This window comes from Urtica dioica, chromosome 9, assembly GCF_054948205.1.
Source record: "Urtica dioica subsp. dioica isolate 48M chromosome 9, U.dioica_male_clone48M_v1_H2, whole genome shotgun sequence".
NCBI lineage: Eukaryota > Viridiplantae > Streptophyta > Magnoliopsida > Rosales > Urticaceae > Urtica > Urtica dioica.
The window spans coordinates 25,057,689-25,125,268 of NC_142764.1; the positions used below are offsets into that span (position 1 = coordinate 25,057,689).

At 39.5% G+C, this 67,580-nt stretch overlaps 14 protein-coding genes across 16 annotated transcripts in view; 4 read left to right on the plus strand and 10 right to left on the minus strand.

Annotated features, from left to right (window-relative positions):
- The first annotated feature begins 1,769 nt into the window (after window positions 1-1,769).
- Window positions 1,770-5,030, plus strand: TPS14 (terpene synthase 14). Its single transcript, XM_089625510.1, has 7 exons — window positions 1,770-1,865; window positions 1,961-2,243; window positions 2,325-2,709; window positions 2,818-3,036; window positions 3,128-3,266; window positions 3,345-3,593; window positions 4,500-5,030. Exons 1-7 carry the CDS (start codon window positions 1,824-1,826, stop codon window positions 4,773-4,775), a joined length of 1,593 nt encoding a protein of 530 aa, XP_089481636.1. The 5' UTR covers window positions 1,770-1,823; the 3' UTR covers window positions 4,776-5,030.
- A 4,052-nt stretch (window positions 5,031-9,082) lies between these two features.
- Window positions 9,083-11,562, minus strand: LOC149386138 (uncharacterized). The gene is made up of 3 exons (XM_089626473.1): window positions 11,152-11,562; window positions 9,915-10,253; window positions 9,083-9,822 (listed from the first exon to the last, which is right to left on the minus strand). The coding sequence occupies exons 1-3, from the start codon at window positions 11,560-11,562 to the stop codon at window positions 9,385-9,387; spliced, it is 1,188 nt and encodes a 395-aa protein (XP_089482599.1). The 3' UTR covers window positions 9,083-9,384.
- A 1,348-nt stretch (window positions 11,563-12,910) lies between these two features.
- LOC149386139 (uncharacterized) lies at window positions 12,911-14,413 on the minus strand. The gene has a single exon (XM_089626724.1). The coding sequence runs from the start codon at window positions 14,368-14,370 to the stop codon at window positions 13,201-13,203; it is 1,170 nt and encodes a 389-aa protein (XP_089482850.1). The 5' UTR covers window positions 14,371-14,413; the 3' UTR covers window positions 12,911-13,200.
- Window positions 14,414-17,076: 2,663 nt separating this feature from the next.
- LOC149386140 (small ribosomal subunit protein mS78 (rPPR3a)-like) lies at window positions 17,077-18,373 on the minus strand. The gene has a single exon (XM_089626694.1). It carries the CDS (start codon window positions 18,306-18,308, stop codon window positions 17,154-17,156), a length of 1,155 nt encoding a protein of 384 aa, XP_089482820.1. The 5' UTR covers window positions 18,309-18,373; the 3' UTR covers window positions 17,077-17,153.
- Window positions 18,374-23,384: 5,011 nt separating this feature from the next.
- Window positions 23,385-24,709, minus strand: LOC149386141 (small ribosomal subunit protein mL103 (rPPR7)-like). Its single transcript, XM_089627041.1, has one exon. The coding sequence runs from the start codon at window positions 24,681-24,683 to the stop codon at window positions 23,610-23,612; it is 1,074 nt and encodes a 357-aa protein (XP_089483167.1). The 5' UTR covers window positions 24,684-24,709; the 3' UTR covers window positions 23,385-23,609.
- A 1,642-nt stretch (window positions 24,710-26,351) lies between these two features.
- On the minus strand, window positions 26,352-27,837 carry LOC149386142 (pentatricopeptide repeat-containing protein At2g18520, mitochondrial-like). Its single transcript, XM_089626715.1, has one exon. It carries the CDS (start codon window positions 27,728-27,730, stop codon window positions 26,618-26,620), a length of 1,113 nt encoding a protein of 370 aa, XP_089482841.1. The 5' UTR covers window positions 27,731-27,837; the 3' UTR covers window positions 26,352-26,617.
- Window positions 27,838-28,388: 551 nt separating this feature from the next.
- Window positions 28,389-29,880, plus strand: LOC149386143 (uncharacterized). The gene has a single exon (XM_089626595.1). It carries the CDS (start codon window positions 28,514-28,516, stop codon window positions 29,642-29,644), a length of 1,131 nt encoding a protein of 376 aa, XP_089482721.1. The 5' UTR covers window positions 28,389-28,513; the 3' UTR covers window positions 29,645-29,880.
- A 2,096-nt stretch (window positions 29,881-31,976) lies between these two features.
- Window positions 31,977-32,826, minus strand: LOC149386144 (uncharacterized). The gene is made up of 4 exons (XM_089625063.1): window positions 32,637-32,826; window positions 32,491-32,537; window positions 32,335-32,409; window positions 31,977-32,237 (listed from the first exon to the last, which is right to left on the minus strand). Exons 1-4 carry the CDS (start codon window positions 32,788-32,790, stop codon window positions 32,079-32,081), a joined length of 435 nt encoding a protein of 144 aa, XP_089481189.1. The 5' UTR covers window positions 32,791-32,826; the 3' UTR covers window positions 31,977-32,078.
- A 2,959-nt stretch (window positions 32,827-35,785) lies between these two features.
- LOC149386145 (uncharacterized) lies at window positions 35,786-38,011 on the minus strand. The gene is made up of 6 exons (XM_089624861.1): window positions 37,869-38,011; window positions 37,605-37,754; window positions 36,975-37,114; window positions 36,421-36,507; window positions 36,121-36,279; window positions 35,786-36,050 (listed from the first exon to the last, which is right to left on the minus strand). The coding sequence occupies exons 2-6, from the start codon at window positions 37,738-37,740 to the stop codon at window positions 35,955-35,957; spliced, it is 618 nt and encodes a 205-aa protein (XP_089480987.1). The 5' UTR covers window positions 37,741-37,754; window positions 37,869-38,011; the 3' UTR covers window positions 35,786-35,954.
- Window positions 38,012-39,172: 1,161 nt separating this feature from the next.
- LOC149386146 (uncharacterized) lies at window positions 39,173-41,366 on the minus strand. Its single transcript, XM_089624860.1, has 8 exons — window positions 41,293-41,366; window positions 40,914-41,012; window positions 40,546-40,642; window positions 40,227-40,392; window positions 39,899-40,087; window positions 39,750-39,799; window positions 39,575-39,649; window positions 39,173-39,467 (listed from the first exon to the last, which is right to left on the minus strand). Exons 2-8 carry the CDS (start codon window positions 41,003-41,005, stop codon window positions 39,300-39,302), a joined length of 837 nt encoding a protein of 278 aa, XP_089480986.1. The 5' UTR covers window positions 41,006-41,012; window positions 41,293-41,366; the 3' UTR covers window positions 39,173-39,299.
- An 18,724-nt stretch (window positions 41,367-60,090) lies between these two features.
- Window positions 60,091-61,288, plus strand: LOC149386147 (transcription factor DYT1-like). The gene is made up of 5 exons (XM_089626474.1): window positions 60,091-60,320; window positions 60,408-60,581; window positions 60,692-60,868; window positions 60,976-61,047; window positions 61,262-61,288. Exons 1-5 carry the CDS (start codon window positions 60,120-60,122, stop codon window positions 61,286-61,288), a joined length of 651 nt encoding a protein of 216 aa, XP_089482600.1. The 5' UTR covers window positions 60,091-60,119.
- Window positions 61,289-61,413: 125 nt separating this feature from the next.
- Window positions 61,414-62,272, minus strand: LOC149386148 (uncharacterized). Its single transcript, XM_089625026.1, has 2 exons — window positions 61,716-62,272; window positions 61,414-61,627 (listed from the first exon to the last, which is right to left on the minus strand). The coding sequence occupies exons 1-2, from the start codon at window positions 62,155-62,157 to the stop codon at window positions 61,590-61,592; spliced, it is 480 nt and encodes a 159-aa protein (XP_089481152.1). The 5' UTR covers window positions 62,158-62,272; the 3' UTR covers window positions 61,414-61,589.
- Window positions 62,273-64,431: 2,159 nt separating this feature from the next.
- LOC149386149 (uncharacterized) lies at window positions 64,432-65,788 on the plus strand. Its single transcript, XM_089625341.1, has one exon. The coding sequence runs from the start codon at window positions 64,547-64,549 to the stop codon at window positions 65,555-65,557; it is 1,011 nt and encodes a 336-aa protein (XP_089481467.1). The 5' UTR covers window positions 64,432-64,546; the 3' UTR covers window positions 65,558-65,788.
- A 544-nt stretch (window positions 65,789-66,332) lies between these two features.
- The window catches only part of DRM3 (S-adenosyl-L-methionine-dependent methyltransferases superfamily protein), a 4,098-nt gene continuing 2,850 nt past the window's right edge, over window positions 66,333-67,580 (minus strand). For 2 of the 3 annotated variants that reach the window (XM_089625339.1, XM_089625338.1), the window contains one exon: window positions 66,333-67,580. This exon is cut by the window's right edge and continues 286 nt beyond it. In XM_089625339.1, coding sequence (XP_089481465.1) covers window positions 66,532-67,580 — 1,049 coding nt within the window. In that variant the 3' untranslated portion in view covers window positions 66,333-66,531. The other variant, XM_089625340.1, reaches the window with a different exon arrangement.

Sequence of the window (67,580 nt, forward strand, 5' to 3'; positions counted from 1 at the left end):
ATCACATTTGTGTATCTCGTCCAGGGACCAAGCCAGAATAGCTCAATAGGGGGGTTTATTTGGAAAACAAATATTTAGAGGGGCTAATTAAAAAAAAATTCATGGTAAAACTTTTTTTTTTTAAATGAGTCAAAAGTGTAAATTTTTAGGGCAAAAATGTAAAATTTATTAAAAATTGGCAAAAAATGTAAATAAAAAATATTTGAGGGGGCCTAATTAAAAAAATTCATGGTAAAAATGATTTTTTCTTAAAAAATTTGGTCAAAAGTGTGAATTTTTTAGGGTAAAAATGTAAAACTTTTTAGAAATGGGCAAAAAATGTAAATAAAAAATATTTAGAGGGGCTAATTAAAAAAAATTCATTGTAAAAATGAAATTTTTTTTAAAAAATGGGTCAAAAGTGTAAATTTGTTAAGGTAAAAAATGTAAAACTTTTTTAAAATGGGCAAAAAATGTAATTATAAAAAATTTGAAGGGGGGCTGGAGCCCACCCTGGACCTGAGTTAGCTCCGTCATTCGTCTCATCGTTACTTTCCCGTTAATTTTCTCTCATATTTTCCATGACTTCCAAATTCAATTAGAATTTTGACTTTTTCTATTATTTTCTCAAACATTTTCATTTTCTCTATAATTTTAATTTTTATCTCTTATTTTCTGGATTCCAAACGGAGCCTAAGTGTTATAAGCTCTAGTGTTCTTTCAGACAATCGTTGCACCGGATGACTATTTTTGTCCCATTGTAAAAAGAATAAGGCCCGACTCTGAACCGACACTTTGGCTCACTACAAGCTCACGCTACTGAGCTCGGCTATGGCTCGCTATTCTTCAGCAGCCACAACTTTTACCTACCATCACGTGCAGTAAAAAACGTATGTTCAATACAATCCTATGCTATTATATATTTTGAAAGAAGATAAAATAGTAGTCGTTGAAGAATAGCGGGCCACCACAATTTTATCGTCTTTCAAAATAGGATAAATTACATAAATACCCCCTGAACTTTTGACCATTTAACAACGTGGTCCTTATTTTTATTTTTCTTACAGCGTCACCCTTGAACTTTGACAATCTTACAAACTTAATCCTTCCGTCTATTTTTCTCAACAATCCATCCATTTTTGACCATGTGATTGACATGTGATTATTTAAACAGAGACAAAATTGTAAAATAACAAAAAAAAGATTGATTTTATAATTATTTAATATTATTAAAAATTATTATTTATTGTATAAAAAAATAAATAAAAATAAAATAATTATGTAAAATATGAATTTTTAATAAAAATGAATTATTATTTATTATTAATTTTCTATTATCGTGAAAAAAATATATAATGGAAATGTATAAAAAAAAAGTATTAAAAAAGACAACAAACAAAATGAAAAATGAAAATTTTTAATTTTAATTTATTAATGTTAAATATAAAATAATTAAATAAAGGATATATAGGTAATTTTAAATATTCAAGTTGTAATATGTCGATTACACAAGTTAAAATAGACGGAATATAGAAAAAATTTGACGGTAGGACTAAGTTTGTAAGAATATGAAAGTTTAAGGGCGACGCTGTAAGAAAAATAAAAGTAGGGACCACGTTGTTAAATGATCAAAAGTTCAGGGGGCATGAGTGTAATTTATCCTTCAAAATATAATAGCATATGATTGTACTGAGCATACTTATCTACTGCTCGTGAAGGAACTCAATTCTATCTTCTATATATAGCGTCTTTAATCACCTTTCAATGCATTAAAAACTCTCTCACTCTCTCTCTCTCTCTCTCTCTCATACACAAATATAGATTTCTCGCTCAGGTGTCAAAAAATGGCATATTCTACTAACTACTATGGATCACAGAGCATAACGGTTGAGTTTCAGACACACTATCATATATTTTCTGTGACGATTTTTTATATTTACTTTATAGTAACAATTTTCTTCTTGTTATATTTTTTGATCAGGATCAATTTTTTGTCGAATATGATGCCAAAGTTGAAGAGGTGAAGAACATGTTACGAACCAATATCTCAGCAGCAGATCACCCAAAGGACTCGATAGCGGGTTTAAGCTTGGTCGACGCAGTTCTACGGCTAGGCCTCGAGTACCACTTCCAAGAGGAAATCAATGCCATTCTTCTCAGGGAATACAACATTTTCTGCAGCAATAATCGACAATCCCATGACCTTTACAAGGTTTCTCTTCAATTTCGATTACTGAGACAAGGAGGTTATCATGTCTCTTCAGGTATAAAATACGAAGCCTTTCTCTCTTAATAAATTTAATAGATATTGAACCAATAAAAAATGCAACAAATATTTGGCACAGACGTGTTTAAGAAGTTCAAGGACGGAACGGGATTTTTCAGTCAACTATTAGTAGACGACAAAGATGGAGTTTTGGAGTTGTTTGAAGCCTCGCAACTGAGCTTGGAAGGTGAGCACATACTCGAAGAAGCCGAAGATTTCTGTCGCCGCCAGCTCAGCAAGTGGTCAAAGTGTAGGGAAGACAATCAAGCACGAAAGAATATCCTTTACTCGTTAAAACAGCCCTACCATAAGAGCGTGGTCAGACTCACTGCCGCGAATTTTCTAAAGAGCCACGATGGCAAAAAATATGAGGAATGTTCAATGGTTGTGTTGAAGGAATTGGCAAGAAAGGACTTCAAAATACTTCAATCCATCCATCAAAAGGAAATATCCATAATATCCAAGTACGTGTTGGCTATTAGACAATCATTTTTTTTTTCATGTGTGTAATAATTTTTTTCTATATAAAATAAACAAAAATTTTCTGACTTGATTTTTTTTGTATTTTTAAGTTGGTGGAAAGAACTAGGTTTGTCAAAGGAGCTGAAATTTGCGAGAGACCAGCCTCTTAAATGGTATATGTGGACAGTCGTGGCTCTATCGGACCCAAGCTTGTCGGAACAAAGGATCGAGCTCACGAAACCGATAGCTCTAGTCTACATCATCGACGATATCTTCGATATCCACGGAACCCTAGACGAACTTGCTCTTTTCACGGATGTTGTACAAAAGTAGGGAAATTATTAGGACCGCAATTTATAACTCTCTCCGCCAATTTGAAAAGCATAAATCATCAATTGACTCGCGTGGCACACATTTCAGGTGGGACATAAAAGCCGCTGAGCAATTACCGGACTACATGAGAATATGCTTCAAGGCACTCCATGGAATAACCAACGAAATCAGTCACAAAGTGTATAGTGAACACTCATGGGATCCCACGGCTTCACTAAGAAAAGCGGTAACGCTTGTATAAAATGTAATTTTATTTTATATTTTTGTTTTACTTTGAGAATGAATCAAATGTTTGTTGTGACAGTGGGGCAAATTGTGCGGTGCGTTCTTGGTAGAAGCGCAGTGGTTTGGGTCGGGAAACTTGCCCGGAGAAGAAGAGTACCTGAAGAACGCGATGGTGAGTTCAGGGGTTCATGTTGTTTTGGTTCACACGTTCTTTCTTTTAGGTCAAGGCATCACAGAAGACACCGTTAGCTTGATCGATCAGGTTCCGATCCTGATATCTTCCACAGCTACAATCCTTCGTCTCTGGGACGATTTGGGAAACGCAAAGGTAGTACTAATTCCATATTCGGCTAAGATTTTATTTTAAACTAGTGAAATTGCTTGATTTAAAATATATATCATTAATTATATAATAGCCCTTTAAAACTTAATTATTTAGACAAATAGCTAAGATTTTAAGTTTCTTATTATTTTTTTTCATGTATAAATATCCATGTATTACATTTTTTTATTAACAAATTATCAAAGTTTGACATTGTCTATTAAAATACTAAGATATAATTACGCATTATATAAATTTATATACATGATTTTTTTTATTGACACATGATATTATGAATTTTTTAAAACTTTGTCTATTTTCGCTAATTTTAGAGCTTAACTATATTTCTTAAATTTATTAGTTTCAATTAACTATTTTGCTAGAACGTTTATATATATATATATATATATATATATATATATATATATATATATTACTATCTCTTAATGATTATAAATAAATTTAAATTCTTATTTTTTTATACATATATGCATATATTTAACAGAAAATTAGGAAAATAGTTAACTTAAACGTTTGATATTGCTAAATAGCCAACGTTTGGTATCTTAAGTAAATAACCGTAAATAATGACGTGACCTAATATACAGAGGTGACTATTTATCTAAGATTTATGTCTGTAAATACATGAAAATTACTATTTATCTAAGATTTACCAAACGTTGGGTATTTAGCAATATCAAACGTTTAAATTGGTTATTTTCCTAATGAACCCTATATTTAAACATATATATATATATATATATATATATATATCATGTGCAGCATAGCATGGATACAATCCTCAAGATACAAAATTTGTTCATTTTCCATAGAGTTTAGGAATTCTTAGTTAAATTTACATATGTACTTAATACACAATAAATATGGATATTGAGATTATAACGATCGTAGGATGAGAATCAAAACGGGCACGACGGGTCCTACGTGGATTGCTACGTAAAAAGGCGGGAAGGTTGTACTGTTGAAGAGACAAGAGAGCACGTGAGAAACATGATAAATACAGAATGGAAAAGACTGAACGAGGAAACTCTGTGCTCAAGTGACTTCCCATTGTGTTTCAAGAGGGCATGTCTCAACGCTGCTCGGATGGTACCGCTAATGTACGACTACGACCACAACCAACGCCTTCCTGGTCTCGAACACTATATCAACTCGCTTCTCTCTTAAATAATCAGTCTTCTATTTGTAATCAGTGGTTTCCATAATATTTTCCAGAATAAGTAGGCGTACTATTAGTTTTCGATCCCTATAATAATTTCATAAAACCCCTTCAATCACACATTAATTTAGATAGTTGATGTGGTGTGTATCATACATTAATTTAGATAATTGATGTGGTGTCCATTTTCTACTTCTGTCAAAAGATTGTCTTATAACTTCAAAACTTGCTCTTCTATTCTGATATTATTAATTTTTTGTTCAGTTTTATGTCTACAGTTTTTATTTTAAAAAAATAGTAATTTTTTTTTTTTGGTGATAATTTTGTAAACGATAATTTTTCTTGATATTTACAAATTTGTATTGTAAATTTGCCATACGTTGCTAAGGCACTTTCCACTAGTACTTCAAGCTCACTTCACATCGAACTTATATTACTTTTATAAGTAATTAGATATAATATTTTAGCTTACTACTTGCATAGTATATTGTTAAATCATCTTTGACAATTTTAAGATTCAACAGATCTAAACAGTCTGCCGTCCCATTCGAATCATCAATCGCCATAAGTACTGAATCACATCTATAAATATTGACTTTATGATCAACATGAAAATTACGATAAACGTCGCTTAATAAAATTGACACATATTAATTAAAACTAAAATTACTTGCCCAAAATTATATGGCATGAGTAGTATTTGACGATAAATCAAACAATGTGCTCATTCTACTAGTTTATCATTGTCGGTTGGGGATGGAGAAATCTCGAACAGATTGATAAAACACAAATTTTCCTGGTACTATTTTGTTCCTGTAGTGTAATTCATGGACGAAAAATACAGCTTGTTAAAACATCGTTACAAACAAATTTAATAAAGATTGCATAGCACAAAATTATTTCATATAAGTGTAAATATACAGGTCATAATGGATTTTTTTTGTGTGATTACTTTATATCGCATAACTGGTCGACGTACTCTTTGATCAGTATGCTTTCGAATTCTCGGTTGACGACATCTAGTTTGGTAGAAAGTGCATACCACATCAGTGGTGCTAATCAAAAGTTACTAATTAAGCCGAGAAATCCATCGCAAGGTCGGGGTTGATAAATGAACTATAACTGATGATATGATAATTTTTTCTAGTTTTCAATTCAATTTTTAATGCAAACAAAAGAGGCGAGTGCATACTTTAGGTCGGTGTTTTCTCGATGTTTGAGAGTGGTGTGCAGTTTGTGTATTTGCTGAGAGAGAGAGAGAGAGAGAGAGAGAGAGAGAAGTAAACACATACACACCATACACACCCAACCCGCACTATGTTAACATAGTGTTAGGCGTCTTCCATAAAATTTGGACCCCTAAATTAAATTTCTAGTCAAACTATCAATTGAAAAAGAAAATAGACAAACACGGTTAATTTGTTTGACTATGATGGCTAACTTAATTAACTACGATGATTAATCTAATTTACTATAAAAACTTGTCCATTGCAAACATGAAATTTGGTTTATTTAATTTATACTATAATAGTTAATGTTAATTACTTTGGTTGGGGAATTAAGAGTTGAACTGCATTTCTAACATTTGTATAGTTAGACTATATTTTGAATCGAGAGTAACCATTCAGCTATTTTAAACCGTTTCTAACTTTAATTTTTCATTTTTTGTTGTTGTTGTTTTGCACCTATTTCTCAATTCAATTAATGTCACTCTTCTTCATTATTTACTTCTATATATATTCACAAATTATAACAACTAAATATAATTTATACTCCTTGAGTTTTAATCAAATAGTGATGCCTTCTTAGTTCAAACCAATATCTTTGTAAATATATCTCAACCATCCCCTCAGTTATATTTTTATTGTTAAATTTTCATTTATATTTTATTAATGTCAAAAAGCCATCCCTTAATAAATATTTTAATTGATTTTCATGTCTTAATTTATTAAAATTAGCATCGTAGAAATAGTTATTATCATAATTATTAAAAAAATTTAGAAAAAGTTATCCAAAATATTAATTAATCAATTAATAACAAAATAATTAAAGTTTTAATATTTTAACTTCCAATATCAACTAATTATATTAGGGAAAATAACACATTTATACCCTGTGTTTTAGTGAAATGTCGAGTTTAACCCTTGATTTTCAAAAATGTCGAGTTCATACCCTCTGTTTAACTAAAATGACGAAATTATACCATGAAATGAATAATAGCGTCACAAATCTCCCTTTCATTGATATTAACTCTTATATAAGAAAAACCAAATCAAATCTAAATCAGTGCCCTAACTTCCAAATTCTAAATTTTGAAATAAAAATAGCCTTAAATTGAAATTAAATAATAAAACTCATACATCCTAAGAAATGACTTCATTCCGTGTTCGAATTGTAACTCTAAATCCTGCATACTCTGTTCGAATATGCGATTTTGATGACTATCAACTATCGATGTTTACCCCTTTGCCTCTTTCTGTGTTCTTCACGATTAAGAGACTGTTGTTTATCTTTTAGTTTTTAAATAAATTACATATATGACGCGAATGAATAAAGATAATTGGTGTTTATATATAAATATTATAGTCAACGTCAATTAAAAGTCAATAAAAAGAATATTTGTGACACTGTTGTCTATTTCAGGGTATAATTTCGTCATTTTAGTTAAATAGAGGGTATAATTTCGTCATTTTAGTTAAACAGAGGGTATGAACTCGACATTTTTGAAAACCGAGGGTTAAACTCGACATTTCACTAAAACACAGGGTATAAATGTGTTATTTTCCCATTATATTATAGTATTATCTCTCTAAGTAATTCAAGCCGGCCCGGTATATATCATCCTTGTCATCGAGCTGCCAATAGTATACCCTACAATTTGTTTTTTGTCATAATTGTGTGGATCAGATAAAACACACTATAAGCAATTAATGAGGCTCTCCCAATCTTGAGTAAAATAATGCATATTTTCGTCGGCTGTGTGGCCACAACGAGCTTCTGTTTGACGAATAGACTTGACATTGTCAAGGTGCCAAGAAAAAAGAAAAAAAAACGTTGAAGAAAAAAAAAACGACTTTCATATTCTTTTTAACGATGAAAGGGACGACTTGACAAGTAAAATATACGTCTAATTCTGATCATAGTGTTTATCTCCAATTTTATTAATAGACAGTTTTATCTCTAATCAAAATTTTCTTTTGAAAAAATTATACAAAATAACTATTTGAAACTAATTGATTAATAAAATAATTAAAATTTCAAATTTTCAACAAAATAACCAAAGTTACGTTGTCAAAAAAGTTAGACACAAAAGATTATAATTTTTTACAACTATTATTAGTAATTATCACTTTCAAAAAATTAATTCTAGAGTAAAAAATTGTTTTGAAACTTAATGTTTGGACTTTTGTGCGTTTCTTGGTTCATTAGCGAGCATGCGCCTAAGTTCGACGAGGGTTGGATGTTTGATTTAAAAAAGTTATTTGTAGATAAGCAAGTTAACGTTTGAATTTATTGGGTGTATCAATTTGAATCAATTAGTGATTGAGCTATTAATAGAGTTTTATTACCCACACGGCCACTTGAAACGTTAGAATTTCATGTTAGCCAAAGTCTCAATATTTCTAAAAAAAAAATAGCCTTTAAGCTGATGTAACAAATAAAATCAAATATTAGTAATTGAAAATCAACTATAAGAAAAAAAACAATTGAAAAATTGTATTACTATTTATAAGATAGCCCCAATTTTAAATTTGTTAAGAATATCATTCTTCAAACGGGAAAACTTATTTTCCTTATAAATAAAATTGTTAACACGAAGTGGACGCACTTAAATCAACTGGTTAATTATCTCGGACATGAATGAAAATCTCGCATAGAATTCTCACTAGATGGCGTAGAGTACGGACCTAATTCCCCCAGGAGGGCACCAAAGCCATTCACGAGAGACATATACGCCTTTTAAGGATGCACCCAAAACATCCACAAGACACGACAAATTCCCCATGATTGAACTCAAAACGTCTACAAGACGCACCAATATTGTCCAAGAGAACCCAAGATTGTCAAGAGGTGCACCCAAGCAGTGCTAGAGACGAACTCAAGTGCACCACATGAGTAAAAGAAAGAAGCATTACATGTTTGAGCCACCTCACGCTCGTCTAACAAAAAAGTAAAACCAACGGTAGAAAGTGGCGAGGAAGACATAGCTCATCGGCTCATAAAAATGCTAAAAATGCGCCAAAGGAGACGAGAATAGCCTCGTCTTACGATGGCAATACGAGAGCTAAAAAACTAGATTTTCGCTATCAACAAATGGAACATACAAATAACCATAAGAGAGACGTACTCAAAATTGAGAAAGATAATCGAGAGCGGTTCGTTTCACATAAATATTGTACATACTAACTGCTCGAGAAAAAGATAGGCAAATAACGAGAGGCGTCAACAGACCACATCCACAATAGAGAAAAATGTACAACAGATGAAGATTTGAAAACATGGAAAAAAAAAAATGAAATACGCAGTGGAAGATAAAGCGATGGTCGAGAATCAAGGACCACACCTTCCATAACCATCCCACTATGCGCCCCTAATATCGGATGTCGTCCCAGCCAATTATTTTGCCTCACCAATGGGTGGGATGCGCTCCGGGGGAATAAAGCTGAAGGTGATCGGAAGTTCTGAGTTCTCGTCGAGGACGCCCTTCCGACAATCAAAGACCCCATCCCAATAAGCCTTTTCCATGGCCACCTCAAGATCGGCGATCCTCGCATGTGCAAGTTTCAAACCACTTTTATGTAGAACGAGATCCCTTAGAAGCTCTGATCTTAGTCGATCCGCTTCATCCTGACGCTCCTCACGGATCCTCGCCATATGAGACTCACACGCGTCCACCTTTCTCTCGGCGTCTTCTAGTCTTCTCGACAATCGCGAGACCTCCGCGAGAATCTTGATCTTCTCGAACTCGGAAACTTTTAACTTCTCCTCGATGTCTATCACTCTTTGAGTCATATTCGGATGAGTCAAAGATGAAGTCACCGACTCAGTTAAGAGCTACAAAAGAACAATCAGCAAAGGGTTAAGACCATGACAACCATAAAAAAAAAAGGGGAAACACAAATCGAAAAATAAAAACACGAACCAACCTGTGCCAGAAGACGAGCCTTGCTACCAATCAACTCAACGTTTTCAATCTGGTCCTCCACTACAAGATCTTTGAAAGAAAGGCTCTTCACGATACAAAGGACTTGGTACCCCAACTCTTTATCAGACAAGGCCTCACCCGATGAATGAGGTAGTGGCGCGCTCAACTCTCTTTCAGAAGGTCTGGAAGAGAGCTCCACCGGTGAACACCCATGACAAATGTCGGTCAGCGCCCTTTCGAACAAACGAGAGGAAGAAGAGACCGCGAGACCCGACGAGCAAGCCCCTGGCCCGTCAAAAAGTCTGGTACTTGTAGTTGTAATCTTCTGCGTAGCATGAGGCTGAGCATGTAAGAAAAAAGTAGAGAAGGGAAACTAATTAGTTGTATATATACACATATATATTATCAATGAATAAGAAGAATTTGTTGCAACTAGGCAATCTCTTAGCTTCTTTTATTCATATATACTACGGAATTAAACCGACAATACACTTAATTGATTTACTGCATATTACTTTGTTGTTTCGCTTTAATTTCCAACTCTAAAGGATAATTCATTTACTTTGGCATTGCTTGAACGATAAATTATACCAACTGTTTGAACAAAATTTCAATAAGAATCAAACAGACTTGTACTCATGGGAAATTTCACTACTTTTGTTGTGTATCTGCTACTCTACCCTTTGTAACCTTTATTAAATACAAGCACAAAGCAATACCAATTACATAAATATTAATTTCCTTATACATACACTAAAACCCTCGGAGGGTTGGCTTGTGTTGCAAAACTGATGTATGTTAGGTGATCTTCTGCGACACAAAACCTCATGCTTGTTAAGTTGACTCCTGCGAGATGACGAGAATCCAAGCCCACTTAATGTAAAAATGTCATCTATGTTAAAGCTGGTTTATGAGTGCAAACTCACAAACAATGGTCCTTGTTATGAAAGCTGGCAAATAAAAAAAATCTAAAACAATTTAATCGTAATTATTAACTGATCACCCAATGTCTCTGAGACAAGGGTGTTTTTTGTAATAAAAAAAGAATTAAAACAAATCTGAATTATATTTAGTTATGATATTAAAAGGGCGAAAAATTTCAATGAAAACTAAACATAACGACATGAACAAAAGGAGAGTCAGAGACGAATTTGAGCATGAATACTTAAAAAAACTCATTATTTTGTTACTGGAATGATAATATTTAAAAGCAAGAGTAATTCAGAGATATCACTCACCTTCATTATGACAGAGCTAGGATCGGTTTGATCGTCTCCGGGAAGATCCAGAGCCGTGGGAGCATGATCATTGGACAGTTCGGTCGCCGGATTCCGATCTCCAATCGCTGAGGAAGTCCCCAAGACCCCCCCGCAGCGCTCGGGTTTGATCAGATCGCCGGACGATCTTGGACTGGTTTGATCATCCCCGGGAAGATCTGGAGCAGTGAGATGATGATCATCGGACGGCTGAGTTGCCGGCTTCCCCAGACCCCAATTTCGGCCACCAACCCAAAAAGTCCCACACAATACCCCAGACTTCTTACTTGGCTCGGGTTTGATTTGATCACCGACAGCTCGGGTCGCCGGCTTCCACGCCCCCCTATTCCGAGCTCGAACCCCACCCCCCCGTTTAATACATAAAATATCCATCATTTTCTTTAAATTAAATATTCAAGTTTTATCATGAAGCCACCATTTTTACTCCATTATATTTACATGAGATTTACGGGTATTTACTTTATTCTAGCAAAGGTTATGGAAATGAGTTGTTTACAATTATTTACACAATCTTCTTTTTCTTCTGTACACAAAATGTTAATATGTCTAGGAAAGTCGATCAGAAGAAAACGTCGATCAAAATTACGGAACACCTAAGTACATATATAGAGATATTAATTAATAAAATTTTGTGCCCCTACGATTTGTAGTTTTGTATACTACGTGACGCTGTATTTAATGTAGGGTTATTAAGCTATATAACCACACAGATATAGTGGATTGAGATATAGCCAACCTTTGGTTAATTTCTTGTAAATAGCCAAGTAAACTTATTAACAGATTAATAAAAGACTTATTTAACACAATTAAACATATATTTTAGGTAGTTAATAGGCTGACACGTATGCAAGTTGGCTATTTACAAAGTATTTACCAAATGTTGGCTAATTTACAATTCTTATAGTTTAGGTGGCTTACGTAACCAATTTTTTGTTTAATGTATGTGACATTGTATTTACACTGTTTTTACTACAAATTTATATATAGTTAACTATAGTTTACGGTTATTTACTTCAAAAATAATATAACTTTTATGTTATGTGCAAAGTATTTACTGAAAGTTGTATATACTAATACTCATTTACAGTTATTTACTTTATAATTACAAAACTTTCGGATACGAAAATAAGGAAACAAATCAATCCCATGTAATTAATCAGTTGCTAAAAAAAGGAAACGAATTAAGCATACAGATTTTTGTTTAAATTTGAATAGGCACGAAATAAAAAATTCATAGTTTAAATAAATTCGGAAATTCAAACAGGAAGGATACAACTGGAAAGTGAATTTTTTTTTATAGGTCCACGTCATACTAGTGGCTATTTACCTAATATTTACAAAATGTTGGCTATTTAGCAATACTAAACGTTTAAGTTGGCTATTTTGCTAATTAATTGTAAGGTGCAGTGGTTATCTAGCCATATGAAAAGTTAGAATTTTGAAATAGGCAACGTTTAGTTAATTTTTTGTAAATAGCCAGAAAAATCTATTTACGCTATTTAAAAAAAAAAAAAACAAACGCAGAGTAAATTTCTAGTAAATATGGTTATTTACGAAATATTTTCAACAGTTTTTGGCTATTTACGAAAAATTTACAAAACGTTGACTAAAACACAAACACTTATGTTTATGTTTATGTGCCTTACGTCACTAAATTTTTGTTTTTTTAAAGTATTTACGTGTGTAAATGTTAAGATGTAAGTCGACTCTACTTTAACTTCTGAAGATCCAGTGTTTACTCTTAATAATTAGAAAACTGTAATCCACTGGTTGGGCAGAATTCGAACCTCAACCCATATTGGAGTAATCTTACCATGATGTTTCTCTTTCAGCTAAAACATGATCCTGACACTTCCAAGAACAGAATTGTGACAGTGTAAAGTCGAGTCTTTCCATGTTCATTTAAACCATATCCAATGCTAAAGTCGAACAAAACCATACAACTTATCACAAAAGATGCTAAAGGCACACAAAAACATCAGATTGTCAACTCATGAAAAAGTTTCTCAATCAAACAACCCCCGGTGATTTCAGTTTATAGTTCAAGTAGTCCGCAGAATTTACCGATTCAACGAGTTTTGAGGCCATTTCAGTCTTACCCTCCGTGGCTAACCCGTCAACCACTTGCCTCAACAGCGCCGCCTTGAGAAATAACCTCTGGTGAATAGCCTGCAAGCAAACCTCGAACGCCGTGTCGTGATCTCCCTCTTTGCAACAAGCCGGGATAAGCTCCGCGTAAATCCAAACATTTGGAGTAAATTCACCACTCATTTGTAGTTCGTTGTACCATTTCATCGACTCTTTGAGATCTCCTCTGTCGCAATAGCCTTTGATCAAAGCTTTGTAAGTAAACAGGTTGGGCTTGATTCCTCTACTCTCCATTTCGGAAATTACTTCGCTAGCCGATGAATCTCCGTCCTTGGAGAAGACCCCTCGCAGCTTCGCGTTGTAACTGAAAATGTCGGGGATGACATTCTTGGTCGCCATTGAAGCGAAAAGTCTCTCTCCTTCGGAGAACCGGCCGTCCTTATAAAGGGCGTTGATAAGGGTGTTGAAGGTGACCAAGTCGGGCTCTTTCCCGTTTTTCTCCATCTCGCTCAGCATCGAAACCGCACCTTCGAAATCGCCTTTCTTGCAAAGCGCGTGGACGACTGTGTTGTAAGATATCAAGTCCGGTTCTATCGAAACCTCGAGAGGCAGGTCCTTAAAATCCCTGACAACAGCGTCGAAATCGTTGGAGTCGAGGCCGGCCTTGAGTAGGGCGTTGAAGGACATGATTCCGCGGTGGCAGTTCAGTTGAGGCAATTCGTCGAACACCTTGCGTGCGTGGTCGAACATGCCGGCCTGGCCGTAGAGGAAGATGAGCCGGGTTGCGAAACCCTCCTTGCGAATGTCAACGTACTTCTTCTGGTGCTCGAGGACGTCCTCGATCATGGAGAACTTCCTGGCGGCTGCGAGGCGGGAAATAGTGTGAACGTAGTTTGCTCGGTCGTGTCGGAAGTTTTTCCTTTCGCATGATTTCTTGAACTCGTTGACCACTTCTCCTAGTCGGGTTTCGGCTTCCACGGAAGAAGACGGTCTTTCAGACTCGCCCTTGGGCTTGGCGGCGACGACGGCTTTGAGTTTTGTGGTCTGCCGTTTGATGAAGATATGACGCAACGAACGACTCGCTGATGCCATTTTCCTTTTACTTTTTTTTAGTCTAACGAAATAGAAGCCTTTTATTACTAACCTTTAATTTATTTGTACTCACTTCTTTCTTTTTCTTTTTTTTTTTTTTTTTTTTTTTTTTTGTCTCAAGCGTAATTTCATAGCTAAAAAAGTACTCTTGAATCAGTTTTGTAGTAATTTTGGTCCTTTTGTGATAGGTTTAGAGCAAGGATCGCCTTACCGTTACCGTTACCGTACCGGGGCCCCAATTTTAGGGGGATACCGCTTACCGGAGAGGAAACCGAGGGGGATTCAGGAAAAAAAAAGGAAACCGATACCGGTAGGAACCCGTTTACCGGTAGGAACCCGGCAAAAAATGTAGGAACCCGAGGGGGATTCAGACAAATATTTTACAATAATAAAAAATAGTTTTCATAGTTCATACTTCATACTTCAAACAAAGGTTCATACCAAACATAAACTGAGTTCTTAAACATAAAATACCATAAGTAGAGTATAAAATTATTACAACACGTACGATAAAACACACTAATTATAAGTGATAATCGTAGGACATATGTATACGTCACTCGTGAATGAAGAATCGGTCGACAGCTTTGGCCAACCTCTTGATCCCGGAGTGCGATCTTCTTGGATCAGAGGACCTCGAAGATCCACCGGGACCTTCGTCTATTTCTTCGTCAGAGTCCCCTAGACTTTTGTGAAGGTCTGCTCGCATCGCCTCACACAAACTTTCACGTTCCTTCTTCTTTTGAGAGCGTACGTAGAGTAACTTCTGCATTTCCTCTTGTACTTCATGAGGAACCTGGTCGCACATCTTCACACTTTTTGTCTTCTCTATGTTCGCCAAGTGATTTTTCACACGAGTGATTCCACCACCGCTAATGATGTACCCGCAAAATTTGCATTTGCTTGCATTCGGTCGTCCTTCGACGGGCTCGCAATACTTGTATGCCGGGTCGGACGCCATACTTCATAATAATAATCATTTCAATTCCACATATTCACAAATCACCATAACAATCATCAAATTAATTTCAATTCAATATAACCATTACAATAATTATCAAATTCATTTTAATCAACACTTCAAGTAATTCAACTTAATCATAACAATAATCAATTCGATTCAACATTTTAATCTCGGAATTAATTAAAATTCTATAATAATCATCAAATTAATTGTAATCAACACTATTATTTCAACTTCATCATGCCAATAATCACTAATTTCAACTTCATCATGACAATAATCAACAATTCATAACTAAAAATTGAAAAAAATTCCCAAAAGTTGAAGAACTCGGGTGGTACCTCTCGGTTCCCCGGGATTTGGACAAAATCGGCCTCTCCAGGACGGGATCCGGCGGGACGAAGGACGGACTCGAAGGGTTTCACGGGATTTGGCCGGGATTTGAGCAAAACACGAAGAGAGTCGACGGGATCCGGTCGGGACGGGACGCGCAAATTTGTTCCTCGGGAGATAAGGGTTTCGCGAATTAGGGGCAAATTATTTATAACCAAAACGAGACCCGGTCTGGGGGGATCCGCCCGGTTTACCCGGGATTCGACCGGGTTTGGTTCACGGGACCGGTTTATGTGCGTTCCGTCCCGGTCCCCTCCGGTTCAGGGGATCCCGACCGGATCCCGTACGGAACCCGCGGGATTGCGAACCTTGGTTTAGAGTTGTTTAAGAATTGAATTACGTTAAAAAAAAAAAAAAATTAACATGGTTGTAAAGAATACCAACTTTGCAACGAAATTAATGGATATGGGAACATTTTTACCCATTAAATTAGGCTGAAGCTTATTCCAAAGCAAAAACAAAATTCCACGATTAAAATATATCTCGTGCAGTTAGTTAGGGACTAATATTTGCACCCCACTTTGAGTATGTTATCTAGATATGCTCTCTCTCTTTTTCATTCTTATTTCTTATTTTAATCAAGTTATAGTGGCATTCATATGTGTATTTTTAACAATTCCTTTTTACGACAAATACACCATAGCTTATCTCAATATACGGAAAATAAATAAGAAAAAACGGTATGAATAGCTAAATTGTTACTCTCAACTAAAAATAGCATAGCGCATGTTTAAGTCTAAATAATTTATATATCTAGCTCCCAAGAAATAAATCAGAAGGGGCTCACTAATAATTACTTTGATACAGCAAATACAAATTTTGACCACAGACTAAATTAGATAATTGAATGAAGTGTTCTTAGGGTTCACACGTGTGTAGAATTTCATTGTTTGAATGATATTTTTGGTACTAATATCATTAAATCTCCTGCATCAATAGTTGGCTTCTTCTGTCTATTTGCTTGACTGATTTTTTTTTTTTTTTGGTATAAATATTATTGAAGTTTAGTTGCAGTATTTTATAGAACATCATGAATGCGTTGTTGTCTTTATATCGATGACTTGTCACATTCTTCTGTCTAAAGATTAGCTGTGTGTTTTTTTTTTATCTCTTTTATATATAAGATTAGCTGTGCCGTACAACCTAAATAAAAAAGTTCGTAGCTCAACTTCCCGTGCTAATATGATGAAGTATAAGAGATTAAGAGTATTAGACAAAGCCAGTAGAGGCTTGAAGCTGTTTTGCAAGAATGGAAACGTTAATCCCAACGGCAAATAAATCCACACAACTCATGACATAAATTAATTCCGCATAAAAACCTTGGATTTGATATCACCATGCACGAAGTTTCTATAATATCTACCGCTCTGTAGCAGCGGCGCATATCGTTGAATGTAAAAACAAAAAAACATTCACTGTCAGACAATTATCTCGGCAATTGCAGTTTATAATCCAAGTGTTCCGCAGAATTTATCAATCTCACGAGCTTCGAAGCCTCTTCAGTCTTCTTGTCCTCGACCAACCCATCGACCACTTGCCTGAACAGCCCTGCCTTGAGAAATAACCGACGCTTTATAGCCTGCAAGCAAATCTCAAAAGCCGTACCGTGATCGCCCTCTCTGCAACAAGCCGGGATAAGAGCCGTGTAGGTCGGCAAATTCGGGGCACATCTTCTCTTCTGCCGGACTTGTTCGTTGTACCATTTCATCGCCTCTTTGAGATCTCCTCTGTCGCAATACCCTTTAATCAAAGTGTTGTAGGTGAACAAGTTGGGCTTGATTCCTCTGCTCTCCATTTCGGAAACTATCTCATCGGCCCTCGAATCCGCATCCTCGCGGAAGACCCCGCGCAGCTTCGCGTTGTAACTCACAACGTTTGGGAAAACATTCTTGCTCTCCATCGAAGCGAAAACTCTCTCTCCCTCGGAGAATCGGCCTTCCCCGTAGAGGGCGTCGAGAAGGGTGTTGAACGTCGACAAATCGGGTTCGAACTCGCTCAACATGGAAAGAGCACGGTCCAAATCTCCGTTCTTGCAGAGCGCGTGAACGAGCGCGTTGTAGGAGGCCAAGTCCGGCTCGATCGAGACCTCGCGAGGCAAGTCCTCCAAGGCCGAGACGACGGCGTCGAAGTTCTTGGAGACGAGGCCGGCCTGAAGGAGGGCGTTGAAAGACATGATTCCTCGCGGGCATTTTAGTTGAGGCAATTCGTCGAACACCTTGCGTGCGTGGTCGAACATGCCGGCCTGGCCGTAGAGGAGGATGATTCGGGCGGCGAAGCCTTCGGAGCGGATATCGTCGTAGCTCTTCTGGTGGTCGAGAACTTCCTCGATCATGCAGAACTTTTTGGCGGCGGCGAGGTGGCGAACGGCGAGAGAGTACTCTGCCTTGTCCTTTCGGAAGTTTCGCCTCTCGCATGACTTCTTGAAGTTGTTGACCAGTTGCCGGAGATCAGTCTCGCCTTCCGCCGCCGTGGCGGAGGAGGAAAGTTTCTCGGGCTCGGGCTTGGCGGCGACGACGTGTTTGGGTTTTCTGCTCTGCCGTTTGGTGAACGTACCACGGATGGAACGAGTCGCTGATGACATTTATTTTTTCTTTTTCTTTTTCCGGTTTTCTCACGATCAGGCGTTTTTATTGCAAGTAAACTTCAGCGGTAAGTGAATACCCCCCTAACAGTTATAATTAATTAGTAACCATTTTATTCCACTTTTTTATTAGCAAATTGTAATCAAAATTTTTTTTTCTTTATTTATTATAATTTAAGAAAACTCCTCAAATGAAATATATTTTATAAAGCTGAATATATATATATATATATATATATATATATATATATATATATATATTCACTAGTGTCTTTTCAAATACGACGTACCAATTAATAATGTTTATTCGTTTCTTAATGAACGATTTTATTTTATAAATTTGACAAGGTAATTTGTTTTATCTTAAGAGCATCTTTTAATAGTGAAGTTAATATTATTTTGACTTTACTTGTCATCTATGATTTTTAAGTTAATATCAGATCAACATCATCCAATAACAAACCAACAAATTTTCATTGGGTCCACAAATTTTTTTAAAATTAATTAATTGTATGAGTACTGCTATTTATCCCTACACACGATTTTGAACTATCCAATCAGGGTTTGACAAGTGGCCAATTTTAAATAATTTATCACTTTGGATGGAAAAAAGTCATAAGTCGTAAATCGTGCCAAAAATCATTTCCGTTAATTGTATAGAGCTAATTTGTTCTAAAAGCAAATGGTTTAATTGTGAAATAATGATAAATCTATATTTTATGCTATTTATTGGCAAGTCCTTCTGAGGAGTCCTGACCATTAAAGATGCTAAAAAAAAGAAAAAAAATTCATCTCTTTTGTTCTTCATAACATGCATATTTTACAAAGCTGATGTTTTTTTTTTTTTTTTTTTTTTTCTTCTAATTAGCATACCTTGATCCCATTACGTGACGTTATTACTTACCATCACTTACTTGTTAAACGTCTTCTGCGAAGGGTGGCAAAATGTCTTCGGCGAAACGTATCGCGTTCGTAAGCAAACGAAAGGCCACAAAAACGACAGCTGTCGCCGCCGGCGCCAAGCCCGCGGCAGCGAAGCCTCCCGCTCCGGCCGCAGCCGGCGGCGAAGGCGAAAGCCAGCTCCGAGAAATGGTGAAACAGTTCAAGAAGTCGTGCGAAAACCAGGAATTTCGAAAGGACAAGGCCAACTACGCTCACACCGTTCGCGTCCTCGCCGCCGCGAAGAAGTTCTCTCTCGTCGAGAACGTCCTCGAGCACCAGAAAAAGTACGTCGACAGTCGCTCCGAAGACTTCGCTGCCCGGCTCATCCTCCTCTACGGCCAGGCCGGAATGTTCGACCACGCACGCAAGATGTTCGACGAAATTCCCCGCATGAACTGCCCGCGCCAAACCGCGTCTTTCAACGCCCTCCTCAACGCCGCCTTCGACTGCAAGAATTACGACGCTGTTGTCGCCGCTTTCATTGAAATCCCTCGTCGGATTTCCGTAGAACCGGACGCGGCGTCTTATAACATAGCTGTTCGAGCGTTATGCAAGAAGGGCGATTTGGACCGCGCTGTTTCGACGCTGCGTGTTTCGGTGAAGAAAAGGAAGGAACCCGATTTGATTACCTTCAATACCCTTCTCAACGCCCTTTACGAGGCTGGTCGGTTCTCCGAGGGAGAGAGCGTCTTTGATATGATGAAGAGCAAGAACGTGTTCCCCAACGTCGTGACTTACAACGCGAAGCTTCGGGAGATCTTCGACGAGAACGGAAAGATCTCGGCCGACGAGTTGATCTCGGAAATGGAGAGTAGAGGACTCAAGCCCACCTTGTTTACTTACAACTCTTTGATCAAAGGGTTTTGTGGCCGGGGAGATCTCAAAGAGGCGATGAAATGGTGCGACGAACTACATGCCAGCGCTTGTGCCCCGAACCTCACGACCTACGCGATGCTTATCCCGATTTGTCTTGATAAAGCCGATCACGGCACGGCTTTCGAGCTTTGCTTGCAGGCTATCAAGCGCCGATTCTTTCTCAAAGCGGGGCTGTTAAGGCAAGTCGTCGATGGATTGGTTGCAAAGGAGAAGATTAAAGAGGCTTCGAATCTCGTGGAATTGATCAATTCTGCCAGTTACTTGAATTATAAACTGGAACCTCCTATGGTCTGACTCTAATGGAAGCTCTTTATTGTTTCTATATCTCAGGTCTTCTTTATCAACTCTGTGCACCGGATTTTTGTTATTTCAGAATAACTTTTCGTCTGGTCGGCTTAGCCTTTGTGTTGAGATAATCAATCTAAGGTTTTTGCTGCCTTATGTACAATCAGTTTTGTCCTTAGCATTGAATAGGATGCGAAATATTTTTCGAGGAGCTCTTGAGATTGTACCTCTGGGCTGGCCTTTAGACAATCTCCCACTTATCTCTACTTTTTACGGAATTGAGATAAATTTGTTTATCGGCTGTTATTGGCCAGTAGGTTTTATTACTGTAGAATTGAGTTATAGGTGAGTCAATGTTGGGTAACATCTTGAAATGAAAATACTTGCATTATTCTTGGATAACAGGACTTGGGCTTATGAATAGTCAGGTTGTGCTGAGAAAGAGCTCCTTCTGATTATCCGTTTTCCTAAGAAGTTACAGACATATGATTGGATCTTACTGATTATTTAATTTTTCTTTCTCATTCACGGGTGGTTTATACTTTACGAAGAGGTAACCAATAACCAGTCTGTCATCTGAAAACTCACCGAAAAATTGTCACACTAGGCAACAAGTATTTCCCATGTACAAAACCCAAGTCTTGAGCCTTTCGGAATATGGGTCCAACATCAATACCTAAGAGGAGTCTTTGTCTTACTTGATCGCACTCGGAGTTATCCATCAATTGTCGATGTCACTGTCAAGGAACCGATGTTATGTTCAATCATTTGTGTGTATTATGTGTATTCCACAGCCAGAATCATACACTAATTTAGAGCAATGGATGTTTTCATTAAGTTTCGTGGCTAGTATAGTTGACTTGAAATCAAGTATGTGCTATTAATGTAGATACACCTTGTATCTAATGAAAATCATTGTTATTAAAAAAAAAAAAATGGGTACAATGTAAGATTAAAAAGGTAGACCCGAGAGAGATCTTCCATCAGACAAAAGGCGATTCAAGTTTATAATTCAAGTGCTCCGCAAAATTTACCGATTCCACGAGCTTCCGAGCCTTGTCAGTCTTCTTCTTCGTGATCAACCCGTTAACTACTTCCCAAACCAGCTTTGCCGTGACAAACACCCGCTCGTTGATAGCCTGTAAGCAAATCTCGAAAGCGGTATCATGATCGCCCTCTTTGCAAAAAGCCGGGATTATCAACTTGTAGGTCAGGATATTCGGGTGAAATTTTCTCCTTTGTAGTTCGTCGAACAATTTAACCACCGTTTTTAGATCTCCTCTTCTACAATACCCTCCGATCAAATGATTGTAAGTAAGTAAGTTGGGCTTGATTCCTTTACTCTCCATTTCGAAAACCACCAGAGCAGCCATTAACTCAACATCATGGCGGAAGATCCCACGCAGCTTCGCGTTGTAACTCAGGACGTTGGGGATTACATTCTTGCTCTCCATCGATGCGAAAACCCTGTCTCCTTCGGCGAACCGGCCGTCCCTGTAAAGGGCACTGAGAATGGTGTTGAAGGTAAGCAAATCGGGTTTTTTCCAGCTCTTCTCGGACTCGCTCAACATCGAGAGAGCACGGTTCGAATCCCCGTTCTTGCATAACGCGCAAACGACTATGTTGTAGGAGATCGAGTCCGGTTCTACGGAAACCTCGCGAGGCAAGTCCTCGAAAGCCGCGAGAAGGGCGTCGTAGTTGTGGGAGACGAGGGCGGCTTTGAGGAGGGCGTTGAAAGAGACGATTCCGCGCGGGCAGTTCAGTTGAGGCAATTCGCCGAACACTTTGCGTGCGTGGTCGAACATGCCGGCTTTCCCGTAGAGGAGGATGAGCCGGGCGGCGAAGCCTTCGGAGCGGATATCGCCGTAGCTCTTCTGGTGGTCGAGGACTTCCTCGATCATGGAGAACTTCTTGGCGGCGGCGAGAAGTGAAACGGTTTCAGCGAAGATGTCCTTGTCCTGTCGGAAATGGTACTTTTCGCACGCCTTCTTGAACTTGTTGACCAATTTTCGGAGCTCGGCTTCGCTATCCGCGGCGGCGATGGCTGCGGAAGCGGAGGGTTTCACGGCCGCGGTCTCGGCGGCTACGACGACGACGTCTTTGGTTTTCGTGGGATGCCTTCTGAAGAGAGCAGACAATGAACGATTCGCTGATGGCATATCCTTGTTTTTGTGTGTTTTTATCGGTCGAATAAAACGGCTTTGGTTTTTGGTTTATTCAGTTACGAGTATTATTATCAAGGGTCAAGCGGCTAAATGGCTAAATGGTCAAATAGAACGATTTGCAAAATAGCCAAAGTTTATCAAGTATAAGCAAAATAGTCAAGCTGCGATTAAGGCAGGATTAAATTTAATCCAGACAAGATATCGGGATTAAATTTAATCCAGGCAGGATTAATTTAGTCCAGGGATTTTATTCAGCCTTAAAATTTAATCCTCGACCTTCTCCGATCTTCTTCTTCTCAGACCTCCTTCCAGTCACCGCAATCGCACAGATCTTACCTCCCGTCGGACTCTCCGTCACGGCGGCGAAGGCGAGGAGATCGACGGAGATTCGCGACTCTCCGTCACGCTACGGCGACGAGGCGGGCTTCCTCGCTGGAAAGGTTCGTCGCCGGAGCTCCTGCCCTCCCTCGCCGGCGAGATAGTCGCCGCTGTCCGCCACATGGCCGACCACCGCCCGCGACCGGGCCCCGCGGTGCTGCGCATGGAAGTCGAGATGGTCCTCCCGGTCGACAGAATCCCCGGCGGCGAGGCGATCGAGGGTCTGCAGAGAGTGGTGGCTATTTTGGCTAACTTAATGAAACTATGGCTATTTTGCAAAAGCCATAGTTTGAATTGGCTAGTTCATGCCATTTTTCCTATTATTAAAAGCTTTCGAGTAATTGAAAATCCAATAGGTATATTTGTAAATATATAAAAATTTAGAACCAAGCTTTAAACTTTAAAATACCTAGTTTGGTATTATCCTTTCTTTCTTTTCGTTTCAGCTTGGTGTTTGGGCCAAAATTTTCCAATTAATATCTTCTCCAACATAAGTGAAATAATCAAAATTAGTTGCTATGTACTCTATTTCGTTTGATGATATTCCCGACAAGTGACGACGGACCATTCAGCCATGGAAAAGCAAACGCTGAGCCATGGGCGAAGTAATTTTCACTTGGAAGAAAAGTTAACAAAAAACCCGAACTATGAAGACTTAAACCAATTTTTCACGCGTAGTCATATCTTCAATCGTTCCTTTCTTGACCAATCTACAAACCAATTTCTCGATCAGCCCTGGCTCCAGAGCCCGCCCCTCATTGGTGGCATCGATACAAACCTCGTGAGCCATTTCGAGATCACCCGCCTCACAAAACCCCGACACAACCGTCGAGTAAGAATCCCTCGAGTTCAGAGGAAACCCGTTCTTCTTAAGCTTTCTGTACCATCTCTTAGCTTCCTCGGGACTGCCCTTCTCCAAGAATCCGATTATCAGCGCCTTGTAAGTGTACAAGTTGGGCCTGATTTTACGTCTCTTCATCTCGTCCAAAACCTCGAAAACCGCCTCGGACGCCCTGTCTTCGCGGAACATCCCGAGCAGCCTCGCGTTGTAACTCAGCACGTCGGGGACGACGTCGTAATTTCTCATCGTCGTCCACGCTCGCTCTCCCTCCGCAAACCTCCCTCGCTTATAGAGCGCGAAGAGGATTGTGTTGAACGAGACGACGTCGGAGACCTCTCCGAGCCTCGAAAGGGCTTCGTCGATCGAGCCCTTCTCGCACAGAGCGAGGACGATCGTGTTGTGCGAGTACAAGTCCGGTTGTACTCCGATTCGGCTTGGGAGATCTTCGAAAACCTTCACGGCCTCGTCGTACTCCTTGGCGTCGACGCAGGCCTTCAAGAGGGCGTTGAAGGACTTGACCGTGCGAGGGCAGTGTAGCTTCGGCAATTCGTCGAACACCTTGCGGGCGTGGCCGAGCATCCCCGACTCGCCGTAGAGCTCGATGAGGCGGATCGCGAAGCCTTCCTTGCGAATGTCGACGTAGTTCTTCTGGTGCTCCAGGATTTCCTCGATCAACGAGGGCTGATTCGCGGCGGCGAGCGAGCGAACGCTGCGCCGGAAATTGCCTTTGTTCTGTCGGAAGCGTTTGATGTCGCAGGACGATTTGAACTCGTGGACAAGTCTGTGGAGATCGGTTTGTTGGGTCGGAGTGGTTTTTGTAAAGGAATGGACTTTCGAAGAGAGTTGTCTTGTGAAGATGTTGTATAGAGAGCGAGTCACTGAAGACATCTCAGGAGCACCAAGGCTATTGGTAACCCGCCAAAATTTATTTTTAAAAGAGGGGAAATATTGTGGAAAAACATTACTCATGTGCAAGTCAATTTATTTCAAATTTTCCGTCGTATGGGCGTGTTAGTTCACTCGAACTGTATTTTGGTTTTTATTTTTAGTTTTTATAGTATAATAATTTTTGTTTTCAAATAATTATTTGGTAGGAATTTCATTTTTTATTCAGTTTTTTATAATTATAGTGTAATAATCCATAAAAAAAATTATGCGTCGAGATATATATTAATTGAAAGCATTTAATACGAATATCATTATCGTACCTTTCGTTTTGATGATTGGTCACATAATCACCGAAAAAACTACGTTTGTCACCGGAGTCAGAACTATAACTGTCAGATTTTGAAACCTAATTTTGACTAAAAATAATGGAAACTGGTCTACTCGACGAGAGGATTATGATCTAATTTACGGTTTGTGAAATGAAGTTTCGGTTGTTGAGATATTAGAGTTTAAAATTTTATCGCCAGAGTTGTAAAATTTGAGTTTTTCGGGGAACGAAAACAAATTCGATAGTCGAAAATGAGGAAGTTAAAATGATGTTGAGATATATACTAATTGAAAGCATTTAATGCGAATATCATTATCGTACCTTTCGTTTTGATGATTGGTCACATAATCACCGAAAAAACTACGTTTGTCACCGGAGTCGGAACGATAACTGTCAGATTTTGAAACCTAATTTTGACTAAAAATAATGGAAACTGATCTACTCGACGAGAGGATTATGATCTAATTTACGGTTTGTGAAATGAAGTTTCGGTTGTTGAGATATTAGAGTTTAAAATTTTATCGCCAGAGTTGTAAAATTTGAGTTTTTCGGGGAACGAAAACAAATTCGATAGTCAAAATGAGGAAGATAAAATAATGTTGAGAAGAGAGAAAGATATGTCAAGAGGAGATAATAAAATTAAAAAAAAAAAGGTTAAAAAATTGAAAAATACCTAAAAAACTGTTTTATAATTTCTTTCATTAAAACAAAATACGGCTTGAAATTTTTTTGAGTTGTATTATGACAGTTATCAAACAAACACTGAATTCAATTTTTATATTGTTTTATTATTCTAGTTAGAAAAATCAAAAACAGTTTTCAAATTATCAAACAAACATATCATCTGTGTTTATGACTTCTTATATTTACATATTAAATATAGATATTCATTTTTTTTAATATTAAGCTATAACTAATTATTTTGATTAAGCTGATTATATCAAGAACAAGTCAAATGAAATGGTAAAATACTTCTTTTTTTCTTTTAGCAACAAAGCTAAAGTACTTCATAATCTTATCTCTAGCGGATTATAAATTCTTTTCAAGGCAAAATGATCATGTGATTTCTTTCTATGATGTTGCCAACACGTACTGTTATAAAATTTCATTACACTATATTACACGTTCAATTCAAACATTGTAAACATTCTAAAAGGTGTATCAAAAGCATTTCAAACCGCTCAAATCACCAAACCAAAGTGTGTAACGGTTTCACCTAAATAACTGTACAGCCTAAACGTTTTTCTTAACTAGTTTCATTTAAACCATATAAACAACCACGGTGTGTAGTTGCTCCCCAATCTAAAACCAAATACATCAAGCTGCTACCACATAATACTAAAATTCCTTGCTTGTTAAACATTCCAACTCAGTCGGTCTTTTGGAATACAAATGCCCAACAATAACTAAAATTGAAAGGGAAAAAAAAAAAAAAAAAAAGCCAACTACATAAGACTTTTTTTGAATTTTTAGTAACTTCTAATTAGATTCGACTGAAATCCATGAAGTCCTGACATCATCAACATCGACTGAGAGACTATCAACTCCTCGGGGTTTAGAACTTTTCTTATAGACTATTTAAAATGGCTTATTAAGTAAACATCAGCTAGTTATACCCTTCCGGGCGCATCATAATCTTCAGCGTCGAGGCTTCTTTGGTCTTTCCCTTATCGTTGAGCCCATCCACAACTCGGTCACACAAGGCCTCGTCCAGAGAGAGACGGCGTTTCACAGCGTCCATGCAGAGCTTGAAAGCCCTGTCAATATCCCCCGCCTCGACGAAAGCTTGGATGAGCGCCGAGTAAGTACTGAACAAATGTGGTCTGCACTTTTTCCTCTGAAGATCCTTGTAGTATTTCAGAGCCTCGTCCAAATTCCCGTTGACACAGAGTCCACATATGAGAGCGTTGTAAGTGTAGGCGTCGGCTTTGAGTCCCTTTCCCAGCATTTCCGCCGCGGCCCGGATTGCATCGTCGGGTTTATTCTCGGCGACCATGGCTCTAAGTCTGATGTTGTAACTCCTCACGTTTGGGTCGACTCCGCTCTCGCTCTCGACGTCCATCTCGGCCCACAAGGTCTCTCCCTCGGAGAATCGGCCGCTCTTGTAGAGCGCGTTCAAGAGCGTGTTGAAGGTCACGATGTCGGGCTCGTTTCCCAGCTCGCGGAACTTCGAGAGGGCTTCGTCCAGAGACCCCATCTTGCACAGCGCGTGGATCACTGTGTTGTGTGAGATCATGTCGGGATGGACGGAGATCGCGGCGGGTAGTTCCTCGAAAGCTTCTATGACTCTGTCGAACTTCTCGGCGTCGATGCCGGCTTGCAAGAGGGCGTTAAAGGAGAAGGCGGTTCGTGGGCATTGCAAGGCGGGCAATTCGTCGAACAGCTTGCGTGCGTGGTCGAACATCCCGGACTCGCCGTAGAGGCGGATGAGTCTGACGGCGAATCCCTCCGACCGGATTTCGTCGTACTTCTTCTGGTGCTCGAGGCTGTCCTCGATCATGGTGAACTCCTTGGCTTTGGCTAGGTGTCTGACGTGTCGGGTGTACATTTCTTTTTTGCGTCGGAACTGCTCGTCTTCGCTGGATTTCTTGAACTTTTCGACACATTTCTGGAGTTCCGATTCTGGGGTCGTGGCTTTTGTTGACAGAGATTCGAAGGTCATTTCGGTTTTAGGACGCCATTTTGTGAAGTTGCTGAGACGACGAAGTAGAGCAGCCATTTTTTTTTGTTTGTGTCGCGTGGTTTGTTGGTTTCGGTTTTTGCACTTGTAAGTTTGAAGTTGACCAAACGCGCTGTCATAAGTTTAAGAAGTTGACCAAAATAATGCTGACTATGTATTTTTTCCAAAGAGAAAAGAGAACTGAGGTGGGACCTTCTGTCAGGTAGGACTTCCCATATATCAGATCACTGAAGTATTAAAAAAAAATCTAACGGAAATCACTTAAAACGTTGAAGATGCAATATAACTAATTCTTTAAAATTAAGTTTGAATTTGGCTAAATAGCTACATGTCCAAAACTAAATAAGTTTGAAGTCTTAGGCTAACGTCAACTTGAGCAAAGTCCAAGTAGTTAGATAAAAATAATAATAATAATAATTAAAACAAAAAAACACAATATACTGAATGGAAACTTATTTGAAGGTGATTTTTTAGAAAACATACATAAATTTTAAACATTAAATAAAATTCTAAATTATTTATTTTTAAAAATTCTCATGCAGTTGATTTTCTTTCTAAATATAATTTATAGATGTCACATATGAGAAATAGGTCTGGATGTTTAAATAACTTGTTCATCAGATTTATATAATAACTACACAAAAAAATATAGGTCTAAATATTTTTTTATAACATTACAAAGAGAGAATACATATGTTTATTAAGATTAAGATGGTATTGTATCCAAAATTTGCTGTATATATATAAAATAATATAAATATTGAACTCAAAACGCTCGAGGCTCCTCGTATATACGTTAGGGAGTTTCGGTCACCTACGAAGATGGCCTTGTCACTGAGTTACGAAGGCGCGTTATTAAGCCCAACTCAGGCGAGCGTGAACAGCAAGCGCAACCTGAGACGCCTGGTCGAGAAGTTCAAGAAGTCGTCGGAGCTGTACCGCTTCCGAACCAAGACCGGCGTGTACGAGGACACCGTTCGCCGCCTCGCCTCCGCCAAGCGCTTCAACTGGATCGAGGAAATCCTCGAAGACCAGAAACAGTACATCGACTTCTCCAAGGAAGGCTTCGCCGTCAGGCTCATCTCCCTCTACGGCAAGTCCGGCATGTTCGAAAACGCCCGCAAGGTGTTCGATGAAATGCCCCACCGAAACTGCCCGCGCACCGTGCTCTCCTTCAACGCCCTCCTCTCCGCCTGCGTCAACTCCAAGAAGTTCGACCTCGTCGACGCCTTCTTCAGGGAAATCCCACAGAGCCTCGCCATCGAACCCGACCTCGTCTCCTACAACACCGTGATCAAAGCCCTCTGCGCCGCGGGCTCGTTCGACTCGGCCGTCTCGGTGCTCGACGAGATCGAGGAAAAGGGTCTGAGACCCGACGCGATATCGTTCAACACGCTTCTGAACGGGCTATACTCGAGCGGCCGGTTCGATGAGGGAGAGTCGATGTGGGCCGAGATGGAGAGGAGGTTCGTGTCCCCGGATATTCGAAGCTACAATGCCAAGCTCTACGGTTTGGTTCAGAAGAGGAGGACCGAAGGAGCGGCGGATTTGATCGGAGATATGAGAAGCCGAGGGATCGAGCCGGATATATTCAGCTTCAACCTCGTGATCGGGGGTTTCGTTAAAGGCGACGAATTGGTGGCAGCGAAGAAGTGGTACGCGGATATGAGGAGGAGCGAGGTGTTTCCGAACAGAGCGACGTTCGAGAAGCTCATCCCGTTTCTGCGCAAGCGCGGAGATTTGGGGTTCGCATATGAACTCGGCCGCGAGGTGTTCGAGAGAAAGATCGTTCTCGATACGTCGCTGTTGCAGCGCGTGGTTGACGAGCTGGTCGTGGTGTCCATGATCGAAGAGGCCAACGCTCTCGTGGAGCTCGGGAAGAACAACAATTACTGTCGCTACCAGCTCAAGCTGCCATCAATCGAATCGTGTCGCTCGCAAGAAAAAAGATAATTGAAGATTAAAGAAAATAAGGATTGATAGAAATACTATTTTTGTTTCTGTATTTGAGAGTGAAGACTTCGATGAGTCCGCGTAATAATTATTTTTTTTTTTTTTTTCCATTTTACTTTTGTTATACCAAATAAGAGTACGGCTAGATTCAATATACTGTGTGCTGATTTGAGATATTTTTGTAATTTGATTATGTAAATGGAGAAACATGTTCAGAAATAATACTCTGATTTGCTCCCAGCGCTTTAAAGCAGACATTGTCAAGAAAGGCATTACAGGACTTGATCTTTCTTGACTGATAATCTTCCATGCAACCAAATATTATTTGATGCTGGTCCTGGTAGGAATTGGATCTTCAAAGATTGGTAGTGCGTGCTTTAGCTATATGATAGAAACAAGTGAGGTATATGGTAGGAATTGGATCTTCAAAGAAAGTTTGTCAAAAAGCACCTTGAACTCAAACTTCAAGCAAGCAAGACCACTGGATTCGGTGAACATGTATCGCTTTGATGCCGACATCCCAAAGAAGCAACAACTTTCTCTCCTCAGTATCGGCGATTCCATAACAAGTACCTTCGTGAAAGAACAAGTCTTTCTGCCAATCCGCCCAAAACCAAACTCTGCGGGGACCTATGTAGTCGCTCTAAACTTCTGTCAATGCAACGGAATCATTTGTTTGATCGACAGATCTTCAATGAAAGTGATTCGAAATAGTCATCTACAACCCGGCACTCGAAGAGGAAGAGAGCTCGTCGCTGGAGAGAGCTCAATTTAGTCGGACGTGGGTGCCGGGGCGTACCTGAAAGGCTGTTTGTATTGGCAACAGTATTGCACGTTGAGCGGCGCCAGGAGGAATGTTTTGGTATGGTTCGACCTGTCCGACGAGAGCTTCGGCAGGGCCGATATGCCTCAGCTTGAATGGACGAATGTGATGCCGCTCCTCGTGTGGAAGGGCTCGCTGGTTTTCTTCAACTACGTTTCGGGTTCTATCGAGATGTTTGTATCGTTGCTTTTGGTCAATGCGTGCGTCCTTTTTACATATTTAATAAAAATCACTGCTTTAATATTTTATATTCTCATATCACTTTTTGAAGCTTCTCTCCTCTGTTCCTCTCGGCGAATCCACGGAGCTCCATTTTTCACCGTGGAAGAAGGGCTCCATTATATATATTCTTTCTTTATTATTGAGAGCACTATTTAGGAAATTTTTTACTGATAGAAGAATTCAGATGATATCTATTCCCGAGGGCCAGTCATGAGCCGTATGTAGAATGTGAAGTAAATAATGTATACTAGTGATATGCTTGATGTAGATGCGTTAATTGAGTTTGTGGATTTGCATTGCTAATTAGAGTGAAACTTAGATTGAAAGCTAGTATTCAAGTGGGGGAAATGGGAAAAAAAAAGCTTGTAAGTCTTTGTGGGTGGGAACCAAGATGGAATTTGAACGTTCAAGACTGTGAGGACCGTTCAGCTAGAAACGGGCCCAGAAAGACTCAGCTTTATCTTTCATGGGAGATCGGATTAGGAAAAAAATCTCTCTCTGCTTCAGCTAAAAAGGACACTGGAAAAGGTAAACTGTTGGCCAAGGAGCTGAAATCCGAGTTCAAGTCATCCTTGCTAGATTGCAGCTTGTGTGGAGCTATAGTAAGAATCATGGATTTCTTAACCGTTCCTCGGCCTGCTCGTTTTTCGCCGAACAACATTGGGATTTCCGACGCAAGTAAAAAAAATGACGCGGACTCGCGGGGCAAGTGCTGCAAGAGGAATCAGCGGCTAGATTGCACCCGATGTTGATGCCGAGAAAGAACAGACTGAGGACCGCGACGAGGTCGCAACTACAAATCATGTAAAGCAGTTCCTCAATTCTGACGTGGATCTGAGTCTCCCAGTGGGTTGGCGCTTTACCTTTCAACCACTTCGGTAAAAGGGGTATGTATGAAAACATGAACGAGGCCGAGCTGGGAAGGGATATGATGATCGGACAGCCCGCAGGGATTTGATAGACAACAGCGTCGAAGGAGCTATCATCGATCGCGACGGTGACGATGTCACGGACGGATGGCACGTTAAAGTCGTTATTTCCATAATTCTCCACAAGAAAACAACCAGCAAAGCAAAATATACTAAAGTAAAGACGACACAAAATATTCAAAACTTCCAACACGACATGAAAGCAAGTTTTTTAAATGACAAGTCAAGAAGAAATGAGAAATGAGAGGAAACATGTCCTGCATTGAATTAATATAACCAACTAAAGAAATAAAACACATATTTGACATTTCATTGCAAAAGTTCAGTAAGCCCATTCATTTGTACATAACCAGTCATGCGACGGCCAAAGTCAAACGGCCTTCACGTTTAAGGGAATTCAGTGACTTCCAGAAAGAAAAAGAAAAAAAAAACCTACAATGAAAACAAAAAATCCAGTGGCTTATAGATATTCATTGATGAACGCAACTATATCTCTCTCATAGCTATCCAATGTCTCCTGAGACACTGGCGTAATCTTTGTAGCCAATGAAGATTTAAGAACACTCTCTAGTGTGAAAAAAACCATTTCTACCTTTAACCGTTCTGGCTCAGGCAGTACCTGTTTAAGCACAAAGAAAAATAGGTCTCCGTAAGTCTGTTAAGAACATAATATATACGTACATCATAAATATAGTCTAGTTCATAAACTTACATACCTGATTTAGTTTTCCAGTGTACTTCCAACATATCCTGCATAAACTATCCAAGTATCGATCCTCCATCTGTTTAATCTGCAACACAGTTCCAAGGAAGAAAAAAAAAAATTAATTTATCAACATTTGGAAAAATAATCAAGATTTACAAGATATTACCCACTCAGAAGTTTCATCTCTCGTGTCACCTGCTCTTTCCTGTGAAGCTGTAGAAGTGGAAGAAGCACAAATGTGAACACAAATTCCACAGCAAGTATGAGTTATATAACTGAGACTAAAATCTTGAACTACATGGTTAGTCTTACTATTAAAAGATCCTATATTCTGCATGAAAGTCTGATCCGAGTTCCAAATTAAGCCTTGATCCACCGGAGAGGCTGTGTGAGCCAGAAACGAGTCAATTCTATAGGGGTATATAGGCGAGTTCTGAGCCGGGGTCTGAGGGACTGATTCTCGCATAGGCACTGAAGGTGGATTTAAAAGTTTTCTCAGCAGGTATATCTTGTAGAACTAAGACTGATATCTTGGTCCAAAAGGTTACATATATACCTTGGATAGGGACGGATATATCCTGTGGAGCTGTAGAAGTGGAAGAAGCACAAATGTGAATAAAAATTTCACAGCAAATATGAGTTACAGAACTGAGACTAAAATCTTGAACTATATGATTAGTCTTACTATTAAAAGATCCTATATTCTGCATGAAAGTCTGATCCGAGTTCCAAATTAAGCCTTGGTCCACCAGAGAGGCTGTGTGAGCCAGAAACGAGTCAATTCTATAGGGGTTTACAGGCGAGTTCTGAGCCGGGGTCTGAGGGACTGATTCTCCCGTAGGCACTGAAGGTGGATTTAAAAGTTTTCTCAGCAGGTATATCTTGTAGAACTAAGACTGATATCTTGAACCAAAAGGTTACATAGATACCTTGGATAGGGACGGTTCTTTCGGTGAGACTCTCTTGTTGCTCTTGTCTATTTCCAGGCGAGTTCTGAGGGACTAATTCTCGCATAGGCACTGAAGGTGGATTTAAGGTTTTCTCAGCAAGCATATATTGTAGAACTGAAACTGATATCTTCTACCATAAAGGTTACATATATACCTTGGATTGGGAAAGTCCTTTCGTCGAGATGCTCGTGTCGGAGGATGATATTTGTAGCTTGCTTTGCAGCCAGGTTTAGTATGTGGCGTTGATAAGAGGATGAGCTTTGACCCACCGAAGGAACTGTGTTTACAGAGCCAACTCTATGCAGATTTCCAGGCGAGTTCTGAGCCGGGGTCTGAGGGGATGATTCTCGACTAGGTATTATGGGATGATATGAGGTTTCTTCCAGACGTTGTAGTTCATTGCGCAACTGCCACAATATAAGAAGAGAATCGGTGAAGACAACGAGACTGCGAAAATACGAAGGAAAAAGTCTCTTTTTTTTTCCATTTAACGAAGCATAACAAAATATTACCCATTGTGAAATCTCATCTTCCTGATAAGATCCTCTTGAACCACTTGATGCTACAGAAGTAAAAGTAGAAATGAACACAAGTCTCGCAACAAGTATCTTGTAACACTGAGGAACATATATTAATTTTAACCAACAAAAGGTTACATGTATCAAAATAAGCATGAATAAAGATAACAGAACATACTTGATGGTTCATCAAGATAGGGAATTTGGGCTTGGTATTGAAAATTGGAGGGTGAGCCTTGACCCATCAAAGAAGCCATGTTTTCGAGGGTGTGATTAGTCTGAACCGGGTTCTGACCAATTAGATAGGGAATTTGGGCTTGGTATTGAAAATTGGAGGGTGAGCCTTGACCCATCAAAGAAGCCATGTTTTCGAGGGTGTGATTAGTCTGAACCGGGTTCTGACCAATTAGAGGGACTGGTTCTTGCGCGCTCTGGAAGTCCGGTCTCAGCCAAATGCCGACATTATTTTTTTTCATTGCTATTGCACATTCATAATCCAACTGCCACAAGAAAATAATCGACGCTGATGACACAAATACAAGTATTGGGACAGTAACAAAGCCCCATTAAAAAAAAATTATTTCAGAAATATTAATTTGGCTGCGGACTTTCGAGGATCACCTGGCTCGTAGCTTCATTGAAGGTATTTAACTCTTCCATTACTGCGAGCTCTATGAGCTGGTTTAAATCTCCGGGGGAGAAAGGTACCACCGTATATATTGCATCAGCTCTTTACGCGAAAACACAACACATCACTCATATTAGTCCCAGAATCGTGCGTTTTTTTTTTTTTTAAATAATAGTTTTAAGACTAGATAGAATTGAGAAACGTCGATGTATCTTTCCCAAGAAAACTCGAGTCACTGACTAGAAGACTTCACAGATATGGTTCAACCAATACTTTTATTGAGAGTCTTTAGACAGGCAGTGATATAACAAAAAAAAGATGAACTTTTGAATCTCACACATCAGTTCAACGATTGAATAAAGTGTGATCGTCTAAAAACTTACAGATAGTTACGATTCATCTGACGAACATATTCTGGAAACTGAACCTTCCAGATATTGCTATCCGCCATTTGAAGCTGGTCAGCTAATTTCTTGGGCGATTGAAAATGTCACTGCAAACGAAAACCAAAGAAGCGATTGAAGATGAATCTTGGGCGTTCAAGAACAAAAATGAAAGTATTTCCCAATAAGGGATTCAAACGAAAATATTCATTTGCATGAGCATATTATCAGAGGAAATCGAGCAGAAAGAAAGAACGAAAGAAAGAAAGAAAGAAAGAAAGAAAGAAGAAAGAACAATTCAGCGATCATAATACATGGAATCGGAAAATCAAATAATGAGGATTTAGTAGAAGAGTCGGAAAATTATTTCTTGACGGAAAAGACAAACCTTTTGGTCGGCTTCGCTTAGTAGAGAGAATTTTGGGTTTGTAATAAAGCTCTGACCCTTCCAATAAGTCACTCAATCGATTCCCCGCCTATATTAAAATGCAAGATGCAAACTTACATTAATACCCCGCCCTTATATATATTTATTATTTATAAAATATACAAGCTACCAAAATAAATGACTAATTGGTCCAACTTGATTTTAGGACAATGGCCGAGTAAAAGACTGTTTAGTAAATTGAATTTGGCTGGCTCAGCTGGGATTATTTATGTCAATCAGATTTCCGGTCTTTATCTCAATCAAAAAATGAAAACAGAAAATCTGAGGAAACTCTTGCTTTTTTTTTTTTTTTTTGTCAAGATTTGGACAAAAATGAAATTTAACAAAAGTTGTGGTGAAATTTTCAAACCATAATTAAAAAATTTGTGGTGGCATTCTTAATGGCCGCCTATATTCCCGTAAAATGAAAACATTGATCAATCACTTGGACTTAAGCATTACATACGGGCGATTATAAATCCTCATATCATAGCTGCTGCTTTTTTTTTCTTTTTTTTTTTAAGACTTCAAAACAGTGGTGCTAAGACAGAAATGGATATCAACAAATGATTCACTTGGATGCGATAATAAAATCTCAGACCATTCTAAGTTATTTGCACTATTAGAGCACACACGATGATAATCACATTATGTTTTTGGCTATTTTGGTATAGTTGTTTATGACAAACTTTTAATTGGTATACAAAGTAAGTTAAGGTTTTGATTAAGGCTGTTCACTGCTGGATAACCGCCGCTTCTCTTCGTCGACTTGTTCCATCAACACTTGGAGTTCCGCTTCAGTCAGACCCTCTAACCGTTTCTGCAAAAGAACAACGTTGCTTTAGACTCGTTATCGCAAATACGCGTATCTACAACAATGTATTTCTCACCTCCATGACTTTGCTCTCGTAGTCGCGTAGCTGTGTGGCATAAGTCATTTCTTTGTTCGAGACTCTGAAGATGTACGTCGAAATCCACCCGATCGTCAATCCCAAAACCAACACCAGCTGAACCACATTCCCCGCCTGTAACGGATCAACTCCAACAAACTGCAAAACACCACTTCAATTTACAATCCGAAATAGCCTAATAATGTCTCACTCACAAACAATGTTTAATGGTTCCTAACATATGAATGCAATGCGAGACATAATGTTAAAAATAAACAAATTGCATAGAAAGATTGGTACCTCTAATCCGCTTTTCAACCCAACGCCGAGAAGGGTTACTCCGACACCGATCAATAGAACATCTTTCCGACTATACCCAAAAGGTGTCTGCATCAGATTTGTTTGTTATGACTTTTAGTATCCACACATGGGCAAATACACAATATTTGTGTGCATTGTGCAAAATCAATATCATTTCTTTTTTTCATAAAAAAATTAAAGAAATAAATAAAACCTCCTAGTCCTTGTGTACTACTTCAGCAACTAAATGAGAAGATTGCCTATCAGAATAACCAAGAATTACGAGACAGAAGAGATGTTTAAGTATCCCTCTCTACTGACAAATTTTCAAGAGAATTATTTCTAGATTCTCATGTCGAAATAAAAAAAATACGCTACAATTCTTTCTAGCCCTGCCTAACTCCCAAGACCAGAAATGAAATCAGAAAAAAAAAAAAAAACATTGAGATGATGGTATGATATTAAGTGACATTCATAATGTTTGTGTACGTTAAAAGGAAAACATATTGAATTGAAAACTCTACTGACAAAGTAAACGCAAAGAAATGCCGTGCCTTTCCTTGTGTAGAGGTCTCTTGTGCAGTGTCATTGGAGTCTGAAGAGTTGCTTCTCCGAGCTACTTCTCTTTTCGATGATTCTCTTCCCCGAATAAATGACCCATTGTGTCCATATAAGCTGCGAGTTACGAGCCTTCCTGAAAAATAGGTGAGCCTTTAAATAGTTAGATTGTAGTGTAGTCTTGTCTTAGAAACAAACAAATCAATTTTACTATACCACTATGATGTTTGTTATACAGTTATTCTGCTCCAAAATATAGTTAAATCCTGTTTCTTTAGTTAAATTGTTTCATTATTACATACAATCACTAAATATTTTCCTTATGCAAAGCTAGTTTCTCATAAATTAAAAAAAAAAAAAAAAAAAGACTAGGAATTATTTATTGCTCTATGGACCAAATCGGATCACACTAGAAGAGCGAGGGGTTCCCATAAATTAGCTGAGCTCTGGTCAGCTTGGACTCGGAAGTAATAAAGAAAGAAAGAAAAATACTAAAAATTTGGAAGCAAACAATAACGTACTAAAATAGCTAAGATTCAACCAACATCCACTTTAAAATCTCAACAAAGAACAAAGGGCCCAAAAGATAATAAACAAAAATTAAAAAAAAAAAAAAAAATACTGACCTCTCAAAGAACCATAAAAAACTGTGACACGGTTTTGTAAAAGTGGGAGAGCTGAAATGCCCAAAAGAGAATTCGGTCTATTCTGAGATAAGAACCTCAAATTCGCAGTGCTTCCATGCAAAACAGTACTGCCCATATCCCCAACTTTTCCTTCACAACCCACACAAAGTTTGTAATTACTCAAAGTAAATGAGTGATAGCCGAGACTTGTGAGAGATTGATTGTAAAAAAAAACATGAATGAAGGGAAATTAGAATTGAGTACCAGTGAAGGAGGTAAAGGAAAGTTTTGGAAAGAATCGCAGTCTTGAATATGAATTTGAGTGAATGGCTAATATGGCCTCCACATCTTATTCAAATTCTTCCTCAATTGGCGGGTCCCACTTTTTTTACAGACAAAATATTGGTGGCTCATCAGACTCAGAAATAAACTGGACCTTCTATATACAAAAACACCAAGATACTAATAATATTTGGGGAATTTTCACCTGAAAAAAACTTACAATTTTAGCCAAATGTGCGTCGTTGCTCTCTATTTAACAGTGTACCATAACAAATCCAAAAATTTGAAATTAATGACACAAATTATCTCCCATGTTTTAAACTCTTTCACAAAAAAATAATAATAATAATAATAATTCCAAGTTTTCATGTTTATGATTTATTTTATATGTACATGTTTATGATTTATAAACCTTTTATCTTTCACATATCATTTTCAAAATTTTAAATTTATATTTTTTTATAAATAAGAGAATAGCTAAAAAAATATTAATTTTCAAAAATATTAGTTTAGATGATTAACCCAAATTAGTAGGCAGTGCCTGAGGAAGTGAAAGAAAAAAAAAAGGCCTCCTTAGTGTCTGTGTACAGCAAACATTTCCTTCTTAAAGTCTAAGAGCGATCCAGCCCAGTCTAAACCGTGGTTTCGATTTTTAAATATCGGATCGGATTGTTTTAGATCCGTCTAAAATGTCAGACCGGACCGGATAACATAAAAAACTGTTTTTAAATGGACTGACAGTTTAAATATCCGGGAGTGCATTCTGGTTTTTACTGTTTTCCGGTTTTTTCGCACACCTCTGGTTGAGGGTGATCAAATAAAGCCCCTTCTTCAGTTGATAAGTTCTTGCTCTAGAACATTGGAGAGGGACTAATATTGGCTCTGGCATGTATATTTCTTGATCAGAAAATCAAGACTGTGTTTCCTCCAAGTGAAGTAAAAAACCAGAACCCTTAAAGCCTAGAAAAAAAAAATTGACTGAGCCAAGGTCTTTCAGAGAAAACTGTCTGACATGTTGTTGATGATTTGCTATGGATTATTGTTGAAGAGCTCGAGTTCGTCATTGTTGAGAAACATTCGAGGAAAAAGATCAACTCACAGATCAGATATCAGTTGGGAAAGGATGTATATTACTATTGATTTCGAAGCATCCAGGTTGTTACAGTGCAGAATTTATGGCGAGACGTATTACCGGCTTAGCAAGTCTAAAACAAACGTTAAACGACACAAAATACAAATACAATAAAGACATACAAACACAACATGTGTTTCATTTCTTTGGAACACTTCAGGATTATGACACTCATTTGTTCATTCATAATGTCAAGCAAGGGCCGAAGTAAAAAAGGCGATGAGAACACAATCCTTTTTACCTTTAAGAGAGCTCAGTGCCTTCCAGCCCGGGAAAAAAAATCATAACGTACAATATTCGTGGATGACAGCATTTATATTTGTCTCATAGGTATCCAAATCATCCATCCGAAACATGGTGCCCGGCTCCAAAATCAGTAAGAATCTCAGCAAATTTTCCAGTTCGAAATCAAGCTTTGATCTCCGTAACCTTTCTGGTCCAGGCAGTGCCTGAGGAAGTGAAAGAAAAAAAAAGGCCTCCTTTAAGTGTCTGTTTACAGCAAACATTGCTTTTTCAAAGGACAACAAACATTTTCCAGTCCATAAAATTAGCATACCAGCTTTGCTCCTCCAGCACAATCACTGTATATTCTGCATATACTACGTAAATGTAGTTCCCTCATTTTTTTAATCTGCAAAAAATCAATTCCATGGGGGAATAAAAGGTAACTCTTATGGTGGTGTTAATCTCGTTTAACGTGATTTTTTTTGGGAAGCATAACAACATATTACCCTCTGAGAAATCTCAACTCCGCTGTCACCTTCTTTGCTCTCCTCTGATGCTGCAGAAGTGAAAGCACAAATGTTTGTGAACACAAATATCACATCAGGTTTCTTCTAGAGCAGAGAATAATGTGTTGAACACAAAAGGTTACTCTTACCCTTATCAGGTGCTTGATTCTGTTGTAACTGACGGGCTGTGTTTTCGAGGTTCTTATTCTGAGCTGAGTTCTGAAATGAGCCTTGACTCGCCGGAGAGGCTGTGTAATCCAGAAATACACCAATTCTGTCGGGATTTCCAGACCAGTTCTGAGCCGGGGTCTGATAACATCCTGTTGAGCCCCCCAATGCTACAGAAGTAATAGCAGATATTTGAACACAAATTTCAGAACAAATATCTTGCAACGCTGTGGAAAATATACTATTTTTAACCAAAAAAAGGGTTACACAGATATGAAAATAATCATGAGTAATGATAACAGAACATACTTGATGGTACATAAAAATAGGGTCTTTGGGCATGATTCAGAGCTTTGGAGGATGAGACTCGATCCTCCATAAGAGCCAAGTGATTAATCCGAACTAAGCCAAAAACCGGTCGCAGCCAAACACCAATATCTTTGCTTCTTTCCAGTACTAAACGGTCATATTCCGACTGCCACAGTAAAATAATCAATGAAAACAACAACGCTGGTGAGAAAAAAGTAACTATTGGGACAACAACAAAGCACAAAAAAAAAAATAATACAAATTGTTCTTAAAATTCGAAGAAGAGATATAAAGTTGGCTGCGGGTTTTTGAGAATTACCGGACTTTTGGCTTCCACGAAGGCCTTTAATTCTTCCATTTGCGCGATTCTATTGAGCTGGTTTGAATGCTTGACAGCATTGTATACTGCTTCAGTTCTTTACGTGAAATCACAAGACATAGCTCATATTAGTCTCGGAATAGCAAGTTTTCATCAATACTTTCAAGACTAGATAAATAATAGTGAAACGCCGATGTATATTTCCCAAGAAACCTTGATTCACTGACTAGAAGAATTCTTGAGAGTCTTTAGACATGAAATGATTTCAAAAAATAAAAAACAAAACATAAAAAAATGAAAAAACAAATACTGTCAAAGCTCACATATCAGTTGAACGATATAATAGGTATCATCGTCTCAAAACTTACAGAAATTTGATGTTTATATCTCGAATACAGTGTGAAAACGTAGCCTTCCAGTCATCCCTAACCCCAGCGTTCCTCAGATTGCTATCCGCCATTGAAACACTGCATAGAAGTCCAAAGAAGAGAGAGAAGATGAATCTTGGGCGTTAAATAACGGAATTGAAAGTTTTTCCGATATGCAATTCAACCGGAAAGATTCAACTGGACGAGCATATTGAAAGAGGAAATCGAGCAAAAAGAAAAGAAAGAAAGAGAGAAGAAAGAACAATTCAGCGATCAAAAATATACATGAAATCTAAAAATCAAATACCTGAGGGGATTGAAAACGAAGGATGGAATAGTTATACAGCGGGAAAATTGTTTCTTGACGGAAAATACGAACCTTTTGGGTCGACTTCGTTTGGTTGAGAGAATTTTGGGGTTCGTAATGAAACTCTGAGTCTGAACTCTGAACCTTCCAATAAGTCGCTCGATCGATTCCCCGCCTATTTTTATCCGCAAGACTGTGCACATTTACCAAAATACCCTGCCCTTAAAATTGTATTGTACAAGCTACCATAACAAAACAAAAATAATATATGTATGTATATACAAGCTACAATGTATAAGATTGAGTTACCTCACTTGATATAAATCATTTAACTTGCAACTTTAGTTAAAAATATCGACGATTTCTTTCAAAAATAATTCATACAAGCCACTTTAAAGTTTAAACATGCGTTTAAAAATATACAACCTTTAATTTCTTTTAATGACTAGCCAAAATAACTTTTGACATAACTCATTTGAATTGAATTTTACTTTTTTGTCCTTTTTTTTTTTTTTTTTTGCTTTTTGTCCTGATTTTTATGTCTTTGTCAATCTGTAAAATTAGGTGATATTAGTTTTCTTAATATTAATTTGATTTTCGTTTAATTTAGTGGCTTATTAATTGCAAATCTCTTTATTCTCTAGTATCTAATATTAAATTTTATCGGCTGATTGTTAGACATAACTATTTTCTTAAACTTTAGAAATGTTGCAACATAAAAAAGGAAACTTTAAAAAATAAAAATAAATAAAACTATATGCTAAAGCGCCCACACTTACAAATGGTACTAGAATATCAAAATAAACAAATTTGAAGCTATGAAGGCTTAGAAAAGAAAAAAATTCGAATATGAGGAAGTTTTTTTTCGGTAAAATACACTAGAAATTAACCTATTAATTTAAATTCTAGTTCATACAAAGTACATAAAGCATGAAATAATAATGATAGAAAATATATATAGAAGTAGAAGCAGAAGTAGAATTTTATTGAAGATAAAAAAGATTGTGGACTGGTATCAAAGATCAGAAAAATTGTAACAAAAAAATTCCTAAATGAAACCTAGCAACACACACAAATGTAACCTGCAATACACTAAAGTAAACAGAAACAAGAAACAATCAAAACTGCCAAAACGAAATGAAACCAATTTCAGTAATATGCCCCAAATCAACTGTACATAAAGAAAAAAAAAAACCAAAAATCTCTGTATATCTCTCTCATAGCTATCCAATGTCTCCCGAGACAATGGCGTAATCTCTGTAGCTTAGAGTTCATGAACGATCACAGATATATCTCTCTCATAGCTATCCAATGTCTCCCGAGACAATGGCGTAATCTCTGTATAATTCAATAAAGATATTATAACACCATTTAGTATGGTCTTAATCCTTATTAGCTCTAACCGTTCTACCTCAGCCAGTCCCTGAAAAAGCACAAAGAAAAATAAGTTTCTGTTAACAATGTAACATACAAATATAGTTCAGTTCGTAAACTTACATACCTGCTGCGATGATTCAACATACTTCCGGTATATCGTGCATAAAAAAATGAACGTATCGTAACCTCATCTGATAAGTCTGCAACACAGTTATTACAAGGGAAAATAAATCATTGTTTTTTTTTTATTATTTGTTGACAAAATAATCAAGCGTATAACAAGATATTATTACCCGCTCAGAAGTCTCGTCTCGGGCTGCCTACTCTTTGCTCCGATTCTGCAGAAGTAGAATTGTGAACAAATATTTCACAGCATGTTTCATTATCTTGTAGAGCTGAGAATAATGTTTTTGAACTAATAAGGTTACATATAAATACCACGAATAAGAAGCTCTTGGTGATTTTGATGATGACTCGCCGAAGAAGCCGTGTAAACCTGAGTTGAGGCAAGTCTAGAAGCGATCTGAGCTACGTTCTGAGCGATCAGAGGGGCTGGTTCTTGCCGGGGAGGGGAAAAATAAAATCCTGTCGATGCTACAAATGCGGACACAAGATTTAGAAGAAGTTTATCTTATAAGTTACATATATCAAAATGGCTATAAAATAAAGATGACAGAACGTACTCGATGGCCTGCTCTAAAAATAGTTATATATTTGATTATGTGCCTGCTCTGAATCCCGGGATCTGAAGTAGAGGTGATCGGAGGAAGAGCCTTGACCTGCCGAACGAGCCGTGTTTACGAGCATGCGATTAGTCGGAGACGGGTTCGGACCGATTCGACGGACTAATAATTGCATGCGCTGGGAAGTCGGTCTCATCAACTGTTGTCGCAGTTTTTCGGACAACGATTTAGGAGTCGTAGACGGTTAGACCCAAGGCCGGACCAAGTGGTCTCGTCTCGACTCGAGCGTGTCGGACTTGGTATCCCAAGTCTTCCCTTAGCTGTCTATGGTATCTGTCTCGTCCAGGCACCTGAAAAGCAAGCAGAGAAGCTGTGAACTACAAAGGGGAAACAGAGGGGTTGCCTCTGTTTACCTCTCCGACGCTCAACATTAGTAGGATTGAGGTGGTTTGTAGAGGGTTTAGTGTTTAGAGGCCAAAGCTTGAGAGAAACAAGCGAGGTACGAGTTCGGCAGCGTTTCAGTACTCAAGAATGGATTACCTTTTGGAAGAGGGCGGACCTCTGCATTTATAGGCGACCAAGGGGTGTTTTGGGCGACCCCTTGGCCGAGTGAGTTTTTGGGTCGGCCATCGGCCTGCGGAACTTGAGTCGGCCATTGGCCTGCTGAACTTGAGTCGGCCATTGGCCTGCCGAGCTTGGGTCGGCCATTGGCCTGCCGAGCTTGGGTCGGCCATTGGCCTGCCGAGCTTGAGTCGACCATTGGCCCGCCGAGCTTGAGTCGGCCATTGGCCCGCTGAACTTGAGTCGGCCATTGGCCTGCCGAGCTTGGGTCGGCCATTGGCCTGCCGAGCTTGGGTCGGCCATTGGCCTGCCGAGCTTGGGTCGGCCATTGGCCTGCCGAACTTGAGTCGGCCATTGGCCTGCCGAGCTTGGGTCGGCCATTGGCCCGCCGAGCTTGAGTCGGCCATTGGCCCGCCGAGCTTGAGTCTGCTGAACTTGGGTCGGCCATTGGCCTACCGAGCTTGGGTCGGCCATTGGCCTGCCGAGCTTGGGTCGGCCATTGGCCTGCCGAGCTTGGGTCGGCCATTGGCCTGCCGAGCTTGGGTCGGCCATTGGCCTGCCGAGCTTGGGTCGGCCATTGGCCTGCCGAGCTTGGGTCGGCCATTGGCCTGCCGAGCTTGGGTCGGCCATTGGCCTGCCGAGCTTGGGTCGGCCATTGGCCTGCCGAGCTTGGGTCGGCCATTGGCCTGCCGAGCTTGGGCCGGCCATTGGCCTGCCGAGCTTGGGCCGGCCAATGGCGGAGTCAATCTTGGGCCGACCATTGGTTTGGGCCGGCCAATGGCCGAGTTAATCTTGGGTCGGCCATTGGTTTGGGCCGGCCGATGGCCGAGGCAATCTTGGGCGGCCATTGGTTTGGGTCGGCCAACGGCCGAGGCGATCTTGGGCCGGCCACTGGTTTGGGTCGGCCAATGGCCGAGGCAAGGTTTTCCCGTCCGGTGGCCGTTCGAAGCCTTGCGCCGGTCATGTGGGTTGAAGTGACGCCTTTGTCCTCGTCGGCCCTAGACGGGCCGACAACATTAGCCCCCCGAGTTTCCGGTCGAGCGCAGATCGAGTGGAAACTCAAAATCCACGCTTTTATACGGATGCGGGATGAACGCTCTCGGGTTTGCGTCATGAGGAACGGCCTTTGGGCGTCGCGAGGGACGACTTATTGTTTCGGGTTGATCGTGCGTGTCTTATTTTCTCGACTTACCAATGAAGGCGTGATCGATTAGCACGACTTTATTGTGCGCGGTTTATTTTCTCGACCTACCAGTAAAGGCGTGATCGATTAGCACGACTTTATTGTGCGTGTCTTATTTTCTCGACTTACCAATGAAGGCGTGATCGATTAGCACGACTTTATTGTGCGTGTCTTATTTTCTCGACTTGCCAATGAAGGCGTGATCGATTAGCACGACTTTATTGTGCGTGTCTTATTTTCTCGACTTGCCAATGAAGGCGTGATCGATTAGCACGTCTTTATTGTGCGTGTCTTATTTTCTCGACTTGCCAATGAAGGCGTGATCGATTAGCACGACTTTATTGTGCGTGTCTTATTTTCTCGACTTGCCAATGAAGGCGTGATCGATTAGCACGACTTTATTGTGCGTGTCTTATTTTCTCGACTTGCCAATGAAGGCGTGATCGATTAGCACGTCTTTATTGTGCGTGTCTTATTTTCTCGACTTGCCAATGAAGGCGTGATCGATTAGCACGACTTTATTGTGCGTGTCTTATTTTCTCGACTTGCCAATGAAGGCGTGATCGATTAGCACGACTTTATTGTGCGTGTCTTATTTTCTCGACTTGCCAATGAAGGCGTGATCGATTAGCACGACTTTATTGTGCGTGTCTTATTTTCTCGACTTGCCAATGAAGGCGTGATCGATTAGCACGACTTTATTATGCGTGTCTTATTTTCTCGACTTGCCAATGAAGGCGTGATCGATTTGCACGTCTTTGTTGTATTGTGCGCGTCTTATTTTCTCGACCTGCCAACGAAGACATAATCGATTTGCACGTCTTCGTTGTGTTGTGCGCGTCTTATTTTCTCGACCTGCCAACGAAGGCGTGATCGATTAGCACGACTTTGTTGCGCGTGTCTTATTTTCTTGACCCACCAATGAAGGCGTGATCGATTAGCACGACTTTATTGTACTTTTGTTTTTGTTTTTGAGTTGTTTTTTTTTGTTGAGCGAGCGAGCTCTAGTTTCGTTGAGCATTGTTTCCCATTAGCCCCCCGAGTTTCTCGTGTACTCGTAGAGGAGACTAGAAATTATAATGCAACAAGATAAAGACTTCGAGGTGAAATATGATATAATTACCATGCCGAAATAGTCAAAAATTACATCCCTGGGCCATTGGCCTTATTGAAATTCGAGATTGTCTTAAAACCGGAAATAAAATGACATAATGAGAAATGGGGACGGGCTTCCGCTGCAGTGCCAGCTTCTGTAGCTTGACCGAGCTAGAGGATGGCGCTCACCATCTTTTCCTTCCCTTTCCCGTCCACGCCTTGGATGTAGCACATCCTCGCCATCGACTGGTCTCCCAACATGATGGCAATCCCCTTTTCAGTCGGGAACTTCATCATCAGGTGATAGGTGGACGTTATAGCCTTCAATCGGTTGAGAGTGGGGCGGCCGATGATGATGTTGTACGCTGAGGGCTGTTCCACCACTAGGAAGGACACGATGCGGGTGACCTCGAGCCCCCCCGGCGTCCCGAAGGTGACCGGGAGGTCGATAGTGCCCTCCGTCATGACCCTCTCCCCGGAGAAGCCGAAGAGTGGGGTCGAGATTGGGGTCGGTTTCAGTCCGGTCAGCTTCATCCTGTCCAACGCTGATTTGAAGATGATGTCGGCCGAGCTGCCGTTATCAATCAGGATTCTTCGGACGAGATTGTTAGCGACCGGGGCCGAGACGACTATTGCGTCATTGTGCGGATGGAGGACTCGTGTCGCCTCTTGGCCGGTGAAGAACATGGACTCGAACGGGGCCGAAGGGGGAGCCTCGTATGTATGGTTGATGTAGTGCGCAATTTTTCCTCGAGAAACCTCGCGCACGTACTTCTTCCTTTGCGTGGACGAGTCCCCAAACTCCGGGCCACCCATGATCGAGCCCACGACATGCAGCTGTGAGCTCTCCGGTTCTTCAATCGCTGCCTGGTCCGTGACAGTCACCGTCGCTGGACCCTTCCTTCCTTGCCGTGGACGGCCTTCGTGCACCGCGGCCGTCCCGACCGTTCTCAGGACATACTCTTTTAATTTCCCGTCTTGAATCAGGGCCTCGATCTGACGCCTGAGATGATAGCACTCGGACGTCAGATGCCCGTGATCCTGGTGGTACTCACAGAACTTGTTTCGATCCCTCTTCGCGGGATCCTTCGCAAGAGGAGCCGGACTTCCTAGCTTGTCGCGGTGCAGAGCTAGGATCCGCTCTTGCGGAGTGTTCAGTGGGGTGTACGTTGATAACGCTCGGAAGCTATCAACGTGCGACGATCTTGGACCGGAGAGGGGGCGACCGTTGGGGGCCCGGCCTCCCTTGCTCCTCTTCCTCTGAGGGTCGGGACGATCTTCGTCCTGTTCGTCGCGGTGGCGACTACCTTGTCCTCCTGACTTTCGGCCATCTCGGCCATCGAGATAGTCCTCGATTCCCATATGTGTGCGGGCTCTCGTCATCAGCTCCGCCATGTCCCGCGGGACTTGCCCGACAATGGACTTAAGGAAGTCGCTCGTGCGAACTCCCTCGGTGATCGCTGTGATGGTGTCCTTGTCGTCGAAGCCCTCGACTTTGTGAGACTCCTCGGTGAAGCGAGCGAGGTATTGTCTCAATGTCTCATCTCTCCCTTGTCGAATGGAGAGGAGGTGGGTCTTTGACTTCTTTTGTGCCACAAGCGTGGCAAAGCGGGCAAGGAAAGCCTCTCGCAAGGCCCGGAAGGACGGGATGCTTCCAGGCCTCAAACTTCGGAACCACTCAAAGCCCGACCCTGTAAGGGTCAGGCTGAAGGCTTGGCAGAGGGTGGCGTCCGTCTGCCCTTGCATCGTCATCCACGTCTCATAGTGTTAGACGTGGAAGTGGGGGTCCGTACGTCCATCATAGGGGGGAATGGACGGTAACTTGAAGTTTCCCACGCATGGCTGCGTGAGGACTTGTGCGGTGAAGGGAGAGTATGATTCCTCGATCCCTCCGTACGGCCTTTGCCTCCCTGACTCCCTCATCTCGATGATTTGATTTTGGAGGCTCTGAATCATCGTGACCATGTCAAGCCCGTTAGCAGGGCCGACCGTCGGAGCCACGGGAGTCCCCGGTTGGCTTTCGTTGGACGCTTGGTCCACGACATTGGCCTGAGGCCGGCCGAGAGTTGCGGCGGGGAGCGCGTCCCTTCGAGAATTTAGCCTTTGGCGGAGATCCTCCCCTCGGGAGTTTCTCTGCGCCGTCAAGCGCTCTCTAAGGTCCACGCTTGGTGCGTGGCGAGGCGAGGGCGCCCTCGGTCGGGTCGTCCGGCGAGCGCTTCGGCTATCGGCCCCATCGTCAACCAGAGTCGCTCTCTCCTCGGCAAGGGGCCGTGTCCGGCCACCTCTTGAAACCGAGGGGGCGAGTCCCCGGGACTGTGACCGTGCCTGTTGTCGCGCCGGGTACAAAGGATCGGCCAACACACCATTGGCCCTCTCGGGTCGTGCTTGAGCGAGGCTAGGGGTGGCCTCGTTTGTCCTTGACTCCCCCACGTATTCGGGGTCGGAGTCGTCCTGAGCGGATCGATCCTCGACGTCGTAGCCGAGGAGATCGGCGATGAGGGAGCCGTCAACGCCGGGACGGTCAAGGAGCTCCGCGAGCCGCCGGGCCGTGTCCTCTCGGAGCTCGGCCTCAGGGTCGTTCACCGGGTCTTGGGGCTGGCTCTCGCTATCGCGAGGTTGCCCTTCAAGACGGTGTGCGAGGAGTCGGAGACCGTACCTCGAGCTCGTTGCTCGTGTACCCGCGGAGGTAGTGGGTAGGTGACTCATCTCTCGAGAGTCGTAGGAGTGGTGAAAACGTGGAATGGAAGGGAGAGCGTGCTAAGGTCGGTGGTCCCCTCCTTCTAGCGCCAAAATGTTGTCGCAGTTTTTCGGACAACGATTTAGGAGTCGTAGACGGTTAGACCCAAGGCCGGACCAAGTGGTCTCGTCTCAACTCGAGCGTGTCGGACTTGGTATCCCAAGTCTTCCCTTAGCTGTCTATGGTATCTGTCTCGTCCAGGCACCTGAAAAGCAAGCAGAGAAGGTGTGAACTACAAAGGGGAAACAGAGGGGTTGCCTCTGTTTACCTCTCCGACGCTCAACATTAGTAGGATTGAGGTGGTTAGTAGAGGGTTTAGTGTTTAGAGGCCAAAGCTTGAGAGAAACGAGCGAGGTACGAGTTCGGCAGCGTTTCAGTACTCAAGAATGGATTACCTTTTGGAAGAGGGCGGACCTCTGCATTTATAGGCGACCAAGGGGTGTTTTGGGCGACCCCTTGGCCGAGTGAGTTTTTGGGTCGGCCATCGGCCTGCGGAACTTGAGTCGGCCATTGGCCTGCCGAGCTTGGGTCGGCCATTGGCCTGCCGAGCTTGGGTCGGCCATTGGCCTGCCGAGCTTGAGTCGACCATTGGCCCGCTGAGCTTGGGTCGGCCATTGGCCCGCCGAGCTTGGGTCGGCCATTGGCCCGCCGAGCTTGGGTCGGCCATTGGCCCGCCGAGCTTGGGTCGGCCATTGGCCCGCCGAGCTTGGGTCGGCCATTGGCCCGCCGAGCTTGGGTCGGCCATTGGCCCGCCGAACTTGGGTCGGCCATCGGCCTGCCGAGCTTGAGTCGGCCTGCCGAGCTTGGGTCGGCCATTGGCCCGCCGAGCTTGGGTCGGCCATTGGCCCGCCGAGCTTGAGTCGGCCTGCCGAGCTTGGGTCGGCCATTGGCCCGCCGAGCTTGGGTCGGCCATTGGCCCGCCGAGCTTGGGTCGGCCATTGGCCTGCCGAGCTTGAGTCGGCCTGCCGAGCTTGGGTCGGCCATTGGCCCGCCGAGCTTGGGTCGGCCATTGGCCCGCCGAGCTTGGGCCGGCCAATGGCGGAGTCAATCTTGGGCCGACCATTGGTTTGGGCCGGCCAATGGCCGAGTTAATCTTGGGTCGGCCATTGGTTTGGGCCGGCCGATGGTCGAGGCAATCTTGGGCGGCCATTGGTTTGGGTCGGCCAACGGCCGAGGCGATCTTGGGCCGGCCACTGGTTTGGGTCGGCCAATGGCCGAGGCAAGGTTTTCCCGTCCGGTGGCCGTTCGAAGCCTTGCGCCGGTCATGTGGGTTGAAGTGACGCCTTTGTCCTCGTCGGCCCTAGACGGGCCGACAACATCAACCTCTCACTAATTTCGAGGATTCCAATTTCATATTCCAACTGCCACAAGAAGCGAATCGATCTCGAAAAAAAAAAAAAAAAAAAAAAAAAAAAAAAAAAAAAAAAAAAAAAACTCAAAGCTGGCTCAAAATCGAGTGCTGTTTTCGGTACGCGTAATATGGGTTTTTTTCTAAAAAAAAAAAAAGCAAAAACCTTGTCCTGGGCTCTTTCGTAGAACTCTCGTTCTACCGTTTCGGTGATGTCAATGTTACGCTGGCGCTGGGAGAGAGGTATTTCAACTCTATCTATTGCTGTCATGCTTTGCGTGAAAACACATCTCGCATATTATTAGTCTTGGAATCAAAAACAATCTAACTAATACATATATACATATCATCGTCTCAGAGAAAGAAAGGCTTACAGAAAGGTGAAGTATCTCTGACGAAACCCCGGCGGTAATTGATCCCTCCAGTCATGTGAATGTCTCAGATTACACATACGACATTTTTTATGCAAGTCGTCTCAGAGAAAGAAAGGCTTACAGAAAGGTGAAGTATCTCTGACGAAACCCCGGCGGTAATTGATCCCTCCAGTCATGTGAATGTCTCAGATTACACATACGACATTTTTTATGCAAGTCGACTAAAACACTCTGTTACTGCAAAAAGTTCCAAAGAACCGATCGAAAATTGAATCTTGGGCGTTCAAGAACGGAAATGAAAGTATTTTCCGGCACACGTTTTAAACGAGGATTGCAAAAAGAATTCCAACGATAAGAGAAGAAAAGAAGAAAGAACAATTTAGCGATCAAAATAATACATGGGAATGAAAAATCAAATACTGAGGATTGCAAAATACGAACCCCTTTTGGTAGAGAGAATTTGTGGGTTCGTAATGAAACTCTTTGAGTCTGACCCTTCCAATAAGTCACTCGACTGATTCCCCGCCTATACTTTACCCGCGAGACTTTGCACATTTACGTTACTACCCCGCCGTTTAAAACATGTGTCTTCTACATACAAGCTACAATATAAAGGTTTGAGCTACGTCACTTGATCTAAATCATTATTAACTTTTTACATGCAATTTTTACATTAAAAATAAATATCGACGAATTTTTCAAAAACAATTCATACAAGCCACTTTGCAGATTAAAGTTATGCGTTTAATATACAACCTTTAATTTCTTTTAATGACTAGATAAAAACAAGGTTTGACATAGTTTAATTGAATTGATTTTTACGTTTTTGTCCATATATTTTTATTATTAGTTTGCTCATAATTTTTGTCCATATTGAAAGTAACTGATTTCAACGTCTTTGTCCATATGTAAAGTTAGATGATATTGGTTTTCTTAGTATTAATTTGATTTTCGTTTAATTTAGCGGCTTATTAATTACATCTCTCTTTATTTTCTAGTATCAAATATTAAAAAAAATTCGGCTAGTTATATCTGTTTTAAGAATATTTAGATAGTAAATGTTAAAGAGTATAAATGGACAACCCACAATTAGTTAAAGAACACAATGATTATTCGCTTAAGCTTAAGAAAATTTTTGCTACGTAAAAATAAGGAAATTAAAAAAAAATCATAATGCTAGAGCACCCACTTATAAATGTAAAAAAAACAAATATGAAGCTATGAAGGCAGAGAAGGGGAAAAAAATTAAAAAATTAAAAATTAAAAGTGTTAAAGCACTCCCCTAAAATAACACATTTTTTATCAGCTTTTGTCCCGTATGTGGAACTTATTCGGTAAACAGTTGCAATATTGACCTATTAATCTAAATTCCAGTTCTCCCAAAACACATCAAACATATGATTACACATGTTTATTAACTTGAATTACCTATTAATTATGCAAAAGAAACTAATGAAATTATATCATAACCTACAAGTAATAAAAATAAATGACATAATTTTGAATTATTAATGTAAGAATTTTTTTTAGAAGATACATTCTAAAATTACAAAAGTTATTTCAAATTTGTAAATATATTTGAAGGTGTTCAAACTTAATATGTTATATCTTAAAAAAAAATTGTAACTTTAGGAAATTCCAAACATTTGTAATTTGTAATTTCAAACTTAATGAAAATTTAATGTATATTTATGGAAATAACTGGAAAAAAAATTCGGCGAACCTTATATTTCATAAATCTTGTGTTGTTCTTCGTCTTATTCATTCAATTTTTTTAAGTTGATTTCATGAATTTTGGGTTTACAGAGAAAGAAAAACGATATTTGTGAAAATTTTAACTTTAATTCAAGAAAGTAGGTTGGAAATAGTTTTAGAAATTTGGAACCCATAACACTTGTCATTAATTGCTGAGTATTTAAAATTATTTACGTTTTATTTTGTTAATTACAGCCATGAGGATATTTAAGTCAAAGGTAATTGTCAGATATAATCTTATGGCTATTTTTTTTAAGCTTTTGCAAACATTGGCTACATTTAAATTTTGTAGGTTTATTTTTTTGTGCTACAAATCTACAATGATCTATTTTAAAATGATGTTTAATATTGAAAATCACCCCAAATAAGAAATTAGGTTAAAGACAAAAGTAAAAATTATCAAATAAAATGTGAAATGTTTCATAGGAAATGACTAAACTATCATAAAAATAAAAATTGAATAACCATTCTCATTGTCAAATTAATTTAACCACCGAACTTTAACTTTCACTTACAACTGATATGACTAAAGTTTAGGGATATTGACAACATTATTACCATCTAATCGGTTTATCAATTTTCAACTAAAACAAAAAAAAAAATTAACAAATCTATTACCATGCCCTACGTGTAAAGACGTTTATACCCTTAAAAACTAAATCGTCATTTTCGTGACCTATGTATCACAAAATCTCTTGATTTCGTGACATAACTTGCGGTTTCGTGACACTTGAGTCACGAAAAAAAATAAATCTGGGACAAGTATGGAATTGATAAGCTTGTGACTGATTTCCTAGATTTCGTGACTCATGTGTCGCGAAACCTGTCAGAAGTCAATCAAGAAACCTGTCACAAAACTTGGTGAATCTTGAAAATCAGTCATAAAATCTAGTAAAACGCACATTTGATAATCACGAAACCTTTTGGTAAATCAAAATTTTGTGTACCAAAATTGCACAAAATTGTGAAAGAATGACTAGAAGAATTGACCCAAAGCTTCCCGTAAAATTATTCGACCTCAATCTTGATCGGAGGCTTGCGAACAAGAGGAAAAGACCAAACTCTCGAGATATGCCCAACTTCTGCAATTAGGATTCCAAAGTTTTCGACGAAAGATGGAGACAGAAATGGTGGCGTTCGTCGACGTTCTCACGATATTCTGGCAAGTTTTGCGATTGAGATTTTTTATGAGAATTTTGGGTTGTGAGACTTTTAAATGAGAGAATAGAAGAGTTTAACTAAGAGAAGATGTGAAAAAAAAAATGAAAAATGAGCTCAGATAAAGATTAGGGAAGGAATTCAATGATTGAGGAAGAAAAAAGTAAGAACAAAATTTATCTCTCATCTTTTTACTAATCGATTTGTCAATATTTTAGTTTTGGTTGAAAATTGGTAAATGTCCACCAAATATTGTTGTCAAATTCTCTTAAGTTAATATCTTCTAGTTCCTTGCCTCTCCCCGTGCTAAAGCCCCCAAACCCAAATTAGGCTTAATTCCAATGTAACCCAAACCCTCCCTCCTATAAATATGAGACTTAATTAGTTCCTTGCCTCTCTCATGTTTTTTTTTTTTAAATTAGTTTTTATGTGTGCTCCTTCTGGGTGTTTAACGGAACAATAAGACTGTGCACATTTACGTTAATACCCCGCCCTTAAAAATATGTATTCAACGGAGCTATCACTTCATTCATATACTCAAATTAAAACACTCTTTTTGCATAGTATGTGCTGCATGGTTTCGTTCACGAAAAACATGAGAGCAAATATCGTACACCAACCTTCATTTCCAACATGTTTAATAAAAATTGCATATTTTCATAGCTAATATTATATACATATTTTAGTAACAGCTTGTTTCATAAAATATATATTTTTAAAACAACACAAACACAACTCTCTTAAAAACATATTTTATTTTATTTTTAGGATATTTTATGAAATAATAAATATTATTTTTAACACATTAATAAATAAAAAAATTAAGGGAAACTTTTGTCGTATAGCTCACGATCTCAAACAGATATGGATGGAAATACTTATACCATTTGAGTTACCTCACTTGGTCCAAATCCTTATAAACGTTAAAACATGTAATTTTACGTTAAATACATTAACGAATAAACTTCTTCTTTTATCTTGAAAGGATAAACTTTTTTTTCTTCTTATATATGCAACCTTCAATTTTTTTTTTTTTTTTTATATTTTTATGACTAGCCAAAAACAAGGTTTGATATAGTTTAATCGTACTGAATTGATTTTTTAAGTTCACTAATATTTACGTTTTACGTCTTTTTCCATCTGTAATTAATTCTGGATAGCCTGTGATATTGGTTTTCTTAATATTAAAGGTAATGTAAAAAAAAAAAAAAAAAAACGACCAGCAATACACCAAAGTAAAGACGACAAGAATCAATCAAAACTGCCAAAACGACACAAAACAAAGATTTACAGTGACATGTTAACTCTTTATATGAAATGAAACAAAGATTTGTCACTTCATTGGAAAAGTTAAGTAATTATACCCGAAAGAAAAACAAAAACAAAAAATCCAGTGGCTTATAGAAATTCATTGATGAACGCAACTATATCTCTCTCATAGCTATCCAATGTCTCCCGAGACAATGGCGTAATCTCTGTAGCCACTAAAGATCTTATAACACTGTTTAGTGTGGTCATAATCCTAATTGCCTCTAACCGTTCTGCCTCAGACAGTCCCTGTTGAAGCACAAAGAAAAATAGGCCTTCATAAGTTTCTGTTAACAACATAATATATACATACATACATATTGTCAAGTTCATAAACTCGCATACCTGCATCGATTTTCCAACGAAGTTCAGGTATATATTGGATAAATGACAAACGTATCGTTGCCTCATCTGGCTAATCTGCAACACATTTATTACAAGAAGGAAATGAAATTATTATTTATTTTCATTTGTTGACAAAAATAATCAAGCGTAACAAGATATTACCCTCCGAAAAGTCTCATATCTCGTGCCTCCTCCTCTTTCCTCCGATGCTGCAGAAGTGGAAGAAGCACAATTTATGAGCACAAATTTCACAGCAAGTTTCAATCTTGTAGAGCTGAGAATAATGGTTTTGAACTAGTAAGGTTACATATAAAATACCCTGAATACGGGCGAGAAGCTCATGGTTATTTTGTTGATGAATTGCCGAAGAGGCCGTGTAAGCCTGAGATGAGGCGAGTCTAGTAACAATACGAGCTACGTTCTCAACAATTTGAGGGGAGGGATATCTTCTTGTCGATGCTACAAATGCGGGCACAAGATTTAGAAGAAATACCATCTAAGTTACATATATCGATATATAACTACACATAAAGATGACAGAACGTACTCGACGGACCAGGCCTGCTCTGAAAAGAGTTATATGTTCGATACCGTGCCTGCTCTGAAACCTGTGGTGGGAAGTAGCGCGAATCAGAACCCAAAGGAGCTGTGTTTACGAGCGTGGGATTAGTCGGAGCTGGGTTCGGACTGATTGGACGGACGAATAATTGCGTGCGATTAGTCGGAGCTGGGTTCGGACCGATTAGACAGACTAATAATCGCGTGCGATTAGGCGGAGCTGGGTTTGGACCGATTAGACAGAACAATAATCGTGTGCGATTAGTCGGAGCTGGGTTCGGTCTCTCCAACAACATCTCAACAATTCCGTATATTCCAATTTCATATTCCAACTGCCACAAGAAGCGAATCGGTCAAGAAAACGACTCAACAAAATTCAAAAGTTGGCACAAAATCGAGTGTGAGGTTTTTTTCTTAAAAAGCGAACCTTGTTCACGGCTCTTCTGTAGAGATCATCTTCTACCCTTTCAACCATGTCCAAGCGACGCTGATACTCGGCGAGAGGTACTTCAGCCCTATTTATTGCTATCATGCTTTGCGTGAAAACAACATCGCGCGTATTGTTAGTCTTGGAATCGCGATTTATGTTACACGCGATTTCAACATATTTATATATCATCGTCTCAGAGAAAGAAAGGCTTACAGATAAGTTAAGTATCTCTGACGAAACCCCGGCGACAACTGAGACCTCCAATCATCCGAACGCCTCCGATTCCCATCCGCCATTTTTGAATCACTGCATACAAATCCAAAGAAGCGATCGAAAATGAATCTTGGGCGATCAAGAACGGAAACGAAATTGTAAATGGAGTGATTCATTTGCATGAGCGTTAAAAAAGAAATCGAGCAAGAAGAAAAGAAAGACTGAATCAGCGAAGAAAATAATACAGCGAATTGAAAATCAATTAGTGAGGAATCGGAAATCAGAAGAAGAAATGTTTCGATTTCTTGAAGCAAAATACGAACCTCTTTGTCGACTTCGTTTGTCAGAGAGAATTTTGGGTTTGTAATAAGACTCTGACCCTTCCAATAAGTCACACACAATCGATTCCCCGCCTATATTAATATGCAAGAGACCGTGTATATTTACATTAATGCCCCGCCCTCAAAAATACGTTTTTTTAAAAAAATCTAATATAACCGCTATTTTGGAACTATTAAACTTAAAAAAAAAAAAAAAAAAAAAAAAAAAAAAAAAAAAAAAAGAAGAAGATATTTTTGTAATTCCAAATAAAAATGTTGTGGACTGGTATCAAAGTTCAAACAATTATAACAAAAAAGTCTTTGGAGCTCGACTTAAATAGTATATAGAAATCCCCTAATAAATCCAGCAACACACCCAAAGAAAAGACCAGCAAAATACACTCGAGTAAAGACAGAAAAGAAATGACCAAAACTGCCAAAACGACATGAAACTATTGGAGCGGTAAATTTGTTATTGTTTGTGTTCAGTTGAGATGGCTTGCTGTACAAGTCATTTCCTGTTTAGTTGTTTTTATTTCTTATTCAAACGACTTGTCGCTTTTTTATTGTTTTGAGCGTGTGTGTCGTATTGACTACATTGCTCAGTAGGTTGTTTGACTCGTGTATATAAGGAATTGATTCTGTCAAATCAATTCATTAATTCACAATCATTAATTTTCACAAAGTTCTTTTTTCTTTCTCTTCTCTCTCGCTTCAATTCTTTTCTTCTTTCTTCTTTCGGATTCTCAAAATTAATAGAAACCAAATTATTTAAATGATAAGTCAAGTAGAAACGAGAGGAAACATGTCCTGCATTTCATTCATCTACCAAAACAAAGAAATAAAACACAGATTTGTCATTTCATCGGAAAAGTTCAGTACTCATTTGAACAAAAAATAAAAAAATCCAGTGGGAGTGGCTTATAGAAATTCATGAATGATCGCAAGTATATCTCCCTCATAGCTATCCAATGTCTCCCGAGACAATGACGTAATCTCTGTGGTAAATAAAGATCTAATAACACTGTTTAGTGTGGTCATAATCCTTAATATCTCTAACCGTTCTTTCTCAGCCAGTCTCTGTGGAAGTACAAAGAAAAATAGGCTCATAAGTGTCTGTTAACAACACAATATATAGTTCAGTTCATAAACTTACATACCTGCTTTGATTTTATTGCATACTTCCAGTATATCCTGTATAAATTATGCAAGTATCAATCCCTCATCTGATTAATCTGCAACAGAGCTCCAAGGACAAAAAAAATTATTAATTATTTTCATTTTTTTTGGCAAAATAATTAAGCGTAACAAGATATTACCCTCTGAGAAGTTTCATCTCTCGCGTCGCCTAGTATCTCCTGTGACACTGCAGAAGAGGAAGAAGCACAAACGTGAACACAAGCTTTAGCTATTCTTTTACTAGAATTTTTATACTTTATATTGTTAAAATTTAGTTTACCTCTTGCAAATTATAATGAGTATTGTATTTTGCTATGTTTATTATGTGGTTTTTGCTGATAAAAAAAAAAAAAAAAAAAAAAAAAAAAAAAAAAAAAAAAAAAAAAAAAACTATTTTTTTAAATCGTGCAATAACAATGGATTTTTTTTTTTTTTCGAAGTAATCTCCAATAAGGTGAAATTCTTTATAGGACCTTTTTTTATTGGGTGCATTAGGAAAATAGTCAATTTAAACGTTTGACATTGCTAAATAGCGAATGTTTGATAAATATTAAATAAATAGTCATTTTCATGTATTTACAGACGTAAATCTTAGATAAATAGTCACCTCTATATATTAGAGCACGTTATTATTTATGACTATTTGTCTAAGATATACCAAACGTTGATTATTTAGCAATATCAAACATTTAAATTGGCTATTTTCCTAATTTTATGTTCTTTATTTGGTTCTACCCATTATTGTTGAACTTTATAGATGCATAATTTTTTTTATCACCAGTGTAATATACGTTCTAGACTTTTAAAAATAGTAAAATGTTTTATTTTTCACTGCAAATTCGAAATAAAAATTGGAGGACGTATACTAACTAATAAGCTAAGTTTGTAAATCTTTCTACAATCTTAGTCTTGCTAATATCTTACATTTGGTTCATTCTACTTTGGGTTTGTTCTACTTTCCGTAAAGATGATTTCTCTTTATTCTTTTTTTTTTGGTCTATTTAAAATGCTAGAAATAAGAGAATCTTTGGTAATATTAATAAGGAACCATACAAGATATCAAATAAGTTTAAAAAACATTGGTTAATTTGGAATTCCAACGTTTCATTTGGTTTAGTTGGCCATATTTCTCCAAGGATCATTATAGCTATATCAAAAGTGAAAGAAGAGGGATACATCATGGTGAGGGAAGAAAATTAGCGAAATCAACTTAGTACAATTTAGAGAGAAAAATCATAAAGAAAAAAGGTAAAATATTGAGTGATTGTAATTTTTTTTTTTTTAATAATCTCGGATTGATTATTAGAGAAATTACTCTTCAAACAAGGTATATAACATCTATTTAGTCCAAATCTTAAATTATACGGAAATGAAAATCAGTACTCTAAATTATATGGTCTCAATTCTTTTTATTTCCGTCTATAATTCTTTGTATCCTCCAAAATTACCGCTAATATATTAACCGAATATTGGTCGTCACAAAAAATTGTACCTGATCATCTTTATTCTGATCATTTTGCTTTGTCCTGTATGGGGGATTTTAGTGCACTTGGTAAAGTACACTAGCCATTGCCCTCTTATATGAAATTGTCACAAAGGACACTAAACATATGAAATAATGATGACTAAAAATGTGTAGAGCTATAACTACTTTACTGTACCTTTTTATTTACTCTTTCGAACTCTAGTTTGATAAATTTTTATTTATTTTTAAAATTAAAACTCTACTTTGATCTTTGATGCACATCCTCTACATATTCGACTTGAATTTCTTAAGGCTATTAATTTCTTCAAAACAAAATTAAAATTAAGGCCACCCTCCTCCAATAACAAAAAGAAAAACAGATATTGTTAGTTCCTTGGAACACTTGAAGAATATGCCAGTCATTAAAACGTTTCCAGTCAAGAATTATGGTCAAAAGTCAAATGGGCTTGAGAACACAAAACTACGTTTAAGACAATAAAGTGGCTCGTAAAGTATTATCAAATAAAAAAAAAACTTACTCTCAGCTCAACTGAATGGCATGGATATTTTTCCACACACACACATACAAAGTTTGTTAGGCTCCTTGATTTTTAAAGTGTGCCAAATATCATAATCATAACCGTAGAATCTCCAACCCCTTCTTTTTCCATGCACACATGTTTCCCTTGTGAAGGACTAATCGTTAATTCATATATAAATAAAAATAAAAATAAGCACCAACCAGAAAGTTAAAAAGGACTCTCTCATAAGCCCTCTTCCACGGTGAAAAAATAAAAGAAGAATCTCAAAATGGATCGGAGTAGTGTGGGCTCTGCTATGGACGAGCTGTGCATTGGAGAAAATGGGCAGATCGGCCGTAAGAGAGTAAACAACAAGGACAGTTCCGGCGAGCCTTACAAGTCCAAGAACCTCTTCGCCGAGAGGAACAGAAGAGAGAAGCTCCACAATAAGTTGATGGAGCTCCGAGGATTAGTGCCTTTTATTACAAACGTAACCCAACCCCTTCTTTATTTTAAATATTTATTTTTTGGGTATGTTCAAGAAGTCAATTTCGGGGGAAACGAACTGGTTTTTTAGATGAAGAAGGCGACGATAATCGAAGACGCTATCGCTCATATCCAGAGCTTGGAAGAGACGGTGAACGATCTCAAGAACCAGCTTTGCGAAGCGGAGGCTTTGTCGGAGGACAGGACTGAGCCGAGCAATAGGCAGATATGCGACGACGAATCGATCAATGAGCCTCAGATTCAGGTTTTACTTATCGAATTCATTGTTTTGATTTGGAACACTTCATATAGTCTTTTTCGACACTTTTGCCTATAATTTGCAGTTTTTTCGTTGGTGATTTTGTTTTTTAAAAGCCGGATATCTCCGTGGCTCGAATCTGCGAGAACAAGCTCTGGATAAAGGTGGTGTTTGAGAAGAAATTTGGCGGGTTCACTAGATTGATGGAGGCTTTATCGACTTTGGGATTCGAAGCTACAGATACAAGCTTAACCACTACTGATGAATCAATGCTTGTTATTTCCTGTTTAGAGGTAAACAAAATACAATTTTAACTTTTATTTTGTGTTAATTCTTTCGGTATCTTCTTCAGTTGTAGTTAATAATCTAAAGTCCTTTTTTTCATTTTTTTTTAATTCAGGGATATCCTTATGAATCGCTTGCGGTCCAAGAAATGAAAGAACTGCTGGTAGAGATAGTTAAAGGCCACTTGGTATGATATTTGCACAAACGAGTTTAAAAGTCAATCACAAAGCTGTCATGCTTTAATTCGCATTATAACTCGTAAGAAGAAAAAGAAATACTTAATTTCTTAAGCAAATTATTTATTATATTAAAGTGTTCATATCCTAATCTCTGAAGCTACTGCCTAGTAGGCGTAACTTAACAATTTGATAATTATATTAAAATCTTATTGGTGTTTTCAGAATCTGTCGAATTCGGAAATGGTTTGACGGATCTATACTATTTTAAGGACCTAGACTACGAAATGTCGTTCTATATTTATATGGTTCAGAGGCTGTTCATAATTTATTTATATAGAAAGAATTGAATAGACTGAAACAAAGAACCAAAAATAGATCAACTCCAATCAAGAGAATTCCCAGTTTCAATCAATCCCAAACAATATACACATTTTTACAAAATAAAAATAAAAATAAAAATTACTACTCACCTCATATTTACTCATTAAATCCAAAACAGAAAATAGAAATAATATTCAGAGGATATGGAATTAGGATTCTATCACATCAGTCATCTCTGAACTTGAAATCCCATGAACTTCCTAATCCCTGCAATTAAAAATGAAACACTTCAATCACACCAAAATTAATTGATAGCATCATTCCTATAAAGAATTTGAATCAATAATAGTAATACCTGGAGGCCTACAAACAGGAGGGTCTTCGAAGAGGGAAAGAGAGAGGCTTTTGTGGGCGAGTCCGATGTCGAAGAGGATGAGACCAGACGACGGGTCGTTTACGGCGATTCCCTTGACCGGAAGCCAGAGAAAGAGCTCTTCCTGGGAAAGGCCTTCCACGCCGGAGAGACCACCGAAAGTGAGGTTGGCTCTCACCACGCTCTCGTAGAACACCCTCGTCTCGAACCTCGACAGGCAAGGCCACTCCAATTTCACCTCCAGACGCCCCGCCGCGTCCAGATTGAACGACTTCACGTTTTCCGGGAAGATCCCCGCCGGAAGGCCCTGGCTCCTCAGCAGCGCGTGGAGAGACGCCGTCGTCGTCGTCGACGCCGACGAGGACGACGAAGACGAGAGGAGTCCCGTGAAGAGAACGAGGCAGAGAAATGGTTGCAGAGACATTGTTGAGAGAGAGAGAGAGAGATTTGCTGATTGCTGTTGGTTTGTGATCTGTGTGCTGCTGAGAAGAGAGAGGAGTTTTGTTGTTTATTTTGTTGGGCAAAGGGTTTTACGGATGTTTGTCTTTTTGCAAGTAATGACGATGGTGGGGACCATTAAGAGCTGTCCATTATTTAGACGCTTTTTTTTTTCTTGTTTGAAATAGTCGGCTATGAAAATAGGATTTTCATTTCGAGCAAATTAACCTCTTTGCCTCTTGGTGTAAAAAGTTACGTGTGAAAAATCAAACCGAAAATTTATAAAAATCAGATCAAATCACTAATTTTTTTAACTTTGATTATATATATATATATATATAACCTTAGTGTGGCCCCGATTTTTTAATTTATTAACGGGTGTTATAGCTAAAATGTTGATTCAAAGTCAAACTAATTAATTTGTAAATAAATAATATTATCTCTATTTGTTAAGAGTTTTAGACAAATAATGCTCCTATACTATAATTGAATTTTTAATTGATATCTATATCCCAAAGTTTATAGACTATTATTTAGTGTTGACAGATAAAAATATTACAATAATTGTCTCACGAAGAGCACTTGATTCCGACTATGCAGTCTCGAGGATACCAAATTTCTAGGTGAGATTATCTCTAAGTTCAGACGAATCTAGTCAAATAGATAATATAAATGAGAGCGATGAATGATAAGTTAAGCTTTCTGATTGACTTTTGATATGAAATTGTGCATGTCCCTACTTCTGTTGCTTCCTCATTTATTTATTGTGATTGGAGCCGAGTATGTGTGGTGATCAAGCCCACGTTCTGACAGTTTTTGAATAACCGCTCCCAAAAATATGTAGTTGGTGGTTATTTCCTCGAGTGCTCGAAATAACTGTCGAAGTGTGCATTTTGTTTAAGTTTTATTTATGTTCGTGTGTTTTATTGTTTTGACTAGTCTTTGACCTACCACCTTCTTTTCTTTTCGAAGTTCTGCTCGGTAGGGTTGATTCTTGCCTTATGAACGAGTTCGTTCCTAATTTTATTTGTTCCTTGTGCCTATTTGACTCAGATCCAGTGTTGAATTTCTACTATTATCGGATCCTCTGAGCTCATGCTCGGAATATGCAAATTATACGAGTAACACTTAGAAATTAATCACTTTAGTATTATTTTAAGGGTAATTTAGCAAAATAGTCAATTTAAAGGTTGAGAATTATTAAATAACCAAGGTTTGGTAAATATTAGGTAAACAGCCAATTTTATATATTTACAAACGTAAATATTAAGTAAATAGTCACTGCTATATTAAGTCACGTCATCATTTATGGCTATTTACCTAATATTTGCCAAACATTGGCTATTTAGCAATATCAAACGTTTAAGTTTGCTATTTTTCCAATTTTTTGTTATTTTAATAAGGTGGTTTAAGAATTAAAATGGAAAGAAAAGATGGTATAGACTTATAGTTATGGCATCATTTTCTCACAATAAAGAAGTAGCGCTCTGCAACTTGGATCCTAGTCCTCGGCAACATATAGTTTAGATCGTGGTGAGGGTCCATGCCAAGATAGTTCACAACATGGAGACTGTCCACGGCCTTTCACAACATGGAGAGGGTTCATGGCAAGATGGTATGTGGCGTGGAGAGAGTCCACATCAAAGTTATTCACAGCGTGGAAAGGTCCATGTCAAGGTGGTTCACGATAAGATCGTCCGCAGAAGAAAAGTTCACAGCCATATCTCAAGTCCTTGGCCAAATCATTCTCGACCACTCTAGCTTGAGTCCAAGGCCCTGTCATTCAAAGTCTTTCGCCTCGTCACTCAAACTCACCATGACCTCTATAAAATACCTCATATTTCACAAGTTAAATGTAAGTTTCACCGGATTTACAAAAACTCGGCCTTATTTTCACCTAAACTTCTCTCTCTAGAAATATAGGGACGATATTAGATCACTCACCTATAACAATCAGACTACTGCTTAGCGTCGAAAAATTAAATCGATTTCCGACGAAGCAAAGACCACAAACTGGAGATTCCATCACCTTTTGAAAACAACAATCAAAATACACTTTTTGTTTCCTCAAAAAATTTAACACTCTCATCTTATATCACAATTCCATATTTTATAACACAAATTCCTTCAAATTTATGTTAAATGGCATAGGTTTGTTACTACTACGGCAAAAAGCTACAGGTAGGCCCTACCACGTGAAAAAAAAGGCCATCCAATTTGTGGCCACAAGTAGTTGATAATACTAACCTATCACAGATAAGAATCGAGTGGGAAACAAAACTCATGTAACTTTCTTCCTGTATAATAACAAAACCTTTCTACGATCACTTCCGTCAGCCCATTGACAACCTTACCAGGCTCGGAAAGTCCCTTCGATGGCCTACTACTCTTTCAACGAAATCTATCGTCCCGGTGAGTACGATCAAATCAACTCTTTAAACAACAACAATTATTTTGTACCCCAAGATTATGAACCAAGCATTTACAACCTCTTTGACTATGATCCAACGCCTTTTCTACATTACACAAATAATTCCCCAACTACCACCACTGCCTATTCAACCTTCACTCCCACACAGCCCAACACCGTAATCCATCACTATCATCATCACAGCCACCAAACCGTCGCCGCCGCCACCGCAACCACCGGTTTCTACAACCAAACTCCCGACCCGCCGCCTCGTGCTCCGGCTGAGTCGAAGGCGTCGTCGGATTCTTTCAACGCGCCGGGATTTGAGGAATACGACCCCACTCCTTACGGCGGCGGCTACAATATCGTCCAGACGTACGGCGTTCCTCTCCCTCCTTCCGATCAGATATGCTATCCCCGCGATGGTCACCGACCACAAGTCTCTGATCCCGCACCGCCACCGCCGAAGCCGGAGAAGAAGAAGAAGAGCGTCCGATTCGCCGTCGATGAGAACGGTCGGCCCGAAGAGTCGGAACCGAAGATGATCGAAGTCAACGAAGACTGTCGAGAGCCGGAGAATATTGTGCCGCCGCCGCCGTCTTCGTATTCGCCTCCGGCGGAGGCGGTGGTGAGTAGTCAGATTCCGAGCGGGTATGGGCTGGAAGCGATGGAGCTTTACGGGAGTCTGTTTGGGTACTTGCCTTGTACGGCAAGGTACTACGCCGGGATCGGAAACGGCTGTTTGGTTCGGAGCGCCGAGGGTTGCGCGGCGTCGGATTATCTGTTCGGCGGCCCGGATCCGTACATTGAGCGGAGAGACGGCGGAGGGAGTTTCGGACAGCCGATTCACTGCTACGACAAGCATTACCCACCAAACCCTCTCACTGTTCAGCTCTATCCTGACTATGACGACGATGATGATCGGGATCGGGATTGTGACCACCATTCATGGCCTCAGAGTTTCGGAATCTTTTGATGTTGGATTATCTTGGTTTAGGAGTTTCAATCTGTTTCTTAGCTTGTTTATTATGATTTACGTTATATTAGTCAGTTCAAGGCAATCTCAGTAACAATGTTCATTTTCATTCAATTGGGAGAAATGAGGCAAGAATCGTCTCAGATGAATTAGCTGAATGTATCAAATTTTGAGTCAATCGGCGAAAACAAAGTGTTGGTTGATTCAAATTTTAATTAACTAGAAAATTAACACAGTGTCCAATAGTGTACCGTATACCTTCTTTTTTTCTTTTTTTTAGACGTTATTGACTCACAGTAATGGGATTTCAGGTTTATAACTGTTATATTTCTTTAATTCTAATAATTTTCCAAAGGCTGACGAGGGAGATGAAACGTGGTGGATTTCAGTGACCTAATAATTGATCATAACACTCAACACCAACTAGGCAAACTAGTATTCTAGTAGTTGATGTGACCAGAAAGGAATCTTTAATAATATAGCAGACAAACAATTTGTAATTTGTTGAGCAATCAATTTCATGTCCCACTAACAGTACTACGCTTTAAATACCATCCGAGATAGCGCAATAAGGCGAGATCTAATTTTTTTTTTTTTTAATTGTTATAATTGATTTTTTTTATTATATTGGAGTTGAAAATATGTAGAGATATTGGAGCTACGGTGATGGGTCCAGTTGAATGTAACTGATATTTCTCTGATTGTTGTTTTAGGAGTCACCTCTTTTTCTTTTTCTTTTTCTTTTTCTTCCCAGGGATGTTAAACAAGCTTTAAATGAAATAAGACGTCTATTTATTGGACCACAATCATCAACTAAAGGGTGTTGTGACGCCTGAGTACACCACCACCATATTCATCTTCACCAAACCCACGTTCAAAATTCGTCACATCATCTTCACCAAACCCACAGAAATATTAAGTTACCACAAGATAAAAAATAATAATAATAATAACATTTATTTAGGCACAAGTAGTCACCTCCTTTTATCCTCCATTCCTCGGACACGCTGAAGGACACGAGTAAACTCGCAAAACAGCGAGAAGTCGAAACCGAAGATTCTGTCGCCGCTCTGTGTGGCCGAGCTCGAGCTCGGACGCTGACACACCACCAAATCAAAGCACCCGAATTTCTCTACTAAACTCGATAATCTGCTGCTCGTCAGCTTCTGAATCTCTTCGATCTGCACCAAATCCCCGGCTTGGCGACTACTCTGCCACCACTTCTTTAGAATCTTCCGCTTCGTTTCGCACGGCTCGACCGACACGACGGCCTTCAGAGGGACGCCGAGCCTATGCAGAGCGATCTCAGTCCCGCCTATACCACTAAATATAGACAGCATCGTCAAGCCTCCCGGGAACATGGGCTTCAACACGGACAAATGGTAGCCCAGCGTGTCGGGCTGGAACGAGTGTTTCAGCGACCGAAGCCTCTCCGTCAAGCTGCTAAATAAGTCGGTGTGGTTCGCGGGGTAGCCCAAGATGATCTCGAGGTTCACGGGCTCTATAGCCCCGAGCCTGTTCTTCCCGACCCAGACGAGGTTCCGGGATCGGCAGTGATTCAGTACGCTTCGTTGCTGCTCGGCCGATAGCGATCCGCGAGAGCTGTTCATCGACCTCGCGAGCCTGTCGCAGAGGTTGGGAACGCCGTCGGCTTCGTCGTTGATGCAATCGAGCCGTTTTCGTGGGTCCCAAACCGGCCACCATTTCTTGGTGTGAGGCATCGCTTCTTCTATGGTCATTGGCGGCTTCGGGTCGATCTCGAACCTCTCCTCTGTGGGGAGATTGTGGATGTACCCTTCGTTCCTACTCAGAGCCGAGAAGTGGTGAGTGTTCACGAACTCGGGCTCCAAGTTGTACAAGAACTTTCTAGCTTTAGCCCAAGACTCATGGGACACGTCCCCAACAACCCCATACAGGAAATACGGAGGTTTAGCGACGAGTCCGGTGAGAGGCTTTCTAGGTCTTTTGTTCAGGGGTTCAGGGGTTCCATCTCGGTCAAACTCCGGGTTGAACTTTTCTTCTT

Coding starts and splice junctions, on each gene's coding strand:
- TPS14 (XM_089625510.1), top strand. CDS start 1,824: ATGGCATATTCTACTAACTACTATGGATCACAGAGCATAACG. Junction 1,866..1,960: donor ATGGATCACAGAGCATAACG/GTTGAGTTTCAG, acceptor TTTTTTGATCAG/GATCAATTTTTTGTCGAATA. Junction 2,244..2,324: donor AGGTTATCATGTCTCTTCAG/GTATAAAATACG, acceptor TATTTGGCACAG/ACGTGTTTAAGAAGTTCAAG.
- LOC149386138 (XM_089626473.1), bottom strand. CDS start 11,562: ATGGATATTTTATGTATTAAACGGGGGGGTGGGGTTCGAGCTCGGAAT. Junction 10,254..11,151: donor CTAGCTCTGTCATAATGAAG/GTGAGTGATATC, acceptor TTACATGCTCAG/CCTCATGCTACGCAGAAGAT. Junction 9,823..9,914: donor AGGCTCGTCTTCTGGCACAG/GTTGGTTCGTGT, acceptor GTTCTTTTGTAG/CTCTTAACTGAGTCGGTGAC.
- LOC149386139 (XM_089626724.1), bottom strand. CDS start 14,370: ATGGCATCAGCGAGTCGTTCGTTGCGTCATATCTTCATCAAACGGCAG.
- LOC149386140 (XM_089626694.1), bottom strand. CDS start 18,308: ATGTCATCAGCGACTCGTTCCATCCGTGGTACGTTCACCAAACGGCAG.
- LOC149386141 (XM_089627041.1), bottom strand. CDS start 24,683: ATGTCTTCAGTGACTCGCTCTCTATACAACATCTTCACAAGACAACTC.
- LOC149386142 (XM_089626715.1), bottom strand. CDS start 27,730: ATGGCTGCTCTACTTCGTCGTCTCAGCAACTTCACAAAATGGCGTCCT.
- LOC149386143 (XM_089626595.1), top strand. CDS start 28,514: ATGGCCTTGTCACTGAGTTACGAAGGCGCGTTATTAAGCCCAACTCAG.
- LOC149386144 (XM_089625063.1), bottom strand. CDS start 32,790: ATGCGAGAATCAGTCCCTCAGACCCCGGCTCAGAACTCGCCTATATAC. Junction 32,538..32,636: donor GAATATAGGATCTTTTAATA/GTAAGACTAACC, acceptor CCACTTCTACAG/CTTCACAGGAAAGAGCAGGT. Junction 32,238..32,334: donor ACACTGGAAAACTAAATCAG/GTATGTAAGTTT, acceptor GTGCTTAAACAG/GTACTGCCTGAGCCAGAACG.
- LOC149386145 (XM_089624861.1), bottom strand. CDS start 37,740: ATGGGCAGTACTGTTTTGCATGGAAGCACTGCGAATTTGAGGTTCTTA. Junction 37,115..37,604: donor TTTTTATGGTTCTTTGAGAG/GTCAGTATTTTT, acceptor CCTATTTTTCAG/GAAGGCTCGTAACTCGCAGC. Junction 36,280..36,420: donor GGTTGAAAAGCGGATTAGAG/GTACCAATCTTT, acceptor GGTGTTTTGCAG/TTTGTTGGAGTTGATCCGTT.
- LOC149386146 (XM_089624860.1), bottom strand. CDS start 41,005: ATGGCGGATAGCAATCTGAGGAACGCTGGGGTTAGGGATGACTGGAAG. Junction 39,800..39,898: donor GAATCAAGCACCTGATAAGG/GTAAGAGTAACC, acceptor TCACTTCTGCAG/CATCAGAGGAGAGCAAAGAA. Junction 39,650..39,749: donor GAGTTGAGATTTCTCAGAGG/GTAATATGTTGT, acceptor GATTTTTTGCAG/ATTAAAAAAATGAGGGAACT.
- LOC149386147 (XM_089626474.1), top strand. CDS start 60,120: ATGGATCGGAGTAGTGTGGGCTCTGCTATGGACGAGCTGTGCATTGGA. Junction 60,321..60,407: donor TAGTGCCTTTTATTACAAAC/GTAACCCAACCC, acceptor CTGGTTTTTTAG/ATGAAGAAGGCGACGATAAT. Junction 60,582..60,691: donor TCAATGAGCCTCAGATTCAG/GTTTTACTTATC, acceptor GTTTTTTAAAAG/CCGGATATCTCCGTGGCTCG.
- LOC149386148 (XM_089625026.1), bottom strand. CDS start 62,157: ATGTCTCTGCAACCATTTCTCTGCCTCGTTCTCTTCACGGGACTCCTC. Junction 61,628..61,715: donor TCCTGTTTGTAGGCCTCCAG/GTATTACTATTA, acceptor TTTTAATTGCAG/GGATTAGGAAGTTCATGGGA.
- LOC149386149 (XM_089625341.1), top strand. CDS start 64,547: ATGGCCTACTACTCTTTCAACGAAATCTATCGTCCCGGTGAGTACGAT.